This window comes from Erpetoichthys calabaricus (assembly GCF_900747795.2).
Source record: "Erpetoichthys calabaricus chromosome 1 unlocalized genomic scaffold, fErpCal1.3 SUPER_1_unloc_5, whole genome shotgun sequence".
Lineage (NCBI taxonomy): Eukaryota > Metazoa > Chordata > Cladistia > Polypteriformes > Polypteridae > Erpetoichthys > Erpetoichthys calabaricus.
In genome coordinates, this window is record NW_026261596.1 from 864 (window position 1) to 72,952 (window position 72,089).

Here is a 72,089-nt window from a genome sequence, read left to right on the forward strand (position 1 = left end):
CCTTTATTCACGTACTTACAAATGTATTTGATCGAATCATTGAAATAGAATCGTAAAATATTTAGTATAGCGTGTGTTGCTTTTACGTCTAACAGATGGCGCTGTGTTTTCAAAAAAAGCATGTTTTTACCTGTCACAGGTTTGACATCTATATAATATGTATATAAAAACGCGCCCGCGTATTCGAATGCAACGTTTGTGTCAAAATTTCAAAGCAATCGGTGAAGAACTTTCTGAGATTTAAGGTTTTGAAGAAATGAACATTTACATTTTTATTTATTTATATATATATTATATATATATATATATATATATATATATATATATATATATATATGTACTGTATAGATATGGTTTTGGCAGCCAAGTGCTTTTTTCCAACCTAGAAGTCGTCTCTTGAGATCCGTTTAATCGCCTCGTTGATTGCATGTCTTCCAAGGTAGTTTCAATCCCCATTTCCTGCACCGAGTCATCTCCCCTTTTATGAGTGACTGTGTTAGTGGCCGTACTTCGTACAGGTCTTTGAACGCACTGAATTCTTGTAACTGGTGTCGCCCGTCGGCTACTTTCGACAGGGAATGGAAGCAATTGTCGAGTAACAAAAATTATTTGTAAGTGATTTCGCATTGAAGAAATAGTAAAAACTTGATCACTTGGGTCAATACCTAAAGAAATACACACAGCAAATGCAATTGAGAATACTACACCAGAATCTGTATGATTTAATTGTTGCTGTGCGTCTTCATGAATATGGGAGGTTTGTAAGGAAAACAAAGCATGAAGGAAACGAAGCTGCTCTTTGGTGAGGTTGAATTTTTTATCAGCGTTTAAACTGTCATAGACATGAATTACAGCCACCATCATAATAGGTACACACCCAGTGAGTCACTCGTTCAGTAGCTGCAGAAGGTAATATTTGAATATGTTTTGTATTTTGTGGAATGGGCATTATAGGTATGTCAGGAGTCCCACATTAGCAAAACCGCTTGAGGTTGGAAAATTGTGTATGCGCAGCTAAAATTGCGTTGGATTTGCTCATGTGATCTGTTGATAAATAATCATTATTTACCAAACCTCATTCATTGCAAAAATCTGACAGTGGTAAGATCACTCCTTCCATAACACTAAACACAAACAACTAAGTAGACACTAACACTAAAAAAACGACAACACCGCCGGGAAGAACACTAAATGAGATAAAGTTAAAACACTACTAAAACTTTATAACTGCTTTATTGTAGCAGGTGAGGGGATGCTGGCCTATGCTTCTTGTTGCCGCTCCTCCCTGTTAACAACACTTTCACAACAAACACAGCAAAAATTCGCCTTAATTCTGCACTTTCTTAGCTTGTTTTATTTCGTTTATTGTAAGTATAGTTCGTGGATACAGCTGACTCGAATTGCATGGATTTGGCTTAATATTTACAGATTTTATGGACTCCCCCTTTACTGGGAACAGCTGAGTCTGTGGATCACCGGGACGAGACCTACGACCATTTCTTTGTAACCTGGCGATCTAGCACCTCGGGATGATCTGTCTCCGTGATTATATTCGCTATGCTGATCTGCTCCCCATTTCATCTTACAGTACTCTACGACCAGAACTGATCTGATGTTTCATACTAACCTGGCTTATGGCTTATGGATCCGGGCAGCGATCACGACTGAATTTACCAAGCGTTACTGTTTATGGCTGTGTATTGGAACATCAAATCCTGCTGCTTGCTATCGCCGACTCACCATACGCTACCACAACCCCGCCTGTCCTACCGGCTGCGTTTGTGCTGTGTGCTTCTACACTGCTAAGTATCACTCACTATTTTAGCGCTTTGAGTACTGAGAAAAGCGCTATATAAATGTAATGAATTATTTTATTATTAAACACTAAAGTACAAAAACGAAGTAGAAAGTAACACTAAACTGCAACACCGCCGGGAACACGGCAACACGCGTCAACTAAACACTAAGAAACACTAAAGGAAAAAATACTATTCAGTAAGAAGGCCTACCGCGTCATACTAAACAGTAAAGGAGAAAGGACTAACCGCGTCAGCTGTGGAGCTCAGCTTGGAGCGAAATGAAGTGAATGGGAGGGGAGATGATCACGTGACTCCAAACACCCGCCTTAACTCTCCATCCCCACACAAACACAGCCACACGGATACCAACTCTCCTTTATATGTATAGAAAAACAATAAACAACAAAAAACATTTATACCTAACCTTGAGGTTACTAATATACAAACTTAAACATTACGGTACACGTATACACTACTAATACAACTTGGACTCCCCCTATAGCTGGTGTTTGACCTTCCCAGGCACCCGTGTCTGCGTTTAGCGTCTGCCCCACCTTTAAAATACCAGTCGGTAAAAACATGCGAGACTTGCTCCCGAAACATACGGTGAAACCTCTGAAAAAAAACATAACAAACAACCTGATGGTAAGACCAAAAATCTTATAAAAGTTAAAAAAAAAAAAAAAAAAAAATCCTTTTTTTTTTCCGTTGTAAACTTGCTGGTATATTGCTCATTGTAGTTCATAGGTAAGACTAATTGAAAGACTTGCCCTGTATCTGTCAGTACTATAGTGTATCAGCATCACGGTGAGGCTATAGCATCACTAGCGGGTCCGCGGCTTCATAAAAAAGGGCCAGTTTTAAATCCATAAAGCCATGTCACTCTCCTTGGCGCGATTGCACGACCGCGGTGAGTTAATGAGGTAGTTGGGGCGAGTTGCACCGGCACGTTTGACTGCGATCGTTGTCAATTGCTTCATTGGCTTCCTGAGGCATGTGATTAAGGCGCTATGCCCACAGAGACAGGGGTATATATTAGTGATGGGCGGAGTGAAGCCTCACTAAGCATCAACACGTTTGAAGCCAATTGTGTCGGAAATCGTATCGAAGCTTCGAAGCATTTGACACTCACATCTCTAGTGACACCTCCTGGCATTTTCATTAACGTTACACAAACTTATTATCAGAATGCACTATACCAGGGGTGGGCAAATTCATTCCTGGAGGGCTGCAGTGGCTGCAGGTTTTTGTTCCAACCCAATTCCTTAATAAGAAGCACTTATTGCTCTAGAAAACACTTCTGCTTCATTTTAGTTATCTCCCTCGTTAAGATTATGAACCCTTATTGCTTATTTTAAGTCTTAAACAGCTGCATTCTTGGTTTTTAATTGCTCCTTATTAACAACAAGATGCAAATGACAAAAGAAACCAGCAGTTATCCATCTTGCTTGTTACCCTTTACACTTGTGTGTATTTATCGTGCACTATTTGGTTTAATTAAATACTTGGAAGGAAAGAGAAGAGAAAAAAGTGAAGGATTGAGAATTACCCATCCATTTTATGCTTTAAAGTATTTGGATGATATCCTTAGAATGGAAAAAAAAAAGTCTAGGATATGAGAATGACTTGACATAGCAGAGTTAAAGCACTAACAAACTATGAAATGTAATTATTGGCAAGGATTGTTTTCTAATTAAGCAAATGGGTTGGAACAAAAACCCGCGGCCACTGTGGCACTCCAGGAATGAATTTGCCCACCCCTGCACTATACGATAGCAAGAGTTAAACAAAATAAGATGCATCACCTCATGGATCCCCGGCTCTTTCAATTAGTATTTACATTGCACTGTATCATTATAATCGCTCCTGTTATTAGTATTATAATTAACCCTCATCTTTTCTGGAGATCACATTTAATAGCCTTAAATGTTTTCTTTGGTCTGACTTAATTAAAACGGAGTAGACAGAAAATAAAGGTTTATCCCTGTACTTTTCCATGATATAGGTAAGCACGTTTGAGAAAGAAAATGTGAAATCCTTAAATCACAGATGTTATTATTTGATCAAGTATTAAACTATTTCATTTATTAATACTTTACAATATTTTTTGGAGCTCAAAAGTAACGAGTTCGCTACGAGAAAAGACGCCGTCAGTGGCTCAATTAACTAAGGTGGTTGCTTTTCAAATTCTGAGCGTAGTGCTAGCCTGAGTTCGATCCGAACTAAAAACTCATCATAATTAATAAAAATTAAAAAAATAATCTCGAGTGAAATCTTTATAACCAATCTGAACTAAATAATTTTGAGAGATACTGTGGAAGGATCGCATAAGAGATCTGTTCGTGAATCATCCCCACTTAGAATCGCCATCGTGATGACTAATTGCGTAAGGCAGCTCACGTATTTACATTAATTCATCTTCTATTCATTGCCATTTGATGTCCATGAACCCCTCCATTGAATAAGGTGATAACAAACCCACTGTGGTAGATCAGGTTGAATTTGCTCTGCTGCACCAAACATTCAAAGGTGTCAATCTGGAGCTCATCAGAGAGGCTGAGAGACACGGCGCAGATCAGTCACCGGTACACCGACACACAGACACACACGGGACACTCCGAGGTGAGCAGTGCATGGATCAAGGTCGGCATTAAAGATCCTCTTGACTGCTGAGGCAAACAAAAAGCAGCGGGATAAACACATCTGGACCTGCTGTCGAAAAAGCATTTGCCTTTTACCAGCCGCATCCCTCCCTCGTGAACACATCTTCAAGGTCCGGACAGGCGATCAGTAAAAAGTTGTCTTAGTCACAGCACAGTGCAATAATAAAACATTTCCTAAAACATATAGTTGTCCAGTCTGTATCATTCCTAACCAGTCTTCCAGTTATAGAGGCGCAATCCCAGTTACTAACACATTTATGGTGTAGCTCTCCCCCCCCCACCCCCCCAACACTCAAAGCAAGAACACATTCCACCTTATTAATTTAATATTTAAAATTTTAAACCGCTAAACCCGCCATCAATAACTACAATAACAGTTGAAATCGTCACTCAAATATTTTTTTTTTTGTTATAGACATAAAACAAGATGCCATTTCCATTTGGTAGATCTTTACTAGTGTTCTCGCCTTGCTCGCTCTCGGTCCACGGTGGAATTTGCTTTTAAATGGAAAAAAAAAAGACAAACAGACTCTTTTGGGTCATAATTCACAACGGGTGGACGTGGGACCCGAACCCAAGCAAGCCTTATTATGGAGTGGCAACACTACCACTGCACCACTGCTATTTTCGGCAGAGTGGATGTATATAATGCATGTTTTGTATGTATGTATGTATGTAATGAAGACAAAACATGATATATAGATGTATACTATATGACATTCGTTCAGTGTTGCATGAAAACGTTGCATGAGGTGAAGAATGGATATTTATGAGAGTATTATAGTGAGAGATGTGTCTCTTCTTTGCAGCATTATGCATTCTACAAGTCGAAATTTGTATGATGTATAATTTATAATTTTATTTTTTACCACAAAGTATTATCGGGCACAATCATTTAACATGTATGGATCATCCACAAACATTCATTTCAATGGGAAATTCTGTCGAGTTTTTGAACTCTGTTGATGCCATATGTACTTCAAACTGGAGCTCGTCAGCACCAAGCAGACATGCACACTGGAATCATCAAGCTTGGTTAGAAGCACTGAGCAGACATGCGTACTAAGATTGCATTGTGACGGAGCTCTGAAGCCTCAGTCATGCGTAGTGCTGAGATTGCGTCATGACGAGCTTCAAATGGAGCTCTGCAGCCTCAGACATGTGCACTGAGTTAACTGAGGCTTCGAAGCCTCGAGCAGATTCAAAGCCTCAGACATGCGTAGTACAGAGATTGGATCATGATAGGGCTTCGAAGTCTCGAGCAGACATGGTCACTGGTTACTGAATCTTTGTGAAGCCTCAGCACACTCAAAGGCATTGACCTCTATATTCTGAGAGTCTATCTGACACTTAACTCTCTAGTTATATTTTGTAATTCGTATTGACATTACACACTTCACTTAATATAGTTAAACTACAATTCAGGTAGTTGCTGAGAAGTAATTATTGTTCTTGTGGTTTGCTGTGATTTCCTTTGTCTGATACATAGTGTCAAAGATATATTGTCATATATCAACTTTATATATATAAAAAGATTAGGTAAATCGTGCAACCTTTTTATGGAACGCTTAATTTTGTTCAAAACCGTACGTCATATAGTATACATCTATAAATATAATTTTTTTGTCTTCATTAGGAGAATACAACAATGATACTCTCGTGTCAATTAAACCAATTTAACGTGCATATGTCAAACAACATATTTCCACATCCGCCGCAGTAAGAACAGTAGTAGTAGTTCAGTTGTGCGAAGCTCGTTGATTATCCTGATTAGGTGGCTCAATGGTATCGCAACTGTCTCTCAGTAAAAACACCAGCGGTTCGCGTCGTCGATCCTCCACTTGTGAAAGGTTTTTTTTCAATTCCTCCATTTAACAATATTTTCAGCTTGGACGGATAGCGAGCGAATCGAGCTGTCGAGGGAAGATTGGGCCACCATAGACGGGCAGGGGGCACACGTCCCTAATTATATTGTGTATGTAAAGAGTTTCACTGTAAAACGTAATAAGCTTCATATTTGTGTGTTTGGAGACCCTGGTGTCGTACTGAATTTGTATTGTAGAAAAACAAACTACTGTCCAGCATGCCTAAATGTGTCTTTTCGTTTCTGATCGCTATACGGCACTACCAATTTAAGACAATTCGCTATAAACAGTTTCAGCCAATCAGCGCCTTCTAAACATGCAGAATGACAGTGTGACCCTTTATTGTAGCGGCGCAGCATCTTCGTACAGTCAGTCATTGTCCTGTTAGACTATTTACTGTTAAGTGCTGCTTGAGGTAGCGTTTATAGTACAACAGGTAGCCTACGTAGTTCTTAAATTGGTATTGAAATGCACACACAAGTATCCTAAATTATTTATTGAAATGCCTACATTTACAGTGTCCGTTTTAGGAAATCGTAGTTTTTACTTGTTCCCGTTATTAGGAATTACAATTTCTCAGTGTCACATATTATTCGTTACTACTCGCAAGTCCCGCATCATTGAGATTCTGATTTATATTCGGTATAAGCAATTTTTTAAAAGGAGCGTTAATTGAACTGACTATAGCAGATTTGTCATCTTCTTAAAATGACTTTATTGATTTGATGTTGACAATCATAAGGTCAAAAACCAAGGAGGATATGAGTTTGCACGGACTGTGCTGTTTCTTTGTTTTCGTGACATCGCGTCAGTAGAGAGTGCGTCAAATTAACAATGCATTCTGTCCTAAATGACAGCGCATACGCTTTTTGATATTTCCTAAAGGCCAATGTGTCTCAGTTTGCTCATTAATATATTTTGACAGTGTATTTTAGTGAGAATGATTATAAACATATTACCCATGTTCATTTCCCATGTAGATATGTAACGTTTGGTGAGAATAAATAAAAAGTAACAACACATATAATAGTTATGTTGCGTTGTTTATGATTAACAAAATTCATAGTTTATCTGAAATGTTCTACTTATACAGTCGATTTATTCCACTTCTGAAGGTGTACATTGTCGGTATTCTCCATTGCAATTGCCCCAGAGTGTAAGGTGTGCCAGTGCAACTGAAGGGTGGCAGACGAGCTCACGTAATGGGTGACAAGGCACATCCTCACTCTGATGCAGAGACTCTTGTCATGAATATTCCCATCTTGTGCTTTTTCTCGTTCCTGCCAGTTTACTATTATTATTGGACACGTATGTAGAGGGAATGTGTGTCTTATTTTATGTCTATGAAAGGAAGGACGGTAAAGCCTTGAATGAAACTGAGTGTTGATACTTTGGGTGACACGACAGGTGAGGAGCAGGGAACGTTAAATGTGACAGTGACTGCGGGGGATTGTGGGACTGGAAGATGGTTTAAGAATACAGAAACGACAAAAGCTTAGTCTTTCAATAATTTTATTTACATCAATGATTTACTCTGTTGAGCTGCAGTTCGGAAGATTACTTATTTAACTCCCCAGCCCAGCCTTTGATAAGATGCATTCAGAAGGAAAGGATGTTGCTGACAAAGTCAGGTGCTTTTTTGAAAGTTTGGCTCCAGATGTGCTTATCCAGCTGCTCCTTCTTGTCAGTACTTGAGTGATCTTTATGTTCACCTCTGGATGAATTCGCAAAGTTTCTTTACAACGTTTTTGTCTCATTAACGCAGAACTCCCGAAGCTTTCCTAAAATTGCAGAAGACAGTTGTGATTAGTTATGCAGCACACGCTTTTACTCACATTGCTTTTTGGAAATCAGTAATACAAATCAGCTACAGATCTGGGAATCACTGAATAGTAAAAACGTTTAATGAGAGTGTCTTGCGCATATACTGGTGTAATGACCACGTCGGCTTTAGTGAAGCGTTTCTTAGCCTCTCTGATATGATCGACATGGCGTAGAGTATATTCTGGATTGTTATAATACGTGCTACCTTACGCAAAATATGCTCATTAATTTGTTACAGATTCTAGGTGGACATGATTCCACACCAAGGAAAAAAGGTGCCCCATGTAAATCGTTCATAATGTCTCCAAAATATATTTGTTAACTTTCAGACAAGTACTACTTAACTGTTTTATACAAAATCCTTATTTCAACATATGCGAGCCCCAATTAGGATTTGATCTCGGGTTAGCGAACCTTATCGCTGTAGCAAGAACAACTGCTTTTACGCTTTGAGCCAAAGCGCTTTAACAGACTAGTGAATGACCAAATCGACTGCTGACTGCGCAGATATCAATGACGTCATTACGCAAACGTGACTCAAAATCACGTGACGGGCGCATTTGAAGCAAGCCTCGAAGCGGCGGTTCGATCTCCAGTGCTTCGAAAGCTCGACACAGTGTCGAAACCTGAGTATCGAGCGGCCCATCACTAGAAGCAGCACAGCACAACGCAGCCGGTAGGACAGGCGGGTGTGGTAGCGTAGGTGAGCGGCGATAGCAAGCAGCAGGAGGAGGAAGCAGGATTTGGATGTTCCAATACACAGCCATAAACAGTAACGCTTGGTAATTTCAGTCGTGATCGCCCCGGAGCCATAAGCCTGGTTAGTATGAACATTAGATCAGTTCCCAGTCATAGAGTACTGTAAGATGAAATGGGAGCAGATCAGCATGCTTTGTTTCCTTACAAACCTCCCATAGTTTATGAAGATGCATAGCAACAATTAATTCATACAGATTATGGTACACACAGGAAATGCAATTGCGAATACATTTCTTTAGGTATTGACCCAAGTGATCAAGTTTTTACTATTTCTTCAATGTGAAATCACTTAGAAATAATTTTTGTTACTCGACAATTGCTTCCATTCCCTGTCGAAAGTAGCCGACGGGCGACACCAGTTACAAGTATTCAGTGCGTTCAAAGACCTGTACAAAGTACGGCGACTAACACAGTCACTCATAAAAGGGGAGATGACTCGGTGCAGGAAATGGGGATTGAAAGTACCTTGGAAGACATGCAATCAACGAGGCGATTAAATGGATCTCAAGAGAAGTCTTCTAGGTTGGAAAAAAAGCGCTTGGATGCCAAAACCATATATACACATCTATATAAATAAAAATGTAAATGTTTGTTTGTTCAAAACCTTAAATCTCCGAAAGGTCTTCACCGATTGCTTTGAAATTTTGACACAACGTTGCATTCGAATACGTGCATGTTTTTATATACATATTATATAGATGTCACACCTGTGACAGGTAAAAACATGCTTTTTTTGAAAACACAGCGCCATCTGTTGGACGTAAAAGCAACACACGCTATACTAGATATTTTACGATTCTATTTCAATGTTTCGATCAAATACATTTGTAAATACGTGAATAAAGGCAGCAACATGGCAGTTTTTGGCGTGCAACCAGAAGGAAGTGATAGGAATGCGGTCATGCATATCGATGAAATCGTTCAGTATTAGGCTGGAAGATACATAAGCAGCAATGAAGCTGTATGGCGAATTCTTTCATTTCCCATACATGAACGAAGTCCAGATGTTGTTCACTTAGCAGTACATCTAGAAAATGGAAAACGCGTTTATTTCACAGGTGCAAATGTGCACCAAATAGCCCTGAATCCACGGCTACAACGTTAACTGCTTTCTTTACGTTATGTCAAAATGACGCGTTTGCGAAAACACTGCTGTATTCGGAAGTGCCTACGTATTACACATGGAATGCAAGTAGAAAATCATTTGAACAACGCAAATGAGGAGAGCGAGTCAACGGACAAACTTCCATATTCAAAGAAACTACGACAGGCAGACTGTACACCGTGCATCCCAATCAAGATGAATGCTTCTTTGTTCACATGCTGTTGGTAAATGTGCCCGGTCCAACGTCTTTCCAGCAATTGAGAATTGTCAACGGCGTTACACATGCCACTTTCCGAAGTACATGTCAAGCTCTGAATTTATTGGAGAACGACCGACATTGGGATGTATACATTAACGACGCGTGCAACACGTCACATCCAAATCAAATTCGTGCATTGTTTGCAATCATATTGACCGCCTGCTCTCCTTCATCTCCAGAACAGTTATGGGAGAAATATAAATCGCACATGGCTGTAGATTTTTTCCGTCGAATACACAAGTAAAATTCAAATATAAACATGGATTTCACAGCAGAAATCTACAACTAAGCGGTGATAATGATTGAAGATTTGTGCTTAGAAATCACGAACAAAGTTCTCAATCAATTGGGAATGCCATCACCGAATCGATCTGCTGCTGCTTCGTTCGATGTAGAATTGCGTCGTGAACAAAATTACAACACGGGTGATCTTCTGTCGTTTGTGCAATCAAATATTCCTAAGCTAACGCTTCAGCAAAAAGATCAAAGAATGCAAACTGTCAATAACGGGGTTGGAGAAATCTGGAAATTGGGAACGGAAAGGTGCCGGTTGATCTGACCTCAGGACTAATTTTATTGCCTCATAACTTCTGCAATTTAGTGACGTCAAAAGAAGAATTGGTTGAAAAAGTATTTCCCAATATTCAAACCAATTATAAGAATCACGACTGGCTGAGTGAACGAGCTATTGTTGCGGCTAAAAACAAAGACGTCTACGAACTTAACAATATTATTCAGTCTAACATTCTGCACAGACAATGGAGCAACAAATATTGTATACCCACAAGCATTGTGAAATTAAACATATTAGAAACGTGCGCTTTCTCTTTTCTTTCTTTTCCATTTAACCAGACTGAGTCACAGCAACGCGTGGCCGGGTACAGGTATATATATATATATATATATATATATATATATATATAATAATATATGTGTGTGTGTGTGTATGTATATTTATATATTATAATATATGTACACACACACACATATATATACATACACATATACATCTATACTAATAAAAGGCAAAGCCCTCACTGACTCACTCATCACTAACTCTCCAACTTCCCGTGTAGGTAGAAGGCTGAAATTTGGCAGGCTCATTCCTTACAACTTACTTACAAAAGTTAAGCAGGTTGCATTTCGAAATTCTACACGTAACAGTCATAACGGTCGACAACATCCGCCATGTTAAACTTTCTTATTTATGGCCCCATCTTCACGAAATTTGGTAGACGGCTTCCCTGTGCTAACCGAAACCGATTTATGTACTTATTCCGGTGGTATGACACCACTGTCAGCCTCCATATTGAACTTTTCAGCGGTCTTTGTTACTTAATGGGGCCATCTTCAAGAAATTTGGTACGCAGGTTCCCAGCGCTAACTGAATCCTACTTTCGTACATATATACGTCCATAGCCTGCAGCTCGGTCCACACTCTGAATCCTCCAGGCACTCCTGAGCATAATCTAATTTTGAAGGTTGCGGCACCAATAATGTTACTGAGAAAGTTTCAGCCACCGAAACTTTGTAATGGCACGAGACTTCAGGTCACATGCTTGCAAAAGAACCTAATTGAGGCAACTATTTTTACTGGCGGTGGCTCAGGGGAGAGTTTTTATTCCTCGCATCCCCATTATACCCTCTTGTCTCCCATCTCAATTCAAACACCTCCAATTTCCAGTAAGGCTCTGCTTCACAATGACAATTAATAAGTCTCAGGGACAGACCCTACAAAAGGTTGGCATTGATTTGAGGCAAGATTGCTTTTCACATGGCCAACTATACGTTGCATGCTCAAGAATAAGGTCAGCGCACATCTTGGTCATATTACAACCAGAGGGGCGAACTGACAACGTGGTATACAAAGAGATCCTTAACAAATAATTATTGGTACATTTTCCCTCACCATTGCAATAAACTGGAAAAAGTCAACAGAGAAAAACAACAGAAGTTAGTGCCCAGTGCAGATCTTACAAACTGTTCACAGTACCATTTCTAATCTATTACATCCAATGCAAGTAATTAAGAAAAGCCAAATTAGAAATTTTGAAATGATCGACATTTGTAGCCTGGCACTTCTATTGGCAAAGCATTCCAGATTTTGTTGCATGAGTACAGAAAGCTGCCAGTTTTTATGGTTGATCTTTGAATAATAAGCAAAGCAACGTTTGAGAAAAGAAATGTTGGGAGCAGACACACCAAAATACAGGCAGGGTCTAAAATACTGAAAGCCTTCAAATTATTTAATAGAACCTTGAAATCAATTCTATGTGAGACAGGCAGCCAGTGCAATGAGACTAAGAAAGTTTTCAGAAGAAAAAAAAAAATAGTCCAATACCTCGTGATCACTTGGCAAAGGCACAGCAGATCAGAGCAGCGGTTGAGATGGCGGATTCTAGACGTGCAGACAGGAGGACCAGCCACTACTTCAACATGGCACACATCTCTCCTTCCTTCTTCTTTAACTGTTGCCCCATAACACGGCCAGACTCTTCTACTTCACTGTAACTGTGAAAAACATAAACACAGTAGATATTCACTCACAGAGTTCAAACATTAATAAAGTGTACTCTTAATTCTTGTTCTGCCTCCTTTCTTGGTACACCTGCAGATCAATTCTTACCAAAGTAAACCATCACAATAGATAAAGTTCTGCTTAAAGTCCAACTAATAATAATAATTACTGTGTTTTTTTGTTGGATTTTGAAACAACCCCAACTTGTCATTATATGTAGCATCATTTTTTTTACATTACACATACAGTAGACATTGTGTTATAATCTCTGTATATCTGAACTTCTAATGTGAGGTGCTCAGGTGTCATTACTTACATGAAAACAAATGTGTTTTTCTCTCCTGTCTTACTTTTGTTTTAATTTAAAATTAAGTCCCGGTTCTTTCAAAATCCAACAACAAAGCACAGTAACTTAATAAAGTAAATGTTATTTTGCAAAACGGAACAACCATCGCTGTATAGTGACTGCTGGTACTAATGCATCTCAGTCTCTGCGTTTGTAAGGATTCACACTGTGAGGCTTTCCTGTCTAAAATTAAAAAGCAGTGTTAGTTACTGGACAGAGTGAGCAAGCATACAGTACAGTATTCAAGCCAGCAAAATATTACAGATCAAGTAATAAATATGGGGAGGCTTTGTAGGAATTGTGCACAAATTACTTCTGAAACTGAAAGCCTTGGTAGTCTTACCTGTAGAAATAACAAATCTATCAGAAGCAGAAGAAAACAACATCCAGTTGTGTAACAGAATTCGGGTACACTGGCATCTGTTCAGCCACTTGGAAGGCTGGTTAGCACCGGGCATCCTGTAGGGTCAAGAAAAAAAATACAATGAAGGGGCATTGTACTTCTAACTGCAGCAATAAGAAAAGTTATTTGTAAGGAGCAATCCTTCTCCATTATATTCAGTTAAATGTGTTTGTGTGTGTTTGTGCTCCTCCTAAACCAACAGCTTAAATGATAAGCTAATGACAAATGACAACAACAGGTGCCCAGCCTGTCGTTGTGCCACATCAGACGCACACCACACTTCTCTGATGGCTTTGGACATCATAAATTTTAAAGTTGTCTGTTTTCTGCCATAGAATTTTTTCTACCAAACATCGTTAAAGAAATCCATTTCAGAATTATGAGTAAATAGTAACCAACTAACTATTCATAAGTATGACATTAATATATCGCCAAAATGTAGTTTAGGTACAAATGAAGATGCATCCCTTCTCACATTTCTTTTACTTTTGCTCCTATTCCAAAATATTTTATAAAGATTTATTTCTGTTACTGTCTTGAATGACAAATCAATATCTCACTGTTTAATTCTTGTTCTTCTTCTGTATACCATTTTGAAGACTAAATGTTAAAAAAAAATGTAGTAACTGTGGTTTCCTTGCTTCATAAATTTCCTATTCATAAGTAGTACTAGTGTGTTGTACCGTGTTAGCCATTATGAATGTAGAGAAAAGCCAAGCAAAATGACACCTTTTATTGGCTAACTAAAAAGATTACAATATGCAAACTTTCGAGGCAACTCAGGCCCCCTCTTCAGGCAAGATGTAATTACATCTTTTTTGTTGAATAGTCTGTAGTAAAATTGAAAGCATCAGAGTTAAAAGCTTTTAAAACACCAACAATATTTTAATTAAGGTCATAATTAAAATCCTTTTTTTTTTTTGTACACCACTCTGTATGTTCATTTGTATTGAATGAGTATGGATTTTGGAACTTCAAAGGCAAATATAGAACACATGGAGGGGCAAATGCGCTCTCTCTGCTCTCTCGCTGCTATAAATGTCACGTTACATCTTAGCCAAATATGATCCTTGTATGTTTGAGTAAAGAATGCTGGTGAGATATGAAACATAACCAGTAGTTAATGTACATTACGGACTACTCTTTTGGGTTCATACATTTGTAAATCTCACTCTGAAGGAGTCAGTGCCTCACCAGCCATGAACCTCACCGCAGGTCACTGCACTGTTGATGACACTGATGCTGTTTTGAAGACATTTGTAATGAGTTCCGCAGCACACACTTTTACTCGCATTGGGTTTTGGAAATCAACAATACAAATCAGCTACAGATCTGAAAATCACTGACTACTAGAAACATTTAATGAGGAGGGTCTTGCACACATGCTGTACTGTTGTGATGACCACCGCTTTGTTAACTCTAATGTGCGGTGTCTCTCAGCGTCTCTGACATGATCGACATGGGGTAGAAGAGAAGCTGCACTATTACAATATGTGTGCTGCCTTAAGACAAATATGCTTATCACTTTATGCAGACTAGAGTCCACACCAAGAAATGTAGTTATCAGGTAGGAATCTTTAATACTGTCTCTTGAATGTATTTATTAGTTTCTGGACAAGTAAATTTTAATTTATTGAAATCACACAACATTTCATACAAATAGATCAATTTTTACAACAATAGGAATGAAAACAAATCAACCCCGACCCCTGAGAAAGACAGCATGGCCAGAAGTAAAACTTAAAGCTGGTACAAATCAGTAAACAGATGAATTAGTAAGTGAATACAGATAAATGGAGAAGAAAAAGAAAACGGGAGAGAATCTCCTTCCTCAGTGCTTTAAGAGCTTATTCTAAAGTGTTATTGATTACATCCTGCCAGGTTTGTAAAACGTTCTGCACAGATCCTCTAAGTGAGAGTTAGTTTTTTTTTTTTTTTAATTTCAAATAGTATAAAACATCAGGGGCGGCACGGTGGCGCAGTGGGTAGTGCTGCTGCCTCGCAGTTAGGAGACCCAGGTTCGCTTCCCGGGTCCACCCTGCGTGGAGTTTGCATGTTCTCCCCGTGTCTGCGTGGGTTTCCTCCGGGCGCTCCGGTTTCCTCCCACAGTCCAAAGACATGCAGGTTAGGTTAGGTGGATTGGCGATTCTAAATTGGCCCCAGTGTGTGCTTGGTGTGTGGGTGTGTTTGTGTGTGTCCTGCGGTGGGTTGGCACCCTGCCCGGGATTGGTCCCTGCCTTGTGCCCTGTGTTGGCTGGGATTGGCTCCAGCAGGCCCCCGTGACCCTGTGTTCGGATTCAGCGGGTTGGATAATGGATGGATGGATGGATGGATAAAACATCAGTTACCCACAAAAAAAAAAATCTATTTTGTTTTATCTGTGCTCCATGCACTAGCCCTTCCTATGGAAACCGCAAGATTCTAACTCATGTTGGAACAGTACGCAGACGGAGGAGGGCCACTGCTTTTACTTTTTCAGCCAAAGAAGATTGGCGGCCTGGTTGACCAATAGGACTTGTCACTACCGAATCTGAGGTGCCTACCTGACTTGCTGGCACAGGCGCACAAAAACAACCCGAGCAGCGTGCGCGTGCGCACACATGCTCAGAGCTTTACTATTACGTCCCTGCCTGATCTGTAATTACATCTTGCCTGAAGAAGGGGCCTGAGTTGCCTCTAAAGCTTGCATGTAATCTTTTTAGTTAGCCAATAAAAGGTGTCATTTTGCTTGGCTTTTCTCTCTATTCATAAGTGTAATGTTCAGAACGTTAGACCCTCTGTTACATCTTTCTGTATGGATATTAATATGCTAGAAATAGCTTTTAAAAATGGAAAACACACTAAAATAATTAAAACGTGTAAGATTCTGCTTCATTAACAATGTGTAATGCTATTATCTGCATCTCGGTTTGTTGTAATAACTTAGCTGTTGCTACTCTTGTATATAATGTAGCCTTCATTATTATATATTTGTTAACTTTATTATGGAAAAACTATTGTATTGATGTAATCTGATATCAACATAATAAAGAAATACTGATGGCTTTGAAGGACACACTTTACACCCGTTGAGTGTCAGACGTGCACTCCTAATTATTATTCAGAATTCGACACCTCGATTACATTGTTTTCCTTAATTATTAGCATGCCGTTCACTTCTTTAAGATAAAAAATGTGCAGTGACGTGCGGTGAGGTTCATGGCTGGTGAGGCACTGACTCCTTCAGAGTGAGATTTACAAATATATGAACCCAAAAGAGTAGTCTGTAATGCACATTGACTACTGGTTATGTTTCATATCTCACCAGCATTCTTTACTCAAACATATAAGGAACATATTTGGCTAAGATGTAAAGTGACATTTATAGCAGCGAGAGATCAGAGAGAAGGCATTTGCCCCTCCATGTGTTCTATATTTGCCTTTGAAATTCCAAAATCGATACTCATTCAATACAAATGAACATACAGAGTGGTGTACAAAAAAAAATTCAATTATGACCTTAATTGAAATATTTTGTTGTTTTTAAAAGCTTTTTACTCTGATGCTTTTAATTTTACTACAGACTTCAACAAAAAGGATAACAAGAAAAACAAAAGAAATATATTATTTAAGGTTAAAATTGAGTTTTTAAATATTGGAATTCTTTTTTCTTAGTCTGATCCCATTTCTATTTTTCTAAAATTGAAAACTGTTTATGGTCTTACCTTTTATTTGTATGCGCCTAACCTTCTCCACAAAAATCTCCGTCACTTTCCTATAAAAGTCCTCCTTATTTTCCTTTAGTTTTAAAAGTCTCAATCTTCCATTTTGGCAGTCAGTCGGAACAAAAAATAAAAATAAACAGCCTGCTGCAGTGCACTTGAGTTTCTGATATCGCTAACTTATCTGCGCCTCTGCGTAGAAGAACAGCAGCAACGAGCACCTGTTGGGCTCTCATGCGCCCCCTTAATGGCGGCACTTTACTGTTTGCTCACCTTGTGTCTTTTCACTGCAGTTTTATGTCCGATCAGCAAGACAAAAATATGTTACACACATTCATTAAAGATATTAGCCAGACTGGAGAAAGTCAGGGTGTGTAATAAACGTGTCTGTAAACAGTTACAGTACATTGCCGACATACAGAGAGACAGCAACAGGCAGACCAACCCCACGCGGTGCCATTTAAGTCGAACGCTGTTACTGATATGTGTGGACAGTATAAACTTGCGTGCGAATTTAACAAATATAATGTTAGCATACACTGGATTTTCTCATTACAGTATTCAACTTAATTTTTGCAAGTTAACAACTGGACTTTATCAAAATATAACTATATAATCTATTTAAAAAGTGCAATTCATAATTCATGACAATACCACGACAGTACGAAATGCGACGTGGTGTCGTGTGGAAATTAGCAGGGCCTCTTCTACAAAAGTACCCAAATTGTAAGTATACTCTGACAAACGGAATTTGACCTTGAAGATGGATTTTAAAAGGGTTCCTGTTACAATCATCTAAAATATAGATATCCGCACAGCGCAGCCAGGTCTTCCAAGGTCGGAACTCCTCCCATCATCCTTCAGGCACCTGCAGTTGTACCTAAGATCCCTGGGGAGGTCATCCTTCATGTTCGCCCCACTTGTTGAGTTATCATTTAGGACTGAATGCATTGTTAACGTGTCACACTCTCTGTACTGAGGTGATGTCACGAAAACAATTACAACACAGTCCACACAATCTCTCAGCCTCATTGATTTTTGATCTAATAATTGTCAACATCACAAAAATTACATAATTTTAAGAAGATCAAAAGTCTGCTACAGTTCAATAAACTCTCCCTTTAAAATGTTTTCATTTACAGCATAAGACGGAGAATCTCAATGAAGCAGAACTCGTGAGTAGTGACGAATAATATGCGACACTGAGGAATTATAATGCATAATAACAGGGACGAGTAAAAATTACGACTTTCAAAAATGGACACTAAATTTTAGCAATTCACTATATAATTTAAAGGTAAGTGTGTGCATTTCCAGATTGATTTAAAAATAAAGTAAGCCATCTGTTATACTAAACGGTAACTTTAAACGATACTTCAATGAAGCGCTGATCTATAACAATGAAGGTTCACACTGTCATGTTGGATGGTTGGAAGGCGCTGCTTTGCTGAAACAATTGATTGTGATTTGTCCTTAAAGGGAAGTGCCGTACAGCGATCAGAAATGGAAACACACATTTAAGCACACTGGACAGTTATGTTATGTTTATCTACAATATAAATTCAGTACGACTGTCAAAGTCCTTTGCCAGGTTAAATTGTGACCTCTAATGGCAGAATATTAGAAACACTTGTAGAACTTTTCTTTCATATATTTCCAGGTGATAGTTCAGGCTTCATACGTCATTCGTTCCTTTGTTTACTTGCTGCACGTTGTGAGAATAGTTTGTCCTTTTCTCTTATCACTTGAGCCATTAATGCTGTGCGTCCTTGCGGAAGAATAAGTCTATTATAGATAATTTGATATAAAGAGGTTCAAATGTTTGTTCAGCTTACACATGCAGAGTATTTAAAAGATGTATTTGTATGTAATGTTGTGACTAGTGTATGTATTTAATTTTGTTTACAAACCACAGCAACAGGAATTAAAGTACTTTCTGAATTCAGATAACGTTTGAAGTTAATCCTTACTTCTATATTTGGTAAGGAAAGTTTACAAAAGCAAAGTTGTACCACTGTGGAGTTAATAGCGGCACATCCCGTGGCCAGACATCTGATCGTGTCTACTGTCGTCTGGATTTTATCTCACCCGTATTTCTTACACCATCCTGTCGTACTGAGGCCAGCCCTCATTTATAATGACATCAGTGTCTCCAACTACTCGGATACAAAATTTAATTCATTTTACAGTAAATCTCGTAATATGTATAATAGATTTGGTCAAAGATATGTTATTATGTTTTACATTAAGTATCAGACAAACTAAATTACTGCAAACCAATAACAAATACTGTATTAATTGCCAGCAACTACCTGAATTGTCATTTCAGTCTGTCAGTGAACTCTACCGAAGTGTGTAATATCAAGACAAATTAGAAAATATCACTAGAGGGTTAAATATCTAATGTTTGGTAGACTTGTAACAAAGTACTGTACGGCACTATATGGCTTTGAATGGGTCGCGGCTTCATAAAGCATCCTTTGAACTGCACATGTCTGCTCAGTGCTTCAAACCACGAGGTGCTAATTTCCACTGTGCTTGTCCACTTGACGTTTCAAATCCTTATTCATCGAGCTTCATTTGAACTGTGCATGATGGAAATGTCAGGCGAAATGAATGTTTGTAGGTCATCAATACATTTTCAATGATTGTGCCTGAATAATACTAAGGGTCAAGAAACACAACTCTAAATTATACCTCTTATAAACCTGACTGGTAGAATGCTTAATACTGCAAAGAAGAGCTTTAGTATTACGGGTCATGACTCCTCTCTCTCACCATAATGCTGTCTTCTCATAAATACCCCCTCAAAAGTAAACGCCTCTTGTTTCACATGAGTAACAAATCAAAACGTTTGACTGAACAATTTCAATTGTTGCTATGGTTAATGATTGCAGGTTGATGGGTTTGAAAAATTAAATATTAAAGTAATCACTTTGAATTTGTTCTTTCATTGATTGATTGGGTAGGGGTACACGGTTGTGTTGGTGACTGGGATTGTACTCCTGTAACAGGAAGTTTGGTTAGGAATGATAGAGACAGCAGAACCATCATTTTTATTTAAGGAAATGTTTTGTTATTATACTGTGCTGTGACTAAGACGACTTTTACTGATCGCCTATTCGGACCTCAAAGATGAATTCACAAGGGAGTGATGTTACTGGTAAAGGCAATGGCTTCTCTGAAAGCAGGTCCAGATAGATAGATAGATACTTTATTAATACCCAAGGGGAAATTCACATAATCCAGCAGCAGCATACTCATAAAAAACAATATTAAATTAAAGAGTGATAAAAATGCAGGTTTAACAGACAGTAACTTTGTATAATGTTAACGTTTACACCCCCAGGGTGGAACTGTAGAGTCGCATAGTGTGGGGGAGGAACAATCTCCTCAGTCTGGAGATGATACTGTTCAGTGGATGCAGTGGATTCTCCATGATTGACAGGAGCCTGCTCAGCGCCGGTCGCTCCGCCACAGATGTCAAACTGTCCCCCTCCGTACCTACAATAGAGCCTGCCTTCCTCACCAGTTTGTCCAGGCGTGAGGCGTCCCTCTTCTTTATGCTGCCTCCCCTGCACACCACCGCGTGGAAGAGGGTGCTCTCCACAACCGTCTGATTGAATCATCTGCAGCATCTTATTGCAGATGTTGAAGGATGCCACCCTTCTAAGGAAGTTTAGTCGGCTCTGTCCTCTCTTGCACAGAGCATCAGTCCAATTTATCATCCAGCTGCACTACGAGGTATTTATAGGTCTGCACCTTCTGCACACAGTCACCTCTGATGGTCACGGGGTCCATGAGGGGACTGGTCCCCCTAAAATCCACCACCAGCTCCTTGGTTTTGCTGGTGTTCAGTTGTAGGTGGTTTCAGTCACACCATTTAACAAAGTCCTTGATTAGGTTCCTATACTCCTCCTCCTGCCCAATCCTGATGCAGCCCACGATAGCAGTGTCAACTTTGAACGTGGCAGGACTGAGTTGTATTGGAAGTCCAATGTATATAGGAACACGGCCTCCTAATTGAAAAGAGCCTGCTCTGCCCTTTCCTATAAAGTTAAAACACTTTTTCCTTTTAACACGACACACATCCATCCCTGTTATGGTGGTGCAGTTAAGTAGCTTAAGTCAGGTCAATCAGCTATTTACTAATGGAGAAGGGATGGTCACAGTTTAACAGAACAATGCACTTGAAAACATTTAGTGAGAACAAGGGGGTTTTATTAAATCTGATAGCACAATCAAAAGTTATGATTGATTCAGTGGGTAAAGAGGGGACTGGTGGCTTTTAATGATTTGAAAAGGTTTGTCAAACCTACTGACAAAAATAGAAGTTACGCACCACAAGTTACACCTGTCAGCCTAAGCTAACAAACCGCTTATCTCACTTGAATGTCTTCTCCTGTTGCAGCTGCGCATTTCAGCAAAGTTAAGTTCCTCTTTCATCTCCTCCCTCCTGACTTTTCTATTTCTTAACACAATCCTGTGCCCCTACTTGTACAAACCTTCATCAACATAAACTGATAAGACAATTCTGGGACCCCAGCAGCACTGTATGTTTAATTCAAGTAGTGAATACTGCTGACCACCAACTGTGTAAGATGGTCTTCTTGTTTCAGAGACTGTTGGACCTTCACTCCACTCCCAAGATTCTGATAATCTGAAACGAAGAGCAATGAGGTACTGTCAGCAAGCTACAAACTGTATAACTTTACATTAAACCATAACATAGAGCCTGTTCTAAAATGATATTCAAGATATTAGACATAAGTGATGAAGTTTAAATAAAGTTAATTCCTGTTCTTTTCATATAGAAAAAGCAAAAGCTGCTGTTTACTGGAACATCTCAATGGATGTGAAACAGGACACCTGTGCTGTGGACACAAATATGGAGAAAACTGTAAATATTAAGGAGGATGACTGTGAGTGGGAGTCCATCTACCTTAAACAAGAAAGTCTGAACATCAAGGAGGAAAACAGTGAACTGCAACCAGTGAGCATTAAAGAAGAACCCGAAGAGACATCTGTCAGTATTGAGATGCATAACCATACAAAGCTGGACAGTGTAAAAGAAGACAACCGTCATGATGGGTGTCAAGATGGAGTGGTGACCAGGTTAGACTCTTCTCATAGCAGACACTGTTCATCTCCAGAGCCTTCTATCAATGTGAAGTCTGAATCATTAGAGTCTGAACCAAAGAGGGCTGAGGAAACTACATCTGTTAGAGCGCAGCAAAATAAGCGACCATCTTCAAAGAAGTCTGGAAAAAGTAAGTGCAAAATAAAAATGTGTAAGATTTAGAGTTGGGGGTTATGAGTTTGACAAGTTGTGTCTTGTGATTTTTATGAGAAACTTAGAAATGGAGTGAAAATACTTTATTGTTTAAATTTAGTGAGATTTCATCTATTGTCATATAAGGTTTAGCAATTTGCTATTCTTCCATTATAGTGACTTTATGCAAAAGTCCTCAGCCTATCCTCGATAAAGAGTGCTATACAAATGTCCAAGAGCAAGACAAAGGTATTGATCCCTCTGGAATTTCCTGGGTATCCATTTTAATTCCTGTTAACAATGTGGTCCGATCTTCAGCTGAGCTCCAATTACAGACAGCCTCAGTTGTCCTAAACTACTGTAATAACACAAACAATTGGACGGCTTCTTGTCAGTCCTGAACACATCGTTTAAACATTCACAGTCCACTCCATTACCCTCCTATCTTTACAGACTGGTTGACCCTTCTTTAACAGTAATGACCTAAACATAACTTTTTGTAGCTACTGATCAGCAATGAATATTAACCCCTTCCTTCATTCCAAACGTTTTCGGTTCCTTCATCCCTGAGTGCCCTTTTCTGATCAGTTCTCTTTAGGTCAGGCCACAGCATCTTGTGTCTCTTATTGGCCATTCCAGAACACCAGTTACTGTTTGTTTAACCCTTCTGTTTTCGATTTCTTCCTGTTGTTGAGCTCATTGTCCTGTGACATCACTCAACTTTTGTTCAGCTTCTACTATCCTGATATTTTTCTGTCAGATTTCTTGATAATATTTTCAATTCAGTGACCATTGATCATGTCAAGTGTTCCAGGCCATGAAGAAACAAGCAGGCCAAACCATGATGCTCCATTTACCTTGAGTCTTTAGTATCAATGTCCACTTTTGTATTGCCTCCAAACATGGTGTTGCATGTTTTGACCAAAGACTTCAACTTTTGTCTCATTCATTCATAGAACATTGTCTTTTCTGGAACATCATAATGATCTTTTACAAGTTTTAGGATGTGCAGTGATGGTTTTGCTAGATTGCATTGATTTCTTGGTGTTGCCCTCCTGTAAACTACATTCTTACGCTTTTCTCCACAAGAACACATGGACAGAGACTTTCTCAAGTCCTGTAGCTTTCTGTAGGCCCTTTGCTCTGCCTCTCTGGGTTCCTATTCACCTCTGCTTTCATGCTGTGATCTTTGTGGGTTGCCCATTCTAGTAGTGAGTTTCCTCCATTTTTGTAGACAGTATGGCTTTCTATGCATTGACGGACACCCAGGTCTTCCAAAATTCTTTTATCACATTTGCCAGCTTTACACATCTCTTCATCTCTTCTAAGGTTCTTGTGACATCCTTAAAGATGTATTTGGATGAAACGTCAAACCTTTGGATTACACATTGAAGCGGTGGATTGGAGAAACAACTTAGACTGACATGCTGACATCATTCTTATATCATAAAGTGAAAAAGGCTGTGTGTTCTGTGCTCCTTCTGTGTGAGTGTGCATTAAATATGACTTTTGCTCCTAAACAGTTTTTTTTTGGTAGACTATTAAGAAGCAGAGAAGCAGTTTATTAGTTTTTAACATTTTTTTTCTATTTACAAGGGTGTTTTTTTGTTTTGTGATTCACACAACAGCAGGTGTTACTCCAGTCTTACTCCAACCTTTGGGTTTGTGTGGCAGAGGGTGGAGAAAGCTTTTGTAGTAACCGGCTAGTCTGTGTCATAGCAATAAACTGGCAAAAGTAACTGTGATTTGTTAGCAGAAAGAAGTTAAACATTTTACATATGATGCAGGATGGATTCAAAGTAATTAAGAACATCTCTTGAGTTAGAAAATAGAGGTAGAAATAAGCTGCAAAGGAAAAAAAGAACATCTGAATAAGTCATTTAAGATGAATAACCCCAATGCTAACAGTAGTGCATTTGAGAGCAACCATTAGGAAAGATATGAGGTCTCTAAAAGACAGTTAAAGACAAATATTGTAGTCAAAGACATTCTTTCAGTATTTTAGGAGTAAAATAACAGTCAAGGAGGAAGTGAAGTGCCGCATGAACAATAAAGGGGATTTATAATACACAGTGAAATATAAAGTGCTCTAAACTTTCCATTTTCTGAAGATTTCATGTCTAAAAAAGTGGATAACCTCTCAGTTGTAACAGGGTCTACTAAGGAGGTACTGAGGGACTTGGAAATTGTAGAAAGAGAAGTGCTGCTGAGATTGAATTGGTTGATATCAAACAAATCTCCAAGACCAAATGCTATTTATCCTCAAATGCTTAAGGAGTTTAGTGAATAAATATATATAATCGTTAGATGGATATTTTTTAGTAGTCACTGCACACTGGGACAATTTTTATGAACTTCAAAATGTTATCCCGTTATATATAAAGGGTGATTGGGAAAATTGACGTATCAACAGGTCAGTAAGCTTAACTTGCATCACAGGAAAATAAATGAAAGGAATTAAGGAAAAGATTGAGTGACACATGGCAAGAACAGGAATTTTACTTAACAGTCAGTATGTATTCAGATGAGGGAGGTTGCGTTTTACTAACATGCTGGAAATCTATGAGGAACCAACCAAAGGATATGATCAAAGTGGACCATATTATTTGTCTGGACTTTCAGAAAGTATTTGATAGGTTGCCACTAAACTAAAAGAAGTGAAAGTTCAGGGTGTGGTGTGCAGATGGGTGCAGAATTGGCTAAACACAGGAAGCAGAGGGTTATGGTGCGAGGAACCCTATCAGAACTGGGTGGTTGTAAGAGTAGTGTCCTACAAGGGCCAGTGTTAGGGCCACTGCTATATAAATATATTGTCACAAATGTTTGATTGGGAGACAACTGAATGGCGTAAATGATAGAAATACCACGCCAGACCAGGGGGCGGCAGGGTGCGCTTACTGTCTCTCTCACTCTCTCTGAATGGAAAATCCTGCAGGGTTCTGGCACCAATGATACAACAACAACAACATTTATTTATATAGCACATTTTCATACAAAAAGTAGCTCAAAGTGCTTTACATAATGAAGAGAAGAAAAATAAAAGACAAAATAAGAAATTAAAATAAGACAACATTAGTTAACATAGAAAGGAGTAAGGTCCGATGGCCAGGGTGGACAGAAAAAACAAAAAAAAACTTCAGAAGGCTGGAGAAAAAAACTAAAATCTGTAGGGGTTCCAGGCCACGAGACCACCCAGTCCCCTCTGGGCATTCTACCTAACATAAATGAAATAGTCCTCTTTGTAGTTCGGGTTTTTCACGGAGTCACTTGATGCTGATGGTCATACAGACTTCTGGCTTTTAATCCATCCATCATTGTTGGAACATCATGGTGCTTTGGGTAGACACCGGAAAAGGAAACAGAAGAGAGAGTAGGGGTTAGTACAGATTTTGAATGAATAGTTATTATAATGAATTGGATATACAGAGTATCAGGATTAAATTACAGTTAAGTTATGAGAAGGCCATGTTAAAGTAATGTGTTTTCAGTAGTTTTTTAAAGTGCTCCACTGTATTAGCCTGGCTAATTCCTACTGGCAGGCTATTCCAGATTTTAGGTGCATAACAGCAGAAGGCCGCCCGCCTCACCACTTCTTTTAAGTTTTGCTCTTGGAATTCTAAGGTGACACTCAGTTGAGGATCTGAGGTTACGATTTGGAATATAAGGTGTCAGACATTCAGATATATAAGCCGGGGCGAGATTATTTAAAGCTTTATAAACCATAAGCAGAATTTTAAAGTCAATTCTGAATGACATAGGTAACCAGTGTAGTGACATCAAAACTGGAGAAATGTGTTCGGATTTTCTTTTCCTGGTAAGGATTCTAGCAGCTGTATTCTGCACTAGTTGCAAACGATTGATGTCTTTTTTGGGTAGTCCTGAGAGGAGTGCGTTACAGTAATCTAGCCGACTGAAAACAAACGCATGAACTAATTTCTCTGCATCTTTCGATGATATAAGAGGTCTAACTTTTGCTATGTTTCTTAGGTGAAAAAATGCTGTCCTAGTGATCTGATTAATATGCGATTTAAAATTCAGATTACAATCAACGGTTACCCCTAAGCTTTTTACCTCCGATTTGACTTTTAATCCTAATGCATCCAGTTTATTTCTAATAGCCTCATTGTATCCATTATTGCCAATCACTAAGATTTCGGTTTTTTCTTTATTTAATTTGAGAAAGTTACTATTCATCCATTCTGATAGACAGGTTAGACATTGTGTTAGCGAATCAAGAGATTTGGGGTCATCAGGTGCTATTGATAAATACAGCTGTGTGTCATCAGCATAGCTGTGGCAGCTCATGTTGTGCCCTGAGATAATCTGACCTAATGGAAGCATGTAGATTGAGAAGAGCAGTGGACCCAGGATAGAGCCTTGTGGAACACCATATAGAATATCATGTGTCTTTGAGTTATAATTACCACAACTAATAAAGAATTTTCTCCCTGCCAGGTAGGATTCAAACCAATTTAAGATGCTGCCAGAAAGGCCCACCCATTGACTAAGGCAATTTTTAAGAATATTATGATCAATGGTGTCAAATGCGGCACTCAGATCTAAGAGGATGAGAACAGATAAATGGCCTCTGTCTGCATTTACCCGCAAGTCATTTACTACTTTAACGAGTGCAGTTTCTGTGCTGTGATTTGTTCTAAAACCTGACTGAAATTTATCAAGAATAGCATGTTTATTGAGGTGCTCATTTAACTGTATAATGACTGCCTTCTCTAGAATTTTACTTAAGAAAGGCAGGTTAGAGATGGGTCTATAATTTTCAAGAGCAGAGGGATCGAGATTATTTTTCTTAAGTAGGGGTTTAACTACAGCAGTCTTAAGACAGTCTGGGAAGACCCCCGTATCTAATGACGAATTTACTATGTCAAGAACATTATCACTAAGCACGCCCGATACTTCTTTGAAAAAATTAGTTGGTATTGGGTCAAGGGCACAGGTGGAGGGTTTTATTTGAGAAATTATTTTATGTAAATCAGGTAAATCTATCCTAGTGAAAGACTTAAATTTGTTTATTATGGAGTACTGGGGTTTAGGAGGATCCTTAGTGTTGGGGAGATATACTATGTTATTTCTAATATCATTAATTTTTTGATTGAAAAATACAGCGATAGCCTCACAGGTTTTACTGGAAGTACTTAAGAGGCATTCCTATGAGTTACTTGGGTTTAACAGATGATCAATTGTCGAAAATAAGACTCTGGGATTACTAGCATTGTTATTTATAATCTTAGAGAAATAGCAGCGCCTCTCAAGACGGACTGTGTTATTGTATTCTGTTATTTTAACTTTTAATATTTCATAGTCAATAGTTAGTTTAGTCCTCCTCCATTTACGCTCAGCTCTACGGCATGTTCTCTTTAAATCAGACACTCTTTGGGTCTTCCATGGTATAACAATGCTAGAAGATTTTTTAACTGTCTTTTCAGGTGCAACTAAGTCAACAGCAGCCCTCACTTTAGTATTAAATCTTTCCACCTTACTATTTACATTCTCCTCGATATTATAGTTGGCACTATATATATGATGACGTCACTTCCAGTCCAAACAATGTCACTTTTGGTTCCAGGTCTGATAACGTCATTTCCCTTACCGGCCTTTAAAGCTGCAATCTTACCTCCATAATATCTGAACTATTTTGAACTCAAACCTGTGAACATCTCTTTTCAATTTACCTCAATTTTGCAGCCGGGCAACAGCATATACATGTGGCTGCCCCAAACCTTTATGATGTCTGTGACTCGTCTTTGTAACAATGGCTTTTTAATATCGGTCGAATTTTCCCAAATCTATGGCATAACTGCACAATATTTTCTAATATATTGGTATAAGGAAGAGACTATTCTTTTCATTCTTCTTTTAAAATATCCAATATTCCCCCGAGGTTGTCGTCCTTTATTTTAAAAAGTGGCCTTTTTGACTTGAGCTGTGGACCTGCTATACCACAGTTATCAGAAAAGTTTAAAAGAGTTCAAACTTTTCATTTTAAGCAAATGCACATTAAGATGAGGCATGACTGAATTATTTAAAATCATGAAGGTAATTAAAGCAGTCGAGCTCTACTTGGCTGATAATTTAAACAAAACAGGAGGACACAGTGTGAAAGTTAAGGGAAAATTTCACATAAACATCAGAGAGTTTTTCTTCACACAGACAACCACAGACATGTGGAATAAATTAACAGGTAGTGTTGAGAGAAGGACTTTAGGGACCTTCAAAACTCGAGTTGATGTTGTATTAAAGAAACTAGGTGGATCAGATTAGCAGATTGGGATGATTTGCCAGTTCTCAGAAATTTGTTTGTAAAATTTCCAATTTCTGTTTACACAAAGGAAAGTAACTTTGCAAGGCTCTCTCTTTGTTTACCTTACTACTCTGTATGAGAAGGGGGTCTCTGGCCATTAGACTCACAGGACATCAAGGCAACTCATGTACTCTTAATTTAAGAAACAGAATAATACAAGGTGTTGATAAACACAAGGATTATTTAAATTTGATAACTGATTAATTGTTGACAATGAAGAGAGAACACAGACAGATGAGTCTTACAAGCATATCACAGAAGAGATTGCTTCTTTACTTGCTGTTTAGAGTTTGAATTTATCTTGGCTCAGATAAACAGTTTTATCATACCAGGGCCTTAAAGATGATTTCTGATGTTATATGGAGTTGTTGCTGTTGTTGTTCTGGGTTCAAATGGTCCTTTTCTCTCTTCAGAGTTCACTCGTCGTCTTTGCTATCTGTTCCTTTGTTCATGGTGTGCTGTGATTCTATCTTTCTCAACTCACTGTTAGGCACTTTACTATTCCCTCTGCACCTCTCTGGCACAAGAGGGTAGGTACTGAAACTCCCGTCTTGTAATAATGGCTCTTTTTAAGTCTTGGCAGACTGCTCAGGGACTAGAACAGAGGTTGGGAAGAGTGGCTCTTAGAGTCAGTTCAGGACGTCCATGTCCAAGGCTCTATGGAGAGGAGCTTCCAGGTCAGAGAAAGTTTGTGAACTGTTTGCTCTGCACAGTGTGGGCGCTTCTCACACCAAAAGGGAGTAAATTGTCAGCTTTCAGCTCACAAAGAGAAAGCATTGTCTGCTTCTTGTCTCCCCAGAGAGATCATATCCTCAGTCTTCATCCACCAAAAGAGACAGAAGAGGTGAATGCAACTACATTTAAAGGAGGGTGTAGCCCCTGGTGATTAAATTAAAGCCCCTTCTAGTTGCAGATCCAGGGCCTGCTTATAGGCTCGTTATTTTTTCCATCACAAACAGGCAGGTTCAGTTCTCGGTTACAAGCCTAAGATGAAAGTCAATTTGGGTGTTGATTTGTTTGAAGGACACTCTGAAAAGCTGCAGTCTTAACTCTGATTTACACCTTTGTGTTTAGATGAAGTACTGGGCTGATAACTGGTATGAGCTGCGCTTCAGCCATTCATTCAGGATTACAGAGTGAGGGGGTGCAGCTGACTTTCTGCATCCTTATTAAATCTTCTGTCTGAACAGGTCTTGAGTGCCACTAAAAATCCTATTAAAATGGCGATGCCCACTTTGACCTGCACAGTCATGGAGTATCTGGTGATGTGACATAAACACTTGATGTGTGGCCTGTGCAGCTCCCCCTCCTAGGCCTGGTGTGGCAGGTGGTCTGTGTGCCTCAGTGACCCATGTGTGATGTCTGGAGATTTGTGCTGCTGACCAGAACTATAAAATGTAATTGTGACACTGGTGACCAGTATTTTGATTGTTATTTAAATTGTGCTTATTTGTGATGAGCAAGACAGCATTTTTCATAGTTTTGTAGAAAAAAAAAAATGCTATAAATTAGTTTCAGTCTCTTAAATTTACTTCTAGTTTCTTATTTTAAAATACTAGCACAGTGAAATGTTCCTTTAGTAAATTGTGCACGATGGTGAAATGTTAAGTCCTTGTGTTTTGATCACATCGTGTATTTTGGACTCTCCATTCACTGGATATGTTAGGCATCACATCCATCTTATTTTGTGTGTCTTGTTGCCTTTGTTCATTGGACACTAAACCCGGGCATGGGTGACACACATTTTATTGTTATATATGTACAGTATTTAGAAATGTTTGTGTAATTGTTAGTTTCTCTTTGAAGAATGAGAAAATAAAGCAATTTTGTTCTCTGACATTTTTTTCTTTCTGAAGTTGCTGTATATAATTTAAATTTAATTCTTTTGCCTTTTGTTAATGTCCTTAACAAGCAGTGGAGCAGTGAGATAAGCACTTTGTGTTGCCTGTGCAGTTTTACCACTCCTCAGGTTGGCATGACTGGTCTGCCTTAGTGGTCCTCCCAGTGATGTTGTTTGGAAATTTGTGCTCATGACTGGGTGAGTCTAAGAGGATGTGGCAGACAAAGAACAATCCATGAATGGCCCTCTCGCTCGTCTTGATCCATTCACACAACTTGTAGAGATTGAATTCCCTAACAGCAAAGCTTGCATAGTGGCATTCAAAAGTTTGGGCACCTTGGGCAAAATGTCTGTTACTGTGACCATCTAAGTAAGTAAAAGATGACCTGATCTCCAATAGGCATAAAGTTAAAGATGACAAATTTCTTTAATATTTTAAGCAAGATTACTTTTTTATTTCCGTCATTTACCTTTTTAAAATAATGAAAAAGGTAAAAGGGCATGAAGGAAAAATGTGGGCACCTGCATGGTCCTTACTTAGTAACACCCCATTTGGCAGAAATCACAGCTTGTAAACACTTTTTGTGGCCCGCTAAGAGTCTTTCAGTTCATATTTGGGGGATTTTCGCCAACTCGTATTTACAAAAGGTTTCTAGTTCTGTGAGATTCTTGGGCCGTCTTCCATGCATTGCTCTTTTGAGTTCTATTCACTGTGAAGCCCAGGGTGTGTACAGCCACCCTAACCTGACACAGACAGGCAGGACACAAGTATCTCCACACAGCACACCTTTATTTACAGGTGAGAAGTGCTTTCTTCGCTCCTCACAAGAGCACAATGTCCACAACACCAAGCACAGTCTTTCTTGCCTCCAGTCCTTTTAACCTCCGCTCCTCCTCACAGGTTTTTTTCTTCTTCCTCCCTACTCTGGCCAATGAGTACTGGTGACTGGCCCCTTTTATAGGACACCCAGATTGACTCCAGGGGCCTCATGCATAACGGCATGCGTAGAATTCACACTAAAACGTGCCATATGGACAAAAGCAGAAATGTACGTACGCACAAAAAAATCCAGATGCATAAATCTGTGCGTATGTCAACTTCCACGTTCTTGTGCTTCATAAATCCTGGTCAGCGTGAAAAGTAACTCGCATGCACACGCCTGCCACCACTCCCCAACTCCTCCCAGAATTACGCCTCTTTCAATATGCAAATCAATATAAATAGCCCTTAAGCTCACCATTCTGTGAAAAGACGATGGCAAAAGCACGGGGGAAAATAGAAGAATTACAGCGAATACCAAGTGAAGGCAAAGGAAAAACTTACTATTTGTTGGTTGAAACAGTGATATAAACAACAAAAGGAAGTTGATCAAGTGACGTAGAGTGGCGGAGAAATTCAAAAGTTCAAGTTTACAAAGTCGCACAGTACCCGAAATAAAAAAGTTGTCAGATATCAAAGTTGCCGTGAAAATGCGAGTCGTAGCCCACCGTCTTAGTGTCCTATAAAGCTTATTAGGGTACAGAGAAAAGAAACAAAATAGGGACACAGTGAGAAAAAGCTTGAAATGTCAACTTTAATCTTGTTTATTTTGTCATTAAAGTAGAACATCATAAACTTCATCTTTAAATCATTTAATTTACTAGTTTCTCATATCCCACCGTAATTAAAGCAGCACGTTAAATTCTTTGTATTGTATGTGTTCTTCTACGCGCTCTGTGTGTGAATCACTACGTGCTTCTTAAACGGGATTTCTGTTCCTCCAAATGGACACAGAATCCATTACATTCATGATATTACAGCTCTGAATAATTAAAATACTGAGATGTAAACTTGATATCATTTTCATGATGATAGGAATTAAAGCACGTTATTAAAAATGGGAACACAATGGAAAACGAGATTGTTCCTGCCTCCTGCATGATGCTTGCTGTGCCGTACGCAACCTTCAATGAAATAATTTATTGCAGCTGTATTGTCTCTTTAGAACGTATCTAACCCTTAATTCCTGTCCTTCTTTTTCTTTCTCCAAGTCACCAATCACCACACAATCAGTTCTTTAATAGATGTCAAGCCATCTGTAAGCTTAGAACGCCAATTCTTCATACTTTTAAGGAACATTGAAATAACTTTGCAGTACATGTTTAATTAGTCTATCCATCTATCCATCTAGGGCGCCGCCAATCCCAGCAAGAATACAGTGCGAGGCAGGAACATCGCTAGTGCTGCGACACCGTGTCCTCACATATTAAATTATTAACAATATAGATTATTTAAATGATGTTAATCCAATGTCCTTCTTCCTGCAGCACCTCCTGGTGTGGTGGAATTGCTGCTAAACAGGGCCCAGTAAACATCCAGGCACCTCCTGGGGATGGCAATGGGCCCCAACAAGGTTGAGCTTCCATGCTCCAAACCTGTGGCCCCGTTGCAAGTCAAGGGGGCTGCCCTCTATCAGTATGGGGGAGACAGTATGCAGAATAAGCTCTCTCCCCCTGTCTTTCTGTGCTGAAGACATCCCTGCTGGGAATGGGTCCAGGCAGTCTGTCACACCACAGATTGTCGTTAATGTTCAGATCAAGGAACAGAGAGCCATGACAAAACCTTAAGCTTGGGCCTCTTAAGGAGTCCATTGTGAATTCTGGGGTGCAGTTAAGATCATTATCCTTTTGTAGAAGCCATACTCTTCATTTTTAGATTTTATAGATGGTGTGATGTTTGCTTCAGAATTTTCTAATATTTAATTGAATCCATTCTTCCCTCTACCAGTGCACAGTTCCCAGTGCTCCTGGCTTCAACACAAGCCTGAGACATGATTGATCTTCTCCCATCCTTAATGGTCAGAGACGTTTCTTGTCATGGAATTCTGTGCCCTTTTCCTCCAAACACACCTTTGCAATTTTGGCGAAAAAGTTACTTTTTGACTTCATCAATTCACATGTTTGGTTCCAAAATGCATCAGGCTTGTTTAGATGTTCATCTGCAATCTTTGAATTTTGTGGTGAGGACACAGGAATTTTTTTCTTTTGATGGCTCTTCCTTGGAGGTCATATTTCTGTTGGTGTTGCTGCACAGTAGAACAGTGTATCACCACTCCAGAGTCTGACTGCAAAAGACCACCAGGAAGCTTTAAGACACAGGGGTTTAGATTTGCCATTCTAGCAATGCTATGAGCAGTTGTCTTGGTCTTCCTGACCTCAACTTGTTTTCCACCATTCCTGTTAACTGCCATCTCTTAATAATGTTACCGATTGAGGAGGTGGCTACTTCTATAGTCTTTTCCTGCTTTGTGACTATAAATTATTTTATTCTTCAGAGTGTTAGACAGCTGCTTAGAGGAGCCCATGGCTGCTGATTGCTGGGAAAGGTTTGAGGCGTCTGAGAATTTATACAGCTTTGAATTTTGCATCACCTGGCCATTCGTAATGATGACTGTGAACAAGCCAAAGCCCTAAGGAGCTAATTAGGGTCTGACATCTTGGGGGAAAAAGATATCGGAGACCTCCGATCTCTTGGGGTGCACATACATTTCTGGGGTACTCCTGTTTTCACACTACAAATCAAAAATAAGACACAAGTCTTGTTTAAAATGCAGAAAAGAAAGTTTTATCTTTAACTTTATGGCTTTTTGAGATCAATTAATCTGATGTTGACTTAACTATTCACAGTAACAGTTATTTTCATCAGGGGGGTCCCCACACATTTGCATGTCGCTGTATATGAAATGTCATGAAAGTGTTCATCTTGGTAATGCTACGTCTGAAAAGAACCATCCTCTCGCCATTGTATATCGTGCATACATGTTATAGGACTTAAATGATGGAATCCTAAACTTTCTACTGTAGAAAATGGTGGTGTATCTAAAATGATAAATTGCAATTATTCTTGAGGGATACTCTGATTTTTTTTGTCCTGTCCTGATCATATGTCTGGTTCTTTTCAAACAGTGCCATTGTTGACAGCTAAGACACATTTGTTTCCTTAGCGGTTTTACTGCTTTCACTGCATTGTTGAAAGTTGATGTGCTCAGCTGTGTGTTTTACCAAAGTATTTCTCATCAAATTAGTTGCTGGAAATGTCTTTGCTTTAAATACACCACAACTAACAATTAACTTATTCATTTTGAAACTTTACAGAAAACATTCCTATCACATTTCAGATACTTTAATATATTTCCACACAGCAGTTATTTTCTTCATCAGTTTCCACTCTGTGCACTCTGTCAGTGCTGCGCATGTCCTCAGCTTAACATATTCCATGTCATGAAATCGGTTGACCAGTCAACCATCTACAAGCCGATTTCACAATAAACAACAAAAACGGGGCAATTTTAATTTAAGGCCAATTAATTTGTGTAACACTACTGTTTAATTCAGTTGTATTTCTTCTTTATAGCGCTCTTCATTGAGTGCAGGCTTGGACTGCTTGGTGTTTGCAGCCATAACAGAGATAATAATTCCATACATGAACACACACAATGGATCAAATAGACAGTAAAACCAGGGCAAATTTTAGCTTACTCAACATAACTAAGTCCTGATAGTAGATACCCTTTAACATTATAATGGTGAGTATAAATGTCACCAGCGTGTCACAAAGGTTACCAGTCCTGGTGTCACCTGCCACTCCCCTGTAGAGCTGAAACACCAACAGCTGTGCTCTTCCTCGGTTTTCTCATCTTCTATTTTTTCTCCGAGGTCACTGCAGTTCTGTAGGCCTGTGCACTGAGGCGTCACTCATCCATTGCTCTCTTTTGCTTTGGTGAATGAAAGAAGACATTTTGTTGTTTGTTTTGGTGTCAAGTGGTTTTAGTTCAAGTGTGGATAAATGTCAGGACACATTCTAATTATTGAAGGTGCACTTTTCATGCTTGGTGTGGCATTCTGTTTTATATTGTACCCTCGACAATGGTGGAGACAAAGAAACATTCTTCTTGCATTTACTCCTTTAATCCACCACTTAAAATTGCGAATTAAATAATTCAGATGTAACTAAAGTACAAATTACTGATTTTCATTTAAGGGGATTTGCAAACATTTCACTCACACCTTGTAGGAATGACAGCACTTCTTCTGAATCGTCCTCCCATTTCAGGGCACCGTAATGTTTGGGACAATTGGTGCCAGAGGTGTTTGTGATTCCTCAGGTGTGTTTCATTGCTTTAGTCTTGCAGGCCTAAGACACCTCAGCTTACTCCTACCTAGAGACTACCTTTGGTCTTTGTTGTTGCCATTGTTCAACATGAGGGCAAGAGCTGTGCCAATGAAAGTCAAAGAAGCTGGAAAATAATAATGAAATCATTAGAGACATCGGAAAACCTTAAGATTACCCAATTCAACTATCTGGGATATCAATAACAAGAAAGAACACACTGGTGAGCTCAGTAATCATAAAGGGACTTGTAGGCCAAGTAAGACCACCACTGCTGAAGACAGAAGACGTTGCTGCAGATTTCAATTTGATCACGACTTGCATACCCTGATGGTAACGATATTGCATGTATCTCTCTACCGTCTTAAGTATACCATCCCATACAGATGGCATTACGTGGCTCAGGGTGACTGAGAGATTCCTCACCAGTCAGGCAGTTCACACTGAAAAGCTGCCATCGTCAAATAACCCACAGCAGGTTAAGACCTGTAAGAGAACTGGGATTGTGTGATTTCTGCATGGTGGTCTCTGTAATGAAGGCTGCAGTTCAGCACACACTTCAAAGAGGATGACAGTAGGGAGTCTAAATCAGCTAAGTCATCATCATGAGCTAAAATGTCATTGTGATACATCAAAACTCACTTCTTGTGTAGCCTGTCAAACATCAGAATGTGAAATGTGTAATGAAATGAGATTTTCTATTCAGTTCTTCTTTTTTCCACCTGGAGTTGCTAAATTGCCAACACAAATAAAGTCTGCATGGGACTTACAAATGCTCATAACTTGAGGGAACTTTGAGCCAATTTAAATGGCAAGTTCTAGTTTTATAAATCCTAACTTTTGCATAAGAAGCAACTTTCATATATGAGGCCGAGCATAAAGAAGTTTTTATACATGTGGCTGTACTGAGCAGTTGTAATAGAGCATGTAAAATTAACAAATTAAGTGTGTTTTCCAAGTACAACAAAAGTTTTATAATTGCTTATGCTCATCAAAGGTTGTTCTTAATTTCAGCAATCATGTATTTAATGTGAGTTAATGTTGATAATAAGGCAGCGAATTGAAAATAAGCACTTTTTTTTTTCCTTTTTGTTTTAAATTTTACACAGGAAAAAAAGATCACTGCAGTGTGGAATGTGGCAGAGAATTCTATAACAGGAGTGCTCTTCAGAAACACAAGAGAGTTCACACCGGAGAGAAGACATATTGCTGTAATGAATGTGGTAAACAGTTTTCACAAAAAGACAATCTACAGTTACACATGAGAGTTCACACTGGAGAGAAGCCATATTGCTGTAATGAATGTGGTAAACAGTTTTCACAAAAAGACAATCTTCAGCAACACATGAGAGTTCACACTGGAGAGAAGCCATATTGCTGTAATGAATGTGGTAAACAGTTTTCACAAATGAGCAATCTTCAGAGACACACGAGAGTTCACACCGGAGAGAAGCCATATTGCTGTAATCAATGTGGCAAACAGTTTTCAGATAATAGTAGTCTACAGAAACACACAAGAGTTCACACTGGAGAGAAGCCATATTGCTGTAATGAATGTGGTAAACAGTTTTCAGAGATGGGCAGTCTTCAGAGACACACGAGAGTTCACACCGGAGAGAAGCCATATTGCTGTAATCAATGTGGCAAACAGTTTTCAGATAATAGTAGTCTACAGAAACACACAAGAGTTCACACTGGAGAGAAGCCGTATTGCTGTAATGAATGTGGTAAACAATTTTCACATAGGGGCAGTCTACAGCGACACACGAGAGTTCACACTGGAGAGAAGCAATATTGCTGTAATGAATGTGGTAAACAGTTTTCAGGGATGGGCAGTCTTCAGATACACACGAGAGTTCACACTGGAGAGAAGCCATATTGCTGTAATCAATGTGGCAAACATTTTTCAGATTCGGGTAGTCTACAGAAACACACGAGAGTTCACACTGGAGAGAAGCCATATTGCTGTAATGAATGTGGCAAACAGTTTTCACAGATAGGCAGTCTTCACAGACACACGAGATTTCACAACAGAATAAAAACAGTAGCAGTTCAAAAATCAGTCCAGAAAAACAAGAACCCTTCAGGACTCAAGAGTGAGGTTCAGTTGTGTCCTGAAAAGTAAGCAAACTAAACTATTGTTGAGAAATGAATCTCAAAGAGAAGCCATATTGCTGTTTGGAATGTGGCAAACAAATCTGTCAGAGCAGTACACTTCAGAGACGCACCAGAATTCACACCGGAGAGAAGTACAACTGAACTGCCCTGACTAAAGAGTGAGGTTCACTTCTGCCTGGACAGTAAGCACATGTAACGACTCAAATCCATCCTACTTAGTGTTGTGTCAAAAACATATCAACATGGAGGAGACAAAGAAGTTTAAATCCTTTTTCCTTTTCCAGAAACAAAATAAAGAACAGGGCGTCATACAAACGGCTTCTCACCAAAGCCCCTACAGCCTCCACCATGTGCCTAACTCTGTTTTCATAACATACGTATTACATATAGAACTATTTACAAAATATTATACTGTATACATTTCATCAGAAAAAAGGAAAAAAAACCACTTAGCCTCACACAATAAATAATAGTTCAGCTTTATAATATTATCCATCCATCCATCCATTTTCCAACCCGCTGAATCCGAACACAGGGTCACGGGGGTCTGCCGGAGCCAATCCCAGGGCACAAGGCAGGGAACCAATCCTGGGCAGGGTGCCAACCCACCGCAGGACACACACAAACACACCCACACACCAAGCACACACTAGGGCCAATTTAGAATCGCCAATCCACCTAATCTGCATGTCTTTCGACTGTGGGAGGAAACTGGAGCGCCCGGAGGAAACCCACGCAGACACGGGGAGAACATGCAAACTCCACGCAGGGAGGACCCGGGAAGCGAACCCAGGTCCCCAGGTCTCCCAACTGCGAGGCAGCAGCGCTACCCACTGCGCCACCGTGCCGCCCTTTATAATATTATGCATTTTTCTATTTTAATATAATAAAAAAAAACTTACCTTTACAAAAACGAAACAAAAAAAAAAAGAACAGGGTTTCATACAAAAAACTTCTCGTCAATGCTTATTAAATAAATAAATCAAATCAATTACTAATAATTATAAACACAAACTATTAATACAAAATCAACAAAATAAAACATAAAATATAAATTAAAATCCAAAATATACACGATCATGCTGTTCACCATGCTGAATTATGTTTTAACACTGTGGCAGCGCACTAATAGAAGAAATGCTTTTTTAAATTTTATTTTGCTTTTGGTAATAAATCATACAGAACTGTATACAAGGACTCAGTGGTGGAGGGGGGGCATATAATTTATGTATAATTTGGTAATTTCCAAATAATATGTGTCAAATAAATAGAATAAAATTAGAAAAAGCTTAGAGAGAGCTGATTTACCTGTACAACATCCACTATCGCCTGAGGGTGCCTGCCGTTTGTGGGGAGTTGCATTAATTAGCATCCGTACTCCAAAATATGACACTTAAGTTTACACAAACAATTGCTTTTGGGAAAATTCATAAGTAAAAGTTACAAAAAAAATTAAAAAGAATGATTACACTTTGCTACACATATTGCAGTACTGGATGTGGCTAACAATTCTCACAAATTGTCTCTGAAATACTTGCGTTTTATTTTGGTGTTAAAGTGTTAATTCCTGAACTGTTGTTATGTTAAACTAAAGACGGAATTTCTTTTTGCACCCAGAAATGTTCTTTCAGAGAGCTTTTATAAGGTACTAGCAGGAGTACCCGCTGTTGCCCGGGAATCTATAACCGGTGAATTTCCCAAACTAAAGAAACAGAACATAGAAATAAAACAAAGAGTTTTCTGATTCACATTTTATTCCAAAGTTCCTCCACTTTGGATTGTGTCTGCTGTGGCGTTTGAGATGCCTTTGAAATAGACTTTTCTCTGGCATCTGAACTGGACCGTGAAATTGTACGTCTTTTTTTTCGGTGACATGGGTATATTTGCATAAAGCAGGAGAATTATAATGGGTTACATGGTATTACGTATGGAATATGCACCACAGTGAGAAGAATTTACCTTATTTATACTACGTTGGAAAGCAAAAACATAGAGAGCGGTAGACGACATGCCACACACACTGGCGCCATCTTGCCTTATTAGTTACAAATCAAAGTAACAAATCATAGACCTATATAGATAGACAGTGCATTTACTGTGTTGCCCACTCGACACGATACGTCAGCGCGTCCTCCCTATTGTGAGTGGCAAAAGTGCCATTTAAACTAAATACAGGTAGACGTGGAAACCGGGTTTTCTGATGAAAAAACAATAACGTTTAAGGCAGTATCGTTTACATACAACAGATTTTAGCGAATCGTTTAAATGTAATTATTTATATCCATTTAAACACTAATGGCAATTATTAAATAACAGTAATTATTATTATTAAATAATTCCTCCCATATAAGTAACGTTTCTCGGACTGCCGCCTTCTACCTCCGAAACATTTCTAGACTTCGTCCTGTTCTTACACAACACAGTACAGAACTATTGGTTAATGCTGAGTCACCTGACGTATAGATTACTGTAATGCTATTCTATCTGGCATCCCACAAAAACGTATCCATCACTTACAACTTCTTCAAAATTCTGCTGCCAGGATAGTAACCTGCTGTTCTAAATCCACTGAACATATTACACCTCTTCTCTCTCACCTTCACTGGCTCCCTGTTAACTACAGAATACAATCTATATATATAATTCACTAAGCCGCCGACAAGTAGCCACCCATGGCGCACGCAGGAAGGAGCCACGCCCACCAATTCTAAGACCATTGGATATGACGACAACTCACAGAGCCACGCCTACCAACTCGGACGCGACGACTCTGAAAAAACGCCGTCATTTATCTTCGTCTGGGCTACAGTACACATGCACCTCTTTGCCACGTTGAGTTTTCGGTTACGACGCACAACCGCGTGCACCATAGCAAACTGTTTTACATGCTACATACAGCAATTCGCATCCATGACAAACATGCGTCTTCTTAGATGGTCCTGCAGGAACAGAAGACGTTTCCCCACCCACCAACACTCCTTTTTCCCCAGCACGCATCTACCCTCGCTCTCTAGGCATTCACACTGCCTGCTCATGTGCCCGGACGCAAAAACTCACCGACCACCCAGTTAGTCCCTTTCGTCTGTGCTAGGAGTCCACATGCACCTCTGAGCCATGTTGACTTTTCATTATTCTTTTTGGTTTTGAAACCCGACCGCGTCCACCATCGAAAACCATGGGAAAGGAACAACGAAGCCCCGCCTGACGAAACTGTTGCTCTCAAACTTCACAACATGGCTGTTGACTTTGTTTGCCAACATTGGGATAACTTTGGCGACATGGTCACAAACTGCAACAACTCACCACACAAGGACGCCCTGTCTTTCAAGGCATTCACCCGGCCGGAAGACAACCATGGGATATGCAGAAAATAGCCATGTCGGTCAACGCAGATCAGACACTCGGGCAAACAACACTGAATAATCAATAGCTGCAACTACTTTGCCCGCCCCAACTCCTCACCTGAGTCGGTTTCGTCTGTGTTCAGCAGTTTTTCCCAAACTCGGTCCTGGTGAACCCCTGTACATGCAGGGTTTTGTTCCAACCAGATTCCTAATCATTAATGCCGGTGAAACTCATCAGGGATAAGTCGGTTTTTCAAATGCAGCCATGTAGCAGATTAGTCTAGCAGGATGTAATAATCCGAGATGAATGCGCGCCTCCACGCTGGGTGAAAAGACAATGTATATTAAGTCTAGAAAACATGATCAGCAAGTCTTTGATAGGCTGCAACAAAATGATGAAAGAATGGGCGCATTTTTTTCACACAAGCTGAGTGGGTGGGTGTTATTTAGTTAATTAGCAACTCGAAGGATTTCAAGATTTAATATACACAAGCGGTAACACTGCAAAAACAGCCCAAACCAGAAAAGACGGCTGGCAAAAAGTGGCCGACAAATTAAACGCATGTGCATTGTACTTACTGAAAGCAGCGTTACGGATTTTGCAAATGTTCATTTTTTTCCCTCTGCTTATAAAACATTCCTCCACACAGGGAGGAAGTGAAACCACAATCTTCCACTGTCTCCTTACTGCAAAACAGCAGCCGTACTACTACAGCGCCACAAGGCAGTTAAAGAATGCTCCAGGCCACATGTTCATTTTTTCCCCTGTGCTTAAAAGACATTAAAGTGTTTCTCAATTGTGGAACAACTCAGTACGCGAAAAGCGGCCAGAACCGCAAACAACAATGAAAAGTCTACATGACTCACAGGTGCGTGTCGACTGTGCAAAGACGAAAACGACTCAGGTGACGAGTTGAGGGTGGGCACATGAGCAGGCAGTGCATACTGAATGAGAAATCGGCAGACTAGCATGACGGACGGGGCGTAGTGGGCGTCCTTCCCCTCTCCTCCCGTTTTCTTGGTGGTTCATTAAATTACGGATTTTTCAAATGTTAATTTTTTGCCTGTGCTTAAAAATCATTAAAAAAGCGGCCTGATTATGTGGCGTATGGTACGCCATGGGTTAGCTAGTACTAAATACCGCTCTGAACATTTAAAGCTCTCCACAACCTCACTGATCTCCTACAGACTTACACTCCTCTCGCTCACTCAGATCTTCATCTGCAGCTCAACTTTCTGTACCACACATCAAACTCAGTGCTATGGGAGCTCGAGCGTCTCTCATTGTGCTCCTCAACTCAGGAATTCTCTTCCCTCTCATATTCATCAGCTCGATTCAATAACACATTTCAAAACTTCTCTTTTCAAACTGGCATACCAATTGTGAATTTTGCACTGTTACTGCCAGTTATCTTTGTTTGTTTGCTAATTATTGATATTTGATTTATCATTCTCTTTTACTTTTACTAATGTTGTTTAATTTTATTGTAAGGTGACCTTGAGTGCTAAGATTATAAAATGGGATTTTCTAATGGCGCAGTATAACCAAAACAATTGTTCAGCCTCACCTATGAAATGTAATCCCCCTGTGATTTGGTTTGGAGCGTACAGCGGTTTGTACAATCCCAAGCAGCACATGCGTGAGGCATCTTTATCTATTACTGCACTCCACAGCAGTGCCACTCGCAATATGGCGGCGACGTTGACGTATGATGGTGCTGGTCATGCAGCGTTTAGTAATTCTATGTCTATGGTCGGCCTTCTCATACTTGGACACTTCCGCCATCTCTTGGCAAATTAAAGAAACACAGGTAAAGAGTGCCGCACAGAGACCAAAGCTGCCGCTAGATGGCGCTGCAGTGAACTTCAGTTGCAATGTGCAGCCATCTTAAGTTCGGAGACCTGTGCCGAACGTTGTGTCGGTGAAAAGGTGCTCTGCGGTTCACCACGAATATTTTTCCGAACCAAACATACCCCATGACCTTCTCCTGGTCACAAAGGAGCCCCCTGCCCAGTTTGCTGGTGATCGGACGCCTGGTGCAGATTTGTATGGGGGACAAACAAACAAACAAACATACACACACATACATGGACTCTGCTTTATATATTAGACTAGTAATGTTCACCTGTCAAAGACATGTTTTAGAATGAATTTCAAAAGGATTTGATATGTTAGGACTGATAGGCACTGGCAGTGTGTCACCATGAGGAGGTCACTTCAGCTGTCTGTGCTAATACTGGAAAAGCAAAAGAAATGCCAGCAATTGTGTCTCAAATGTTGTAAGTCTCCTCAGCGTCAGTAAATATTATTATTATTATTATTATTATTATTATTATTATTGTCAAAAAGTTTACTAAAGTCACGCCTTTGGACCAGATGGGATTTCCTGTTCCTGAGAGACTTTGTATTCCACTATCTTGGTTTACCTACAGTGTGCTTACTTTACTGTTGTATATTATTTGTTGCTTTGAATAAATTACAATCACCTGTCTGTCATCTCCAGTCATCTGACGGTGACTCCTGCACTCGGCTTTCTGTTGGCCAAACCCTGTGAATTAGCACATTTTCCAGAGGTCCATGAAACCCCTCTTTTACATGGTCCTTTGAGCCGAAAGCTAAACCGACCAACCCGAGAGCAAAATGGCCAAGGCAGTGTGTGCAGAGGAGCCTAACCTCATCTCTAGTGCACTGGACATCGATGTAGAAGAGAACATCTGAGCTGTCATCTCCACATTCAGCCAAACCCCAACTCACACACTGCAGACCACCCATCTGTGGGCGCCGCTACAGCCTTTCAGACAACGGGCTCAGTGCACTAAGCTTGAAGTGCTCGGCCGAGGCTGCTGACAGACGAGGATTCCATCTCACCGTTTGGACTGGGATGTGAGATCCTGTCCTTCCAGAGGTAACATGTTGTCCATCACAAGCTCCAAGCAAAGCACAGATAGCAAACTGAGAAATGCAGTGAAGTAACCGATCAGTTAAATCACATCATGGCAGTAACACATCATCACTTAAATAATTGGTGGAAATAAACTGAAGTCTGCTTAAGCAACTGGTTAAATAAATAGGCAGAAATGCAATAATGTGTTATTTTTCATCTTCATATCATTTTAAAGACAATTATTTATTTATTTATAAAGCACTTTAAAAACAACCTCAAGGCTGACCAAAGTGCTGTACAAAGAAAAACAACACAAACACATAAGAGCTGAAGACATTCTTAATAGAAAGTATACAAATAGCCGCCATATTATACAGGGTTAAAAATCAGAGAGTAAAAATGTGTTTTTAAAAAGGATTTAAAGGCAGCTAGCGAAGGAGCCTGCCTAACATGCAATGGCAAATCGTTCCAGAGTTTTGGTGCTGCAATTGAAAAAGCTCGCTCACCTCGGAGTTTGCATCGTGCCCTGGGAACGCGTAAAAGCATCTGGTCTGCTGACCTGAGGGAGCAAGATGGTACGTAAGGGTGCAGCAGTTCCGACAAATAAAGAGGGGCACACCCATTAAGAGATTTAAAAACAAATACAAGGATCTTAAAATGGATTCGAAAACGAATTGGAAGCCAGTGGAGGGAAGCCAAAACCGGGGTAACATGCTCATGCTTTCTTGTGCCAGTTAAAAATGGAGCAGCAGCGTTTTGCACCAGCTGTAGGCGAGCCATGGAGGCCTGGCTAATTCCAAAAAGAAGCGCATTGCAGTAATCTAGACGAGATGTTATAAAAGCATGTATCACTGTTTCAAGGTTGCGCTTAGACAACACAGGCTTGATTTTTGACAGCCGCCTCAACTGGAAAAAGCAAGATTTTACCACTGCATTCACATGGCTATCAAGTTTAAAAGTGGAGTCCATTTTTACACCTAAATTTGTGATCATGGATTTCTCAAATTGAGCCACAGTGGAAAGGTCAATGCAAGGGGTCCCGCTGGTGCTATTGGGCCTAAATAGCATGACTTCTGTTTTGTTCTCATTAAAATTTAGAAAATTTAGTGCCATCCAACTCCTTATGTCAGTAAGGCAATCAAGCAGGGGCTGGACAGAACATGGACCTTTGCGTTTCAGTGGGAAATACACCTGACAGTCATCTGCATAAAGATGGAAGGAAATACCGTGTTTCCGAAAAATAGCGCCGAGTGGCAGCAGGTACAAGGGGAACAGAAGAGGTCCCAGGATGGAGCCCTGTGGTACCCCCAGGGGAGGGCAACAGAGGTGGAAGTAAAATCATCAATACTGACACAAAAACTTCTATCTGAATGATAGGACCTAAACCACTGGAGAGCTGAACCTGTGATGCCCACCCACTGCTCCAAAGTTTCAACTAATTTACATTGTAGTGTGGCTCAAAAGTATTAATTAATTAATCCTACTTTGAGCCATTCACTAATTAGTGTTGCACTGTTTGTTCATTTGTTTCTATTACACAAAACTGTTCACTAAAGAAACCAAAATAATTTAATATACAGAGGCAACTGATTATTAAAACTGTTTTGTATTAGAAAGTAATCCCTGAGTTATTTTTGCTTTAAAGAAAAATATTAATTTGCTTGAAGAAAATATGACAAATTGCAATTAATACAAAGTGACTTTCAATTGCAAATTTGAACTGAGAAATTAATTACAATTGAATTTTTAATCAGTTGTTCTCATGCAAACACATAATTTAGAGCCATTACAAATGATGAAAATCATAATAATTGTGTACAATATCCAGCGCCATTTCTTGCTCTATGAAGTCTCCACAGAAGCAGAGGGCCATCGAAGCCACTAAGGGCCCCCAAGCTGCAAGTTCAGCCTCAGTATATTTGTGGAGTGTGAACATCACCTGTCTGTGTGTAGCCAGCTAAGCCCCGTCATGTGTTTCATGAAGCACTTACAGTATCTGATTACAAATTAAACATTTGATTTAAACAAAACTCAGCCGTAGTGGCAGGAAAGCTTTGGCTTGTGTTTGTGGGGCAATTAATTCAAAATCAATGATTATCACCAGACAGTCGTGTCGCACAATGAGTGACGTCTACCGACAGGAATGATGGGAAGGCTGACTGAGAGTCAGGAGGAAAATAACAGGAGCGAAAGTCACATTGATACCTAAGATGGCATGAAAAACGTAAAAAGAAGAAACTTGAAGAGAGAATGTGCACAGAATGAAGGTAAAGCATTTGTTAACGATGATGCGATGGATCAGAGGTGGGAAGAATAGAAATAAAACAACTTCGCTACTGTGCTTAAGTAGAATTTTCAGGTAGGTTATCTGTATATTTACTTGAGTATTTTATTTATTTGAGACTTTTTACTTGAAAAAATTCTGCTCCCTACATCATAAATAAATCAATAAAACATCCGCAACTTACTATGTAGCCAACAAGTGTCTGTGTCAGAACAAATAGGGTGATCTAGATCAGATAATTTTATTAAATTATTTGCATGTATGTGCGAAATTGAAGGACTATTCCATTATATTTATTTGCACAATGTATGTCTTTCATTTCTGTGAATACAAAACATTAAGCACACGGGAGAGAAGCGAAAGGAACAGCACAGGCAGCAACTGTGATGATTTAAAGGGCAAAGATATCGTCAAACCAAAGTGAAGCAACGCTGGGCTTATTAATGATATCGAAGATACAAGGAGGTCACAAAATACGCCCCTTAACAAGTGGTTGGCACAAAAAAGAGCCTTGGTGGTGAATGCGTCGCCTTTTGTCCCAGCCATAAAAACAAGAGGTGATGGCGTTCAAAATTCACCTTCCGATATTAAAGAAACACATTGGAGAGAAACAACTGAAGAACTTCTGGTTGTGCAGGAATAGTTGGCATTCGCAGCAGGGTGTCGATTCAAACACTTGGAAAGTAGATTTCAGATCCAAACTCTAATATGCAGATATAGACGTACATATACGTGTGTGTGTGTGTGGTTATACAATTAAATGTTAAAGTAGAACGAGTCTCAGATCCCAAATTACACATAAAGGAAAATAGATAACGTTGCAAAATCTTGCAAAAATATGAATCAGAAAATGACAATACTAAAGTTGTTCACTAGATGGCACCATTGTAACTACAGACACTATTGAGAAGCGTTTCACAGAGTTAATGAATTACAAATAGTAACAAAAATAACGTTATTAATAAATTAAATATTCTGAGTTAACGGTGCCTTATAAGAACTACAGAAACAAAGTTCTCAAAAATATACTATAATATAATAATAGCTTATTGGTTCTAAAATAAACCATATATGCGCAAACAATTTAATATGAACACAATTCTTATTTTACAATTCTTATTCCAATCTTATTTGCAGTGGTGATGGACAGGCTGACAGACAGACGACATTAGACAGGAGTCCCCGTGGACTGTGATGTTTGCTGATGACATTGTGATCTGTAGCGATAGTAGCGAGCAGGTTGAGGAGACCCTGGAGAGGTGGAGATATGCTTGTTACAGAGATATCAATTACTAGCCAACCCACGGCGTAGCATACACCGCATAATTATGTATTGATGGGTGAACACTTCCTGAACGACACAGTTGTCCAAATGGGGTGGGTTTGTGGATACCACTGTGAGTGAATTAAAAGATGGACCTCTGGAGAGAGCAACATATAATTGTCCGTGACTGACAGCGGGATCGTCTGTGACGATGAAGGCCACGCTGGTGAAAGTTACTTCGTCGGTAGGGATAAGTGTCAGTACTTGTAGATTAAGGTGTAGCGAGTCTTCGTTATTGACGCTTAATTATAGCTTGCATACTGAGATGTTCCGGAGTCACAGTTGAGAAACACTTTTTTAATGTATTTTAAGCACAGGAAAAATGAACGTGAAACATCCGTAATGTAATAAGCCACCAAGAAAAGTAACGTGGCGCTGTAGTAGCGCTGCTGCTTTGCAGTAAGGAGACTGTGGAAGATTGTGGGTTCGCTTCCCAGTTCCTCCCTGTGTGAATAGCGCTTTGAAATATCGTCATTACTGACATATCCTATTTTTCAGCATATCGTTTTAATTATTTTTGACCCCTTGTATTATTTCTTTTTAATATTTGCCATATTATTTCACCTATATTGAATTTTTCACTTATTTATGAGATGTTAGGTGGAGAATCTGCAATGTTAGTGTATAATATGAAAGATATTTATGTTTATCGTCATCATTAAAATGTGTTAAATATCTTATTTAACTTGATTGTTGTTGTAGTTAAGTTAGCTGTTTATAAAAGCACGATAGTGCTTTGTGCCAAATTAGTATTACATATTATTTTTGTCTTCATTTCCACAGTCACATTCCTCCATAAAGGCAGAGAATATAAAACCGGCTTTGATTACATTGATTAAATATCAAAACGAGTCCAAGTGCCTTCTTTGTAAAAAGCAAAAAGACCTCAGCATCCTAAGTCATGAAGGCCACATTGTGAAACAATACTGACGTTTAGATTTCTGAACTGGAACTTTTCCAAAAAAAAATACAGTTTAAAAAGCTGAGCTAATCCTGCATTTTCCATTGTTTGCAGGTTTTACTATTTACAGATGTAACACAGGGTGTGTCACCAGTGGCCATTACATTGTTGTTTTTGTCAGATGAATAGCCATGACTGTGGAATTGTCATGTTGACTGTATGACCATTTCATATTGTAACTATCTTTTGTGTATGTCTGTATTTAATGATGTCTCGATGCATGCTCAATAATCCAGGTAAGGAAATCCTAGAACTTTGATTCTGTTCATCTGGACAAAGTTTTTAAGTGGGAGAAATATTTCGAGACTTATCCAAGTCTCTTCCTCAGTCTCAATTGACTGCAGGTTTCCCCAACCTTATAAACAGTACCTTTGCTTAATCACAGACACTAGCACCATTGACAAAGGGCCAGTTGATCAGTGATATGCAAATTGTCCACTGATTAGTAGACGTGTGAACCATTCATAGAGGGTTGAGGAATGGCTGCAATCACAGCATTGTAAGACAATTGTACATTGTAAGACATTGTACAACACAGAGCTAACACCATTCCCACAGACTCAGAGGCCAGGGAAGCAGAAGAACACCACGTCAAAAAGGCCCTGAGTAAATGTGGATATCCCAGCTGGTCCTTTGTCAAAGCAGGGAGGACACCTAAAGAATGCTCCAAGCGATTCATGAGAGAGGAAGGACATCCACTGCCTAAGCGAAAACCCTTAGTGATCCCGTATGTGTCAGGAGTATCGGAACAGCTGAGGCGCATTTTCTCGAAACACCAAGTCTCAGTGGCTTTTAAACCCCAAAACACGCTACGCCAAAGATTGGTCCATCCCAAGGATCGGGTCCCACGGCACAAACAGAGTAACATAGTTTACGCAGTTAAGTGCCAGGAGGAGTGCCGTGAATTGTACATCGGGGAAACCAAGCAGCCACTGGCTAAGCGCATGTCACAACACAGAAGAGCTTCCTCGTCAGGCCAGGACTCCGCAGTCTATTTACATCTACAGGATAGTGGTCACTCCTTTAAAGATGAAGAGGTGCACATCCTGGACAGGGAGGAGCGCTGGTTTGAGAGAGGAGTCAAGGAGGCCATTTACGTGAAAAAGGAACGACCATCTCTGAACAGAGGAGGGGGCCTAAGGGTACATCTGTCGCCATCTTACAATGCTGTGATTGCAGCCATTCCTCAACCCTCTATGAATGGTTCACACGTCTACTAATCAGTGGACAATTTGCATATCACTGATCAACTGGCCCTTTGTCAATGTCAATGTCTGTGATTAAGCAAAGGTACTGTTTATAAGGTTGGGGAAACCTGCAGTCAATTGAGACTGAGGAAGAGACTTGGATAAGTCTCGAAATATTTCTCCCACTTAAAAACTTTGTCCAGATGAACAGAATCAAATTTATAGGATGTATTTAATGTTGTGTCCAGGTTTCCAAAGGACCATTTAATGGTGTCTCTGTATTTCATCATCGAGAGCCCCTTCAATTTTAATGAGTTGTGTCTCAACTTTAGTCCTCTCTTCTTTCATTGTAGTATTTGTAGAGGGAGGATTATATGTGGTTGCTGGTTCCCATTTTTGTCACCTTCTACAATTTGTGTTGGATATTTGTGTTATGTTTATTTTATTTAATTATATTTGTATTTTTTTTATTTCAGTATACTGTCCCTAGTGGTTTTGATGTTCCAGAAATGCCTACCTTTCAAAATCCAGATATTTTAAATGAATGTTTATAATGGTTTGCATAAATATTTTTGTAACATTAAACTCCTTTTAACAACGTGACTCTGCTCAGTCCTCTTTAGAATGACATGCTGGCTTTGAGGAAGTGCTGGTGTAGAATGTTACTTGAGAACTCCAGTCCCAAGGGGTACATGAAATTTAAATTTCCTTTAATAACTTTCATTTAGTTCTGCGGTAATGTGGCAAATATACTTAGCCATATTGTAAATCAAAGACAAATAGTCACAATGCTTACCATTATAAACTTAGTGCTTCTTTTTGTAATCACTGAAGTAACTGCTCACATCAGACTGAGCGAGCAAACGCCTTTCTAAATGAAGGCCAAGAACCAAACAAAAAATCAGAAGGTACAGAAATAATGGACAGCCAGGACAGGGTCATTTATTGTGCTTATTCTTTTGGTTCTTTTTTAACATTTCCGTAGGTAAATATTATTTTCTCTGTTTCCAGGTTTAGACTTTATTGAGCCATTAATGAGAAGACAGAAGATGAGTAAAGACTTGCACTACATCTGAAATGAAAAAAATGTCTTGCTATTCTGTTCCATAGCACTGCGTTCTGCAGATTTCAGATCTTTACTTTTAGAAGAAACGTCAGCCTTCCTTCTCCAACATCCAGCACAGGGCACTGATGAGCAGGTACAGACACATCATTTTATAAACTTCCATAAGAAAGATGAATTCCATTTTGTTGATGCTGGCTTACAATGCCTGTGGTATAGTGAATAAAATGTATAAAAAGACTTAATGCCCGTCTCAGATGCCAACTGTTAATCGCTAACCAGTAGGAGTCAAAGCCCAAAAGACTAAAAGCCTGTTTACCATCTTCTGACAAACTGGAGTACCAGTACAACTCTTAACGGCCTTAAAACATTTGAAATGCATTGTGTGCTGTGTTAATAATAGTGTGTGGTAAGAAACATTGAAGACTTGTAGAATCTGTGATGAAAAGCAGTAATGTTAATATGTTAATAATGTATAACAAATTCAGAATATACTGTTAATTATTTTTTTACTTATCTTACATTCCTTGTAAATGTGGAGGAAAAGGCTATAAGCTTTATAATAACCATTTAAAGAATTTTCTTTTTTTTCATAAAACATATTACAGCAACACAGAATCCATCAGCATCTTACCGAGGCAGAGAAGTGGTGTGCTGAGAACATTTCTGTGTTCAGGGGGCACATCTCACTCCCTTCATTACTGTCAATGGACAACGACGACATTGAGGAGGCCCTTCAGAAATATCAGTTGCTATCTGAATAACTAGAAGAAGACGAGAGGTCTTTAGACCCTTTATCATCCTTTTTTCACATATGGAAGACATGCATCTGTTTTTAGATAACGTGAGAGGAAAAAGGAAAATGACTGTGTTTAGTGAGAAAATGTAACAAACATACATGTGCGTCATTGTTCAGTTACAACCTACAATTCTTGTTCTTTATTTTATATATTCTTTAACTTTTTTGTAATGTTGCAAACCAACTTCATCTTTACAATCCATTGTCTCAGATCTGCACTTCTTAGTGTTATGTATTAAAATAATGTTTTATAAAGCAGGGCAAGGCAATTTTTATTTTTAAAGCACATTCACAAACACAGCCAGAACTGAACCAAAGTGGTGTACAAGGAAGAGAAAAAGAAGCAGTTCAAATATACTGTATGTACACAGCACAAAACTGTAAGAATAACCAGCCATTACATAAAAGATAAACTCAAAATACACATACATACATATTGATAATCATGAATGTACCAGCAGCATTTTAAAATAGAAAGAGGAATTGTGAAATCTTAATCTCCTCCACTCCAAAATTAGCCTTTTACCTTTAATGCATTTTAATTACAGTTGTCCCCAAATAAATCATATCAATATTTAAAAGAATATAAATGTGAAATCTTCAACAACAAAAATATTAATAATTATAATAATAATGAGCTTTTAACAATTAAATTTCCATATTATGTAAATCCAGCTTCAAAATAAACATAATAATAATACAGAGAAGAATTTCTCACAAAATGCAAGGAAGAACCACACATACTCCAGAACTGAAATTTATGTATTTATTATACAGCCATGCCACAAATGTGAACTGTAGCCCTACGCTTAAAAATAAAGGTGTAAAAATGGTTATTCTGAGTGATTCTGTATAGGAAAACCATTTTTAGTTTACAAATCCACACAAAGATTCCAGAAAGAACTTGCTTTTTAGATCCACAAATTATTTATTTAAATAACTTCTGCAAAAAGCCAAAGATCTCATTTGGACAAATAAAGATCTATCTATCTATCTATCTATCTATCTATCTATCTATCTATCTATCTATCTATCTATCTATCTATCTATCTATCTATCTATCTATCTATCTATCTATCTATCTATCTATCTTATAGTGCCTTTCCACTCTATATATCTATCTCACAAGCTCTATTAATAATTATAAATAGATGAAGTAGATATGTTGAATCCCAATGGCTTCCTGATTTTTAAAGGTCTCTCCCTTCATCCAGTAACCACAGGCTCAGTTCAGGTTGTCTTGACCTCTCAGTGTCCTGTTAGGTAGCCTAATGTTCTGTTTTGTCCTCACAGCGGCCTTTTTAAAGCCTAAAGAGCCCACTTCATATGTAAATGAATGAAATGGTTCTTGGTCAAGCAGTGGTCTATGAGGAACCGCACAACCCGTTAAAGTGCCATTATTTTTAGTTTTAAGAGTGCCCAGTCCTATTAGTAAGTCTTTTATAAGATATTTCACTCTTCTTTGTACACAATGCTGTGGAGGTCTGAAAATTTAAACTCCACCTTATGAGGAGGATTTAGGAGTCGTGGTGGACTCGACTCTGTCAAGAGCCAGACGGTGTTCAGAAGCCAATAAGAAGGCTAACAGAATGTCAGGTTATATAGCGCCTTGATGTGTGGAGTACAAGTCCCAGGAGGTTCTGCTCCAGCTTTATAACACACTGGTGAGGCCTCATATGGAGTCCTGTGTTCTTCAACACGGTTATTCAAATACAAATTCAGTTGTGCCAGATTTTCAAACCAAGATATTTAGCTGGGCCAGACATTTTCAGTGGCCAGTAAACAACAGAGAAATTTCAAAACAACACAAATGAATGTGCTGACAAACAAGTCATGTTTATTCATTGTTACCCTTTTAAATTTGGTCACATCTGACACAGGCACATCAAAAAGAGCATTTAAAACAATACAAAAGCGATAACTGAATAGAATCTGAGGTGGTAGCAATACTGTTTGATTTTTCTGAAATTTAAAAATATAAACATCACCACCAATATCTAATCACCCATGGACAACTGCCTTTGTCCAAGCAGGTGCTACAGTTACCAGGAGCAACATCACACCATTGGAGAGAGGCCAGCTGTGCTTAGCACACGACTGGAAACTGCTGGTAGATATTGGCCAACAGTTAGTGTTTCCTCCAGAGATTGCCACTACTACCTTGAGACCTGACATGGTGCTCTGGTCCCCTTCCTTAAGGAACAGTTACATTATTGAGCTCACCGTACCCTGGGAGGATTCTGTGGATGAGGCATACGAGCGTAAATATCGACGCTATGCTGAGTTAGCAGCTGAAGTGCAACATCGTGGCTGGAACATGGAAGTTCACCCAGTGGAAGTTGGATGCAGAGGGTTTGTGGCAACATCTACCATCAAACTGCTAACAGACCTGGGAATTAGGGGCCAGAGCCAGCGCGCAGCCATCAAAGCTGCATCAGAGGCAGCAGAGAGAAGTAGCCAGTGGCTTTGGATGAAGAGGAATGCCACCTGCTGGGCCCCCAAGTAACAACGTTAGGCTGCCATACATAGGTTCATGAGATGTCAGCCATTTGACACCAAAGCAACTCTCATGACTAATTGGGCAAGGGACACAAGCTTAGGGCTGATCACCCTATAGCTGGCCGCCTCTGGTGAGGGTGTATAGTGTGAAAGGCTGAAACACCCCATGAACCAGAGGAACACTACTGATGATGCTTCCCAATATTCTACAAACTTCTCCAAGTCTACCATTCACCATTCACTGACAAGCATAACTGAACCTATTGTATGTGCTTGCACAAGGATAGTAACTTCTCATTCTGTGTTTCGTAATCTGCTCACATCTGACCCTGGCGTATCTCAAAGTTCATAAAATCAAAAACAGTCCACAATATCAGCAGTAACATTTGTTTCCCTTTTGAAATAAAATAAATATTTTAGTCATATATGACCCAGGCACATCACAAAGTGTATTTATCAGATTAGACAAGCACTATCACTGCTTTCAAAGCTCTCAGCTCACTAAGCCATGACAAGTGATAACAGCAACTAACACACGTGGATACGACTACTGCACTCTGAGGGGACACACAGGAGGTTCGTTTAAATCACCACCTGAGTGACTGGAATCCCCCTGTGCCCACCCGCCTACCGCTGCTGTTCATTGGTATCTGCGGTTCACTTCACGTGGCTGAGTCCCAAATTTGAGTTGGTAGCACCCAGTCACACCGCCGGCTCCTGTTCATTCCTCTCTGTGTGTTCCTTCTATCGTTTCCTTCTCGAATCGCTGAACTTGAGTAGACGGCCATTCCACACGTACTGCGCTTTAATTTCTGTCTTTGTTCCTCCTTTGTCACTCCGTGGCGTCCAGTACAAAGACAGTCATGGAGGTGGTGACCGGTTTAATAACATAAAGGTGGCGGTATGCATACATTGCATTCAGATCAAGTCTGAAGGACTGTGAAGGTACACAGAGGTCGTGAATCCTAGCGCTACATGTTTGTTTATTTGTTGAAAACACATAACGTTTTAAAATTTTAAATTGACAAATCATCAAGTATAATTATAATAATAATTCTTTACATTTACAGAGTGCTTTACTTACAACTCTCACTGCTTTACAAACTCTACACAAGGAGGTCCCAGGACAAGAACCCATGATCTCCTTAATGTGCGTCAGCGGAGCTACCATTGCGCCACTTGCACTGGTGACCTGTACTACATAATATTGTGCTTGGTAGTTTAAAATTACAAATACAGAATTTCCAAAATCAAAGAATATCAACCTTAAGTTGGACAGGTGGTCACAGTATCACAGACTACTAACCCCACCTCTACACACAAAAACGCACTGCATTGTGGGTTGAATGTTGCTAGGCTACACAGACTGTTGCATTCATGTCCTGTACTATTGTAGGAATTTGTGGAGGAATTTATGAAGGCTTACAAAATGTGTCTTTCTCGGGTTTTTTCTGAGTTTCTGGTTGGACCACTGGCTGGGCAATCAGAATTTGCTTCTGGACTGCAGATAGCCAGCGGACTGCCATTTTAATACGTAGGGAGTGCAGTTTTGTTCTCCAGGCTACAAAAAGGACCTAGCAGCTCTAGAAAAGATCCAGAGAAGAGCAACTAGGCTGATTCAGGGCTACAAGGGATGAGTTATGAGGAAAGATCAAAAGAGCTGAGCCTTTAGAGTTTAAACAAAAGAGGAGACCTGACTGAAGTATTTAAAATGATGAAGGGAATTAGTCCAGTGGATCAAGATGGTGACTTTAAAATGAGTTCATCAAGAACATGGGGACACACTTGGAAACTTGTTAAGGGTCAATGTCACACCAACATTAGGAAGTTGTTATTCCATGTCTCTGTGGCTCTTCGTGTGAAGAAGAGACCAAGCAGTGTGGTGGGTAGGAGGACTTTAGGAACCTTCAGAACTCGACTTGATGTTATTTTAGAAGAATTCAGCAGATGGGACTGACAAGCTTTGTTAAGCTGAATGGCCTGTTCTCATCTGGATTGTTCTGATGTTCCTGTGCTGTGTGACGTCCTGCCAAAGCTGCAGCAGGCTGTCTGTGTGGACTCTTTAACTGTATGGAGTGGCATAAATGTTTGAGTAGCAGGTTGTTGACAATCACATTCCCTCATTTCATTTTCTTTTCCATTAGTGCTCGACATGAGTGCCTCATCATTACTATGAAGTTCTCATGAGCCAGACATGGAAACTGAATCTGTTTATAACAAGACACGTGTTCATGACGTTCATAGCACATATTCACCTTTTCAGATCTTCTTCTGTAGCTGTTCTCATTTTTATATATGGTCACTATTTCTGACTAGACTTCTCCAATGGAGGTTTTGCTGTATTTTTTATGACCAGTGCTTTATTGTAACATGCTATCTGTCGAGCTGTGCTGTTTAGGATTACTGCACATGCTCACAACACAGTAACTCCACGTTTGATAACATGTCGATAGAATCACGCTGCCTGAGTTTATAACAGTGATGTGCGACATTTGATTGGAGTTTTTGTTCATTTTTATGAAGTGCTTGAAGGAGTCTTTGAACCATTTGCATGGTGTTTGTGACCTGACATCCAGATTTTCAGTGGTTTACCAATCAGCAACATGTTTTTAAATCTGTGATTACTTGCTGTTATTCATATGATCCTTCAAATAATTGATTTACTACATGCATACACCTTTATGCTTTCAAGCTGTGCTTTGTTAGGGGTTTTTCAAAATTGTTACAAATACAGCTATGAGGCGTGTACAAAAAAATAAAATAATAATCATAATACAAGTCTCTTCATTGCACACAGTTAGTTTCTTCCTTATTTTGTGGGGATTTCTTTCAGCCGTTAAAGTTTCTGACTCTGTGTGTGGTAGGAGACCACAGATCTGTCAGTTTGTGTTACAGTAGTACAGTTTGATAAAGCAGGATGAATCGATAAAACACCGAATGCCTTTCTTGATGCCAACCCTTCTTATCCTAATCTTACATTCAACTTTTTCAGCAGACTCTTAGTGCAGACCTCCAGAGCTCCACTCCATTGAGGAGGGTGTTGCTTTATATTATACATCAGTGATGACACCCGGTTACATTATAGTGAAGGTCAGGGTTGAGGGAGGATTTATCTGACTCAAGTCCAGTAAACCAGGTGACAAAACACTGCGATCCATTTGGGTGTCCAGTGACCTATTCAATCGCAGACCCCTTCAGCTGGACCCATTGTCACTACCCGATCTGTGTTGCCCACCTGATCTGCACACATGCGTATTGAAAGTCTGCTTCATTACACAGTTTACGGTGCTGACCAATCTGTTTTACACAAGCATTAATAATTTATGGAGTGTGTGATATCATATCTGAGCTGATGTGACGCACTGCACACGTGCTTAATGAAGAAAATAAAATAAACTCCACTTTACAGCACGGCCTGATCTGAACTGAGCGTACCGATCCACCGCTCACAGGGCTGTATTGTCAGTTCAGTTCCACATTAGTTGACCATAATGAGAATATTATGGAAATACTTTGTTGTTCTGCCGAGATTCATCATAGGCTGTGTCTTCAGGTCTTTATTAAGCAGGTTACTTTTCTAATTTTCATTACACAACAAAGCAAATTTACATATAAGAAAGGATTCAAAAATAATACAGGGATGTTGTTGGATTCATGCCCTTAAAAGATTTTGGTGGCCCCATATATATCTAATTCAAAATACTGTATAAACAATAATAAGCTGTAAAATAAAAAGTTATTTTTCAAAATGAAAGAAAACTTACATTAAGATGGAAAATAATGTTTTTTGATTGCTTCCACTTTATTTACAGTATATTTGAAAAGTGTTCTCTTACTTGTTCTGATTACAGTCTTTGATCAGATCCTCACTTTAAGGTGCTGATCATTCATTCAGATTGAGATGGCAGGGAGGCAACTGAAGATCTCAGCTGAAAGCAGTGAACTGTAAGAGAGAAATCAGAGGAGATCTGTGAGTCCCCACCACTGAGGTGGTAGGAGAAGATGGTGAGATGAAATAACATTGACAAAGGAACAAATGTACAAGGAAAAGAAAAGTGAACCCAACACCAGTCCTTGAAGCACATCTGTAGAAATGTTCTGTCAAGAAGACAAGGAGTTAGACCAGGAGACACAAAAAGGATCGGTCCGAGAGGGACGACTTGAACCTGTTCAAAGCAGAGCCGCTTATTCCAATTTTATTAGGAGGAGAGATAAGCAGGGGGTGGTGAACCATAACAAAGGCTGATGAACGGGCAAGGAGGATGAGGACAGAGGAGGGAGAAGGAGCTCGAGCAGATCTAAGAGAATTTGTGACTGAAAGCAGTGGAGTCTCAGTAGAAGGACCCTTGGAGAATTCACACTGAAGTAGATCTAGTTGATTATAGTCAGAGAGAAATGAAGAGAGGTGTTTATGAATTATGAGTTCTAGGGTTTTGGAAAGAAATGTCAGAATGGACACAGGATGGTAATTCTCAAGGGCAGATGGGATGAGAGAGGGTTTTTGAGCATACGGGTTCAACAAGACATCTTGAAATTAGTAGAGAAGATACTGGGGGTCAGTGAGGCATTGAAAAGAGGAGAGATATAGGGGATGAAGGAAGGAGAGATAGACTGCAGAAAGGTTTGATGAAATGGGGTCCAGAGCACAGGTCGGGGTCAAAAATGTCCAAGTCATTTAGAGTAGGGAAGGATGCAAGAGGAAAACGACACAGAGGAGACTCAGAAGATGTCTTTGGTGTCTTTTGGTGAACTTGAAAGAGAAAAAAGAAGCAAAAGCTTCAGGAAAGAATGACACAGGTCTTGGAGCAGCAGGTGGACTTAAGAGAGACTTAAAGGTAGAGAAAAGCTTGTGAACATTTCTTTCAGAGTATATAATTAAAACGGATTTCTTTGGAGATAGCAGAGATACAGAGAAGAAAGAGAGGAGGGACCTATACTTATCCTGGAAGGATGGAAGTTTCTTATTATATATATATATATATATATATATATATATATATATATATTATTGTATCAAAAAACAAAACAAAAAAGATACCAAGAAGTTTTACTACATTTTACAAGAGCTATTTACAAGAAATCAAAAGCGAAGGGAAAAAAGAAAAATTGAGAAAAAAAAAAATTCAGTCCATGATCAAAAAACCAAACGGCTCTGTGGCAGCCCTAAACAACTGCAGCTCCTCCGTTGACTCTGTTGATTTAAGGGGCTCCCATAAGGCAGCCGGACACTGAGCCACCCAGCCTCTCTTCAGGCAGCGCGCTGGCTCGCTTAACTGTCACGTGATCCTATGTTGCCCGCTAGATGACGTCATTCAACGCGACAGCTACTGTAGCCATGCTGCCACTGTCTCGCTTTGTGAAGCACTACGGACGCAAGACTGTTGCTGAGTGAGAGAGAAGTGTGAACGAGTTCAGAAACAATCCAATCGCTCAGAGGCAGACAGTAAGTACTATTGATTTTGGGGATGCACTTTATGGATGTGAGTTTTCATTCGCTCCCATAGAATCGCGGCGCGCGATTTGAATGAGTGGCGAGTTAGGCCCCCGCCGAACTTTGCTCGAGTGAATCCTCCTGTGGCCACCCGCGTGCTGTTTCTGTTCGTTGGTATCTGCGGTTCACTTCATTTACCTGAGTCCCAAATTTCAATTCGTACCACCCAGTCACGTCGCTGGCGCCAGATCATTCATCGTCATGTGTCCCTTTTGTCGTCTCCTTCTCGAATCGCAGACATCGGGGAAACGGCCATTCCACACGTACGGCGCTTTGATTTAGTTTTGTCCCTCCGCGGTGTTCAGTAGTGATGGGCGTAGTGAAGCCTCACGAAGCATCTAAACGTTTGAAGCAATTGTGTCGGAAATCGTATCGAAGCATTTAACACTCACCTCTCTAGTGACACCTCCTGGCCATTTTCATTAACGTTACACAAACTCACTTCAATAACGTCTGTTAAAACTCTTACTGCTTTTACTTTTTCGCTGCTACAGACTGACAACGAAGAGAAGGGTTCGTCATCAGCTTCTAGTGTCTGATGTCTAACAAATATAAATATAAATAACTAACGCCGACAGGAAGAATGCACTATACGATAGCAAGAGTTAAACAAAATAAGACGTCTCACTCACTGACCCCCGGCTCTTTCAATGAATATTTACTTTTGCACCGTATCATTATAGTCACTCCTGTTATTAGTATTATAATGAACCCTCATCTTTTCTTGAGATCACATTTAATAGCCTTAAATGTTTTCTTTGTTCTGACTTAATTAAAACGGAGTAGACGGAAAATAAAGGTTTATCCCTGTACTTTGCCATGATATATATATAGGTAAGCACATTTGAGAAAGAAAAGGTGAAATCCTTAAATCACAGATGTTATTATTCGATCAAGTATTAAAATATTTCAATTATTAATATTTTACAATATTTTGTGGAGCACAAAATTAACGAGTTCGCTATGAAGAAAAGACGCCGTCAGTGGCTCAACTGACTAAGGTTGTTGCTTTTCAAATTCTGAGCGTAGTGTTAGCTCGAGTTCGATCCGAATTAAAGACTCATCAAAAGTAATAATAATAAAATGATGACAAGTGAAATATTTATAACCAATTTGAATTAAATAATTTTGAGAGATACTATGGAAGGATCGCATAAGAGATCTGTTTGGGAATCATCCCCAATTAGAATCGCCATCAAAATGCGATAACTAATTGCGTAAGGCAGCTCACGTATTTACATTAATTCATCTTCTATTCATTGCCATTTGACGTCCATGAACCCCTCCATTGAATAAGATGATAACAAACCCATTGTGGTAGATCAGGTTGAATTTGCTCTGCTGCACCAAACATTCAAAGGTGTCAATCCGGAGCACATCAGAGACACACACTGGACACTCCGAGGTGAGCAGTGCATGGATCAAGGTCGGTATTAAAGATCCTCTTGAGTGGTGAGGCAACAGAAAGCAGCGGGGTAAACACATCTGGACCTGCTGTCGAAAAATAATTTGCCTTTACCAGCAGCATCCCTCCCTCGTGAACACATCTTCAAGGTCCGGATAGGCGATCAGTAAAAAGTTGTCTTAGTCACAGCACAGTGCAATAACAAAACATAATTGTCCAGTCTGTATCATTCTTAAGCAATCTTCCAGTTATAGAGGCGCAATCCCAGTTACTAACACATTTACCATGTAGCTCCCCCCCCCCCCCCCAAACACTCAAAGTAAGAACACATTCCACCTTATTAATTTAATATTTAAAAATTTAAACCGCTAAACCCGCCATCAACAACTACAATAACAGTTGAAATCGTCACTCAATTTTTTTTTTTTTGTTATAGACTGCTGTTAAATGAAAAAAAAAAAAGAAAAACAGACTCTTTTGGGTGACATTTCACAATGAGTGGACGTGGGATCCGAACCCACGCAAGCTTTATTATGGAGCGGCAACGCTACTGTTGTACCACTACTGTTTTCAGCAGAGTGGATGTATATAATGTATGTTTTTTTATGTTTGTATGTAATGAAGAGGAAAACAATTATATATAGATGTATACTATGACATACGTTCAGTGTTGCATGAAAACGTTGCACAAGGCGAAGAATGGATATTTATAAGAGTATTATAGTGAGAGATGTGTGGTCACCCGTATTACTAAAGCTCTTCTTTGCAGCATTATGTATTCTATAAGTTGGCATTTGTATGATGTATGATTTATAGTTTTATTTTTTGCCATTAAGTATTATCGGACACAATCATTTAAAATGTATTGATCATCCACAAACATTCATTTCACCTGGGAATTCTGTCGAGTTTTTGAATTCTGCTGATGCCATATGTACTTCAAACGGGAGCTTGATGAATAACGATTCGAAGCACTAAGCAGACATGTGCACTGAGATTGCATCATGACGAGGCTTAGAAGCACTAAAGCCTCAACACACTCAAAGCCATTGACCTCTATATTTTTGAGAGTCTATCTGACACACAACTCTCTAGTTATATTTTGTAATTCGTATTGACATTACACATTTCAGTTTATAGTTAAGTGACGGCCTGAAACTATAATTCAGGTAGTTGCTGAGAATTAATTATTGTTCTTGCAGATTGCTGTGATTTCCTTTGTCTGATACATAGTGTCCAAGATATATTGTCATATATCAACTTTATATATATATAAAAAGATTAGGTAAATTGTGCAACCTTTTTATGGAACGTTTAATTTTGTTCAAATCCGTACGTCATATAGTATACATCTATAAATATAATTTTTTCATCTTCATTAGGAGAATACAACAATGATACTCTTGTGTCAATTAAACCAATTTAACGTGTATATGTCATACAACATATTTCTACATTCGCCGCTGTAAGAACAGTAGTAGTATTTCAGTTGTGTGGAGCTTGTTAATTATCCCGATTAGGTGGCTCAATGGTATTGCAACTGTCTCTCAGTAAAAACACCAGGGGTTTGCGTCGTTGATCCTCCTCTTGTGAAAGTATTTTTTTTCCAATTCCTCCATTTAACAAAATTTTCGAACTTGGATGGATAGCGAGCGAATCGAGCTATCAAGAGAAGGTTTGGCCGCCATAGTCGGGCAGGGGGTACACGTTCCTAATTATATTGTGTATGTAAAGAGTTTCACTGTAAAACGTAATAAGCTTCATATTTGTGTGTTTGGAGACCCTGGTGTCGTACTGAATTTGAATTGTAGAAAAACAAACTACTGTCCAGCATGCCTAAATGTGTCTTTTCGTTTCTGACAACAGGTGGCCTACGTAGTTCTTAAATTGGTATTGAAATGCACACACAAGTCTCCTAAATTATTTATTGAAATGCCTACATTTACAGTGTCCATTTTAGGAAGTCGTAGTTTTTACTTGTTCCCGTTATTAGGAATTATAATTTCTCAGTGTCACATATTATTAGTTACTACTTGCGAGTCCCGTATCATTGAGATTCTGTTTTATATTTTGTATAAGCAAACTTTTTAAAAGGAGTGTTAATTGAACCGACTATAGCAGACTTGTCATCTTCTTAAAATGACTTTATTGATTTGATATTGACACTTAATCATAAGGTCAGAAACCAAGGAGATTATGAGTTTGCATGGACTGTGCTGTTTCTTTTTTTTCATGATATCGCGTCAGTAGAGAGTGCGTCACGTTAACAATGCATTCTGTCCTAAATGACAATGCACGCGCTTTTTGATATTTCCTAAAGGCCAATGTGTCTCAGTTTGCTCATTAATATATTTTGATAGTGTATTTTAGTGAGAATGATTTTTAAACATATTACCCATGTTCAATTCCCATGTAATGTTTGGTGAGAATAAATAAAAAAGTAAAAACACATATAATAGTTATGTTGCATTGTTTATGATTAACAAAATTCATCATTTATCTGAAATGTTGTACTTATAAAGTCGATTTATTCCACTTCTGAAGGTGTACATTGTCGGTATTCTCCATTGCATTTGCCCCTCAGTGTAACGTGTGCCAGTGCAACTGAAGGGTGGCAGACGCAGCCTTTGATAAGATGCATTCAGAAGGAAAGGATGTTGCTGACAAAGTCAGGTGCTTTTTTGAAAGTTTGGCACCAGATGTGCTTATCCAGCTGCTCTTTCTTGTCAGTACTTGACTGATCTTTATGTTCACCTCTGGATGAATTCGCTAAGTTTCTTTACAACTTTTTTTGTCTCATTAACGCAGAAATCCCAAGGCTTTCCTTAAATTGCAGAAGACACTGTTGATGGCGCTGAAAGACAGTTGTGATTAGTTATGCAGCACACGCTTTTACTCAAATTGCTTTTTGGAAATCAATAATACAAATCAGCTACAGATCTGGGAATCACTGAATAGTAAAAACGTTTAATGAGGAGTGTCTTGCGCATACAGTGCATCCGGAAAGTATTCCCAGCGCATCACTTTTTCCACATTTTGTTATGTTACAGCCTTATTCCAAAATGGATTAAATTCATTTTTTTCCTCAGAATTCTACACACAACACCCCATAATGACGATGTGAAAAAAGTTTACTTGAGGTTTTTGCAAATTTATTAAAAATAAAAAAACTGAGAAATCCCATGTACATAAGTATTCACAGTCGTTGCTCAATACTTTGTCGATGCACCTGTGGTAGCAATTCCAGCCTCAAGTCTTTTTGAATATGATGCCACAAGCTTGGCACACCTATCCTTGGCTGGCCAGTTTCGCCCATTCCTCTTTGCAGCACCTCTCAAGCTCCATCAGTTTGGATGGGAAGCCTCGGTGCACAGCCATTTTAAGATCTCTCCAGAGATGTTCAATCAGATTCAAGTCTGGGCTCTGGCTGGCCACTCAAGGACATTCACAGAGTTGTCCTGAAGCCACTCCTTTGATATCGTGGCTGTGTGCTTAGGGTCGTTGTCCTGCTGTAAGATGAACCATCACCCCAGTCTGAGGTCAAGAGCGCTCTGGAGCAGGTTTTCATCCAGGATGTCTCTGTACATTGCTGCAGTTATTTTTCCCTTTATCCTGACTAGTCTGCCAGTCCCTGCCACTGAAAAACATACCCACAGCATGATGCTGGCACCACAATGCTTCACTGTAGGGATGGTATTGGCCTGATGATGAGCGGTTCCTGGTTTCTTCCAAACGTGACACCTGGCATTCACACCAAAGAGTTCAATCTTTGTCTCATCAGACCAGAGAATTTTCTTTGTCATGGTCTGAGAGTCCTTCAGGTGCCTTTTGGCAAACTCCAGGTGGTCTGCCATGTGCCTTTTATTAAGGAGTGGCTTCCGTCTCGCCACTCTACCATACAGGCCTGATTGGTGGATTACTGCAGAGATGGTTGTCCTTCTGGAAGGTTCTCCTCTCTCCACAGAGGACCTCTGGAGCTCTGACAGAGTGGCCATCGGGTTCTTGGTCACCTCCCTGACTAAGGCCCTTCTCCCCCTGATCGCTCAGTTTAGATGGCCGGCCAGGTCTAGGAAGAGTCCTGGTGATTTCGAACTTCTTCCACTTACGGATGATGGAGGCCACTGTGCTCATTGGGACCTTCAAAGCAGCAGAAATCTTTCTGTAACCTTCCCCAGATTTGTGCCTCGAGACAATCCTGTCTCTGAGGTCTACAGACAATTCCTTTGACTTCATGCTTGGTTTGTGCTCTGACATGAACTGCCAACTTTGGGACCTTATAGAGACAGATGTGTGCCTTTGCAAATCAGGTCCAGTCAACTGAATTTACCACAGGTGGACTCCAATTAAGCTGCAGAAACATCTCATGGATGATCAGGGGAAACAGGATGCACCTGAGCTCAATTTTGAGCTTCATGGCAAAGGCTGTGAATACTTACGTACATGTGCTTTCTCAATTTTTTTATTTTTATTAAATTTGCAAAAATCTCAAGTAAACTTTTTTCATGTTGTCATTATGGGGTGTTGTGTGTAGAATTCTGAGGAAAAAAATGAATTTAATCCATTTTGGAATAAGGCTGTAACATAACAAAATGTGGAAAAAGTGATGCGCTGTGAATACTTTCCGGATGCACTGTATACTGGTGTAATGACCACGTCGGTTTTAGTGAAGCGTTTCTTAGCCTCTCTGATACGATCGACATGGCGTAGAATAGATTCTGGATTGTTATAATACATGCTGCCTTACTCAAAATATGCTCATTAATTTGTTACAGATTCTAGGTGGACACGATTCCACACCAAGGAAGAAGGTGCCCCGTGTAAATCGTTCATAATGTCTCCAAAATATATTTGTTAATTTACAGACAAGTACTACATAACTGTTTCGTACAAAGTCCTTATTTTGACATACGCGAGCCCCAGTTAGGATGTGAACTCGCGTTAGCACACCTTATCGCTGTAAGGTGCATAGATATCAATGACGTCATTACACTAGCGTGCCTCAAAATCACGTGACGGGCGCATTTGAAACAAGCCTCGAAGCGGCAAGCTCGACACAGTGCCGAAACCTCAGTATCGAGCGGCCCATCACTACTCAAAAGACTATCCAACAGAGAGACACGAGAGTGCAGTGCAGTAGGCCAAGTCGTATTGTATTGTATGTATGTATAAATGCATTTTCTAAAATTATTATTTTTGCAAATGCCGTTTACTACTATAGTTAAAAAGGTGATCTGACCAGCGTTATAAATTTCGCTTTAACATTTGCGATATTTTCATTCAATGACTAGACGACTGTCACCAATTCTGTTTCAACAGTCATCGTCACACGTGACTTGGGGGATTCGCTGTGGCTCCTTTTATTTATTTGTGCTTCCATGCTGTGAACTCGCGATCAGAGTCCTGTGCGCACTGATAGAGTTGAAAAGCATAAATCACAAGTCTGTTAAGTTGTCAGAGGATTAAATGAAGGGACTCAGTACCCAACAGTTAAAGTTTAATCCAACAACTGGAAGTTACAACAGGAAACAATAGTCCTCCGAACTTTCTCGATTTCTTAACCCCTTGATGCCTGAATTTATTTACAATTATATAAAAAAATTAATTATTTGTGTTTTTGCTGTCAAATAGATGCTAATTAAGTGGAGATTGTTAATTTGAATATAGCACATATATTAAATATAAATTTAGGTATGATGCAAATTAGCGACATTAGGCATAATTGGGTATAATAGTAATTAAACATATTTTCCACTCTCAGGTATGTGGATTATTTTATTGATGCTGTTATTGATCAATTCCTCCAGTCAACAATTCAAACTACAAAAGTTTTCCAAAAATCAGTAGATTGTCATGAAATTAACAAAAAGTCACATGAGGAGAAACAGTCTTACTCATGGAATTCTCGAAAGCAGTTGTTGTTCTTGTTGAGGCACAAGTGAACATTGCACTTTGAACATTTGATTACAGTCTGGCCTTTACAATTTGGGTGTTTGCAGCGTTGCCGTCCACTTTCAACCACTGGCCAGTGATCCACAGCATCTGAACGGACTTCCAGTGTTGGAATAGCCTTAGCTGGACCTCGATGTTTCTTATTTTCGACATCCCTTTCAACATCAGATGAAGGCCGCCCCCTCTTCTTCCTTGACATATCCTTTCCATGCATGCAGAGTGCCTGTGCAACTGATGTTCTAAAAGCTAGCAAATCCTTCTGCTTCTTTCTTGGTACATTCAGTGAATCACAATCACGTCGATACAACAACCAGCTGTTTACAATGACCATGTCAACAAAATGAAAAAAGAACCAATGATAGTACTTTTTTGACCTTATGTGGATGCGACAATATGCAATTAGTGCATCAAGAGCATCAATGCCGCCCATGAACTTGTTGTACAGGCTGATGATATGGCTAATGATTGCAGGTTGATGGGTTTAAATGATTAAATATGAAAGTAATCACTTTCTTTCTTGCATTGATTGATTTGGGAGGGGGGGTACACGATAATTGTGTTGGTGACTGGGATTGCACTCCTGTAACAGGAAGATTGGTTAGGAATGATAGAGACCAGAGAACCATCATTTTTATTTAAGGAAATGTTTTGTTATTATACTGTGCTGTGACTAAGACGACTTTTACTGATCGCCTATTCGGACCTTGAAGATGTGTTCACGAGGGAGTGATGTTACTGGTAAAGACATAGGCTTTTCTGATAGCATGTCCAGATAGATAGATACTTTATGCGAATTTCCCCTTGGGGAATAATAATCCAGCAGCAGCATACTCATAAAAAAATATTAAATTAAAGAGTGATAAAAATGCAGGTTTCACAGACAGTAACTTTGTATAATGTTAACGTTTGTAGGGCAGAATTGAAGAGTCGCATAGTGTGGGGCAGGAACGATCTCCTCGGTCTTTCAGTGGAGCAGGAAAGTGACAGCAGTCTGTTGCTGAAGCTGCTCCTCTGTCTAGAGATGACACTGTTCAATGGATGTAGTGAATTCTGCATGATTGACAGGAGCTTGCTCAGCGCCCATCGCTCCGCCACAGATGTCAAACTGTCCAGCTCCGTGCCTACAATAGAGCCTGCCTTCCTCACCAGTTTATCCAGGTGTGAGGTGTCCCTCTTCTTTATGCTGCCTACCCAGCACACCACCAGGTAGAAGAGGGCGCCCTCCACAACCGTCTGATAGAACATCTGCAGCATCTTATTGCAGATGTTGAGGGACGCCAGCCTTCTAAGGAAGTATGGTCAGCTTTGTCCTCCCTTGCACAGAGCATAGTATTGGCAGTCCAGTCCAATTTATCATCCAGCTGCACTCACAGGTATTTATAGGTCTGCACCCTCTGCACACAGTCATCTCTGATGATCATGGGGTCCATGAGGGGCCTAGTCCTCCTAAAATCCACCACCAGCTCCTTGGTTTTGCTGGTGTTCAGTTGTAGGTGGTTTGAGTCTCACCATTTAACAAAGTCCTTCATTAGGTTCCTATAATCCTCCAGTGTTATCAGCGAACTTTTGCACATGGCAGGACTCCGAGTTGTATTGGAAGTCTGATGTATATCGGCTGAACAGGACCGGAGAAAGTACAGTCCCCTGCAGTGCTCCTGTGTTGCTGACCACAATGTCAGACCTGCAGTTCCCGAGACGCACATACTGAGGTCTGTCTGTAAGATAGTCCACGATCCATACCACCAGGTATGAATTTACTCCCATCTCTGTCACCTTGTCCCTAAGGAGCAGAGGTTGGATGGTGCAGAAGGCGCTAGAGAAGTCCAGAAACATAATTCTTACAGCACCACTGCCTCTGTCCAAGTGGGAGAGGAATCAGTGTAGCATATGGATGATGGCATCCTCCGCTTCCACTTCTCCTGGTATGCGAACTGCCGAGGGTCGAGAGCGTGGCGGACCTGTGGCCTTAGGTGGTGAAGCAGCAGCTGCTTCATGGTCTTCATCACATGTGACGTCTGAGCGACAGGCCGAAAGTCATTCAGCTCAATAGGACGTGATACCTTTGGGACTGGGGTGATACAAGATGTTTTCCAAAGCTTCGGGACTCTCCCCTGTTCTAGGCTCAGGTTGAAGATGCGCTGTACAGGACTCCCCAGCTCTAACGCACAGGCCTTCAGCAGTCGTGGCGATACTCCATCTGGACCTGCTGCTTTGCTGGCACAAAGTCACCTCAGCACTCTGCTTACCTGGGTTGCTGTGATTGTGGGTGGGGGGAAACTCTCTCCTATGCTGGTATCTGCAGAAGGATGGGTGGAGGGTGCAGTACTCCGAGGTGAGAGTGGGTTAGGGTGGTCAAACCTGTTAAAGAAGTTGTTCATCAGGTTTGCTCTCTCCACGTCTCTCTTGATGGTGGCATCCTGCTTCAAGCTGCATCCAGTGATGATCTTCATCCCATCCCACACTTCCTTCATGCTGTTATTCTTCAACTTTTGCTCCAGTTTTCTCCTGTACTGCTCCTTTACTACCCTGAGCTGCACTCGGAGTTCCTTCTGCACACGCTTCAGCTCATGCTGATCACCACCTTTAAACGCCCTTTTCTTCTGGTTCAAAAGGCCCTTGATGTCACTTGTAAGCAATGGCTTGTTGTTAGCATAGCAGCATACTGTTCTTATTGGAACTACAATGTCCATACAGAAGTTGATGTAGTCAGTTGTGCAGTCAACAACGTCCTCAGTGTTCTCACTATGTGACCCCTGCAGGATATCCCAGTCTGTAGTTCCAGTCTCTCAGAGCCTGCTCTGCCTCAGAGGACCACTTCCTGAATGAGCGTGTGGTTGTAGGTAGCTCCCTCACTCTTGGTTTGTAGTGAGGCTGAAGCAGAACCAGGTTATGATCTGCTTTCCCAAGCACAGGCAGCAGGGTGGCGCTGTATGCATCTTTAACTTTTGCATACAGTAGGTCAATAGTCCTATTTCTCCGGGTGTTACAATCCACATACTGGGAGAAGGCAGGTAATGTTTTGTCCAGCGTCACATGGTTGACATCTCCAGAGATTAGCACAAGTGCCTTGGGGTGCTGTGTTTGTAGTTTAGCAACAGCAGAATGGATGATTTCACCTGCTATCCCCACGTCCGCCCGAGGAGGGATGTAAACAATAACAACGATGACGTGTCCAAACTCTCTGGGCAAGTAATAGGGACGCAAACTTACAGGCAACAGTTTGATGTCCCTGCAGCAAGTGGAGATTTTGACGTTAACATGTCCGGAGTTGCACCACCATGAATTCACAAAGAGAGCTGCTCTTTAGCTTTAGCACTCAAGTGGACTTTAATGTCAACCTCCATAAAACTTGCCTGATTTTCTTTTCACCACAAGGCATGTAAAGTGATGTCCAGGCGCTGTTTCATGTTGAATGACAGCTGTATTTAGTTGTGCAGCATGTACTTTTAGTCACATTACACTTTACACACACAGTACAGTATTTCAACTGCAGAGTTTGGATCAATGAATACTAACAGCGCTCACCTTGGAGTGTTCTGTGTGTGTGTCTGTGTGCCGGTGACTGATCTGCGCTGTGTCTCTCATCCTCTCTGATGTGCTCCGGGTGGACATCTTTGAAATTTGCTGTGTGGAACATTAGAACACTCTAGACGAAAACAGGCAATTCAGCCCAACAAAGCGCCAGTCCCATCCACTTAATTCTTCTAAAATAACATCAAGTCGAGTTTTGAAAGTCCCTAAAGTCTTACTGTCTACCACACTACTTGGTAGCTTATTCCAAGTGTCTATCGTTCTTTGTGTAAAGAAAAACTTTCTAATGTTTGTGCGAAATTTACCCATAACAAGTTTCCAACTGTGTCCCCGTGTTCTTGATGAACTCATTTTAAAGTCTTGATCCACTGTACTAATTTCCTTCATAATTTTAAACACTTCAATCATGTCACCTCTTAATCTTTTTTTGCTTAAACTGTATAGCAGAGCAAAATCAAACTGATCTGCCACAGTACTTCAAATATTATATCAGTTAGATCATTTAAGTTGATATGCTAGTTTTTTATGGGTCCCAGCACATAAAGGAGTCAAAGGAAACAAAATTGTGGATGATTTGGCAATAAAAGCAACTAAACATCTTATATTATTGAATTAGAATTAACATTCAGTAAATCCGAAGTTAACAGTCTGACACGATTGAAAATCGAAAAGATGTGGCAAATCATGTGGGACACTGACAGTAAGGGAAGGCATATGTACAGAGTAGAAAGCAGAGTGAGATTCATAGGTAAAGGGGGCAGAACAAGAAGAGAAAAAATTATATTAACACGCATCGGGATTGGTCATATTAGGTTAAATTATACACAATTCAAGACAAAGCAGCATCAGTCTGGAGTGTGTAGATCACGTAATCAGCTACAGACTGTAGAACGTGTATTATTAGGGTGCGTGGCATGTAAATTACATCAAGTTCAACATTTTAAATCTCTAGGGATGGGTAAATTAACATTACAACAATTATTAAAGTATGGCAATGAGTGTAAATTGATTCATAGATTCATATTAAGTTATATAAAAACTTTAAGGTTATTTGAGAGTGCAACGTCTCACTGAAAAGTCTTCACATTAAGAATTTGAACACGGAGAGACAAACAAAGATAAGTGTTCAGGGTTTGGAGATAACGTTTTACGGATGTGTAAGTTCTCATTCGCTCAACTCGGAGTTACTGTACACGATTTAAGTGAGGGGCGAGCAGCGCGACCTCCAGCCCACCACCAAACTTTACTCGAGTCAATCGCCCTGTTGCTTCCCGCGTTTCTTTTCTCTTCAATCATCAGTGTGTGTGTCTCCTGTTCACTTTTCGTTTTCAAGTCCATTTTCTACTTCACATCGTCCTGTCACACAGTCGCCACCTCCTACGCTACATTTTGATTACTTACCGTGTATTCCTACAGTCCAAGGTCAT

The 72,089-nt window shown here is 39.7% G+C and overlaps 1 protein-coding gene and 1 long non-coding RNA gene across 2 annotated transcripts; both read left to right on the forward strand.

The window, feature by feature from the left end:
- Positions 1–22,124: 22,124 nt before the first annotated feature.
- Positions 22,125–38,340, forward strand: LOC127526425 (zinc finger protein 501-like). Its single transcript, XM_051921894.1, has 2 exons — positions 22,125–22,512; positions 36,932–38,340. Exons 1-2 carry the CDS (start codon positions 22,131–22,133, stop codon positions 37,945–37,947), a joined length of 1,398 nt encoding a protein of 465 aa, XP_051777854.1. The 5' UTR covers positions 22,125–22,130; the 3' UTR covers positions 37,948–38,340.
- An 11,835-nt stretch (positions 38,341–50,175) lies between these two features.
- On the forward strand, positions 50,176–52,046 carry LOC127526428 (uncharacterized). Its single transcript, XR_007933980.1, has 3 exons — positions 50,176–50,613; positions 50,937–51,124; positions 51,597–52,046. It is a non-coding gene; the product is annotated as an uncharacterized LOC127526428 (long non-coding RNA).
- The last annotated feature ends 20,043 nt before the right edge of the window (positions 52,047–72,089 follow it).

What these genes read in the sequence shown, in the direction of transcription:
- LOC127526425 (XM_051921894.1), top strand. Translation starts at nt 22,131, where the DNA reads ATGGAGAAAACTGTAAATATTAAGGAGGATGACTGTGAGTGGGAGTCC. An exon ending in TTCAAAGAAGTCTGGAAAAA is followed by an intron (nt 22,513 to 36,931) that starts GTAAGTGCAAAA and finishes AATTTTACACAG; the next exon opens with GAAAAAAAGATCACTGCAGT.